Source organism: Phyllobates terribilis, unplaced genomic scaffold, assembly GCF_046119375.1.
Source record: "Phyllobates terribilis strain yellow unplaced genomic scaffold, ASM4611937v1 Scaffold_11__3_contigs__length_659146591, whole genome shotgun sequence".
Classification (NCBI taxonomy): Eukaryota; Metazoa; Chordata; class Amphibia; order Anura; family Dendrobatidae; genus Phyllobates; species Phyllobates terribilis.
The window spans coordinates 526,751,999-526,824,087 of record NW_027362771.1 but is presented as its reverse complement, the minus strand read 5'-3'; the positions used below and the strand labels follow the sequence as shown (position 1 = coordinate 526,824,087).

Below are 72,089 nucleotides of genomic sequence, written 5' to 3'. Positions count from 1 at the left end.
CTGTATATCTTCTGTGATAACATATGTATGCGAAACCTGGAAGATAAAGAAACAAGACAGAAGAAGAATCAACGCCTTCGAAATGTGGTGCTGGAGAAGGATGTTATCAATACCATGGATGGCAAGAAGAACAAACAAATCAAGCCAGACATGTCACTCGAAGCAAGGATCACCAAGCTATGACTTGCCTACTTTGGACACACCATACCGAGAGTGGAATCACTGGAGAAGGACATCATGGTCGGAAGAGTAGAAGGAACAAGGTGAAGAGGAAGAACAGCCACCCGATGGCTTGATATTATCAAGATAACGGCAGAGAAATCCCTGGTGGACCTATCTAGAATTGAACAAGATCAATATTCCTACAGATCAGTTCATCCATCACATCAAGTTGCCATAACTCGAGATCGAGCCAAAGGCTGCTTAAAAAAAAACCTTGTATATTTGGCTTGAAAAAGGCCCTATTTGGCCAAAACGTTGCTTGTATTTTTTTACTTTTGTATGTGTTAACCAATAAAGAGATCCATTGGAGAAGAACGTCTGATGCCTTGGACCTTGTTTTATTTTTAATGATCTGGCAACATTATGGGGAGTTGCACCAAGACTACACGGACAATGGAGTGGTACATGGGAGTAGACTCTTTTCAAAACTATCCAAATATCATGAAGTCAGTTTTCCAACCTTATTGTAAAAGTCAATTAATATAAGAGAGGCACATGGAGGAAAGAACCAAAGACAAAGGTGCACACAGGGTGTAAGAACAATAAAAGGAAGGCAAGTCAGGGAGGTATGGGTGCTCACCTTAAGGAGTTGTGCTAGGGTGGGCACAACTCCACTGAAGGCATGGATGAAAATCCATCATACAGCCGCTGTCCTCATCCCAAAGCTGAGTGGTGCCAGACAGACCAGAGAGGAAAGTAACACAATATGTGGCGCTTGATGTATAGCACCCCTCGAAATTGGGGACAGGTCTTGAGCAAATGATGGTTGAGGTCCATAGTCGAGATCAAGTAGATACTTTTTTATTCTAACATCTCTAATACACAAAGCATTTTGGGGCTTAAAAGGTCCCTTTATCAAGTGACAGAGAGAGATCGAAGGTCATCCATCATTTGTGTTGAGACCTGTCAACAATTTAAGTGAGTGTTGTACTTCAAGTGCCACATCTTGTGTTACTAAAAAAGTGACTGCTCTTGCTAATGCGGAAACCCTGGCCAGTTTCCATGGGCCTCCAAGTTGGGTTGGGAATTTCAGGGGTAGGTGGCCAGCATATTATCCAACATGGCACCCAGACCAGGGAGCAGATCAAATAGCATAAACAGACTTAAATGGAATCAGTCACCAGATTATCGCTAACTAATCTGAGAGCAGCATAATGTAGGTCAGAGACAATGATGCCAGTGATATGTCAATTACTGGGCTGTTTGTTGCAGTTTTGATAAAATCACTGTTTTATCATCAGATGGTTATCACTAGAGGACTAGTAAACCTGCTACCATGTAGTCCTCCATGTTCATGAACTCTGTATAACTCCACCCCCATCACTGATTGTCAGCTTTCTGCCTATGCACAGTGTACACAGAAAGCTGCCAATCAGTGGGGCGGGGTTATAGAGCTCAGCATTCAGAGAACTGCTAGATATGCAGCGGAGAAAACAGTGATTTTATCAAAACTGCAGCCCAGTAAGTGACACATTGCTGGAATCAGAGTCTCTGTCCCAACAATATGCTGCAGTCAGATGAGGCACAAAAAAACCTTGTGGCAGATTCCCTTTAAAACAGACATGTCTCTTGCCGTAAATATGTGTAAGGGCTCACCAGGTGAGGTGGATCTGCTAAACCTCTGGTCCGGGTGGGCACGAAGACCCCAGGCATTGATGAAGCTTCCAGAGGATATGTGAAATCATGAGGACTATGACTAACGGGGACATCAAAGTTCACGACGAGTGAAACGCGTGGGACTGACAACCAACGTCAGAAAATGCAACACATTTTGGAACATGTACAACTCCATGCCATAGTCACTGTAGGTCACAGGTCGCATAGGGAATCACATTCCATGTGCCGCTACAGTCTCAAGGTCACAAGCCGCCGTGTATCGTGATTGCCTGCAGCTCTTTTATTGTGATTGCCTGCAGCTCTTCTATCAGACTGATGTTCTTACTAATCTGGCGCTGCCAGTTTACACCACTTTATATAATGCAAGTAGAAAATGGGCCACGGTCATAAAACAAGCCAGGACGTCTGCACGCTCCTTAACCTGTTCTTCTGCTTTTACCAACATACAAGTAACGTTAATCCATCTTGATCCCTTTTTGCACTCGCCGTGTCGTGTCCCCATTCATCTGCCATTGAGCTCGGCCGTGTCAGGGGGGGTAAATGTAAACTGAATTAGGCTAATGATCGCAATGTTTAACCCACTCCACGTCTAAAGCGACATCACCTCCTGCGCCTAATGGAAGATCATTACCCCGAGAATGAGGCGTTGTGGAAAGCCATGAATGGGAAGCATTTCTCACATTTAATGCGAGATTAATTGCTAAGCGTGCTTCCCAGTGACGGCGAGGTTGTCATGGGGCCATCTCATCACTCACATGGCACAAAGTCCCGCTCTACATGAAAGCTGGAGATTCAGAACCGAGCAGTCTGTCAGCCTCCGCACCGACAATCCCTGCAGACGAGCTCGCTGATTAATTAATAAGGCTAATTAGGCCATTCCTATTCATTTGTTTTGCTCGCACTTAGCAGCTCCTTTGTATGTTGTCTCACTGGTGTTGAAGTTGTCAGTGATCGTGGCAGGTGGTCCCTAGCACGGTACCCACTCTCTGGCAGGGTAGTGTCTCCGCGGACCGATCTGATGCAAATATCTGCCGTCCGTGCTGAGCACATTACCATAGGATTACACTGTCAGTATGTGGCGGATGGGGGAATACAAGAACATATGGGGGGTATAGCCGTGTGGGATTGGAGTGCAGCTAATTCAGATTTTTTGCTTTGGAAACCTGCAGAACATCTTTGGTTGCATAACAGGATCTCCTGACTTGCCTCCTCGCCTCTCCAGAGTCCAGATTTGTCAATTCTTATAATTTTATTCATTGTTGTTATATTTTATATAGCACATCACAGTACAAAATCTAATATAGAAAAACAGGCGCAAGACCCCAAACAACAACACTCAACCCTATCTGCTATACCATGACAGGAGAAGGATCCGTCAACAGATTTATTTTTTTCCATTTTTCATATCCCACGTCACTGTCCCCATTGGGGCTCACAATCTACGTTCCCTATCAGTATGTCTTTGAAGTGTGGGAGGAAACTGAAGAACCTGGAGGAAAGCCACACAAACACGGGGAGAACATACAAACTCATTGCAAAACGCGCGTTGGGGTCACTGGGCCGGTGTGCTACCATCACACAGGAAAATGGGTAATTGATTACTGTACATGTTGATTTTCTCATACTCCTTTTCACTCTGTATATGTCCGTAGTGAGATCATAGCATGCTGTATGACTTAATGGAGTTTTGGAGCATTAGTATACATGGTTACTTTGGTGAGCCGCATATTCTCAAACTGACCTACTAGGATCTGTCACCTGACTTAATGGTTTAATAAGCATTCATGATACTATTTACATGTTCATTTGTCTATCTTCCCTGCTCAATGATTTGGCAGCATGTTTATATTTTATATTTTTGCATGATCTCTTCATTATTATATAACAGGACATCATTTTTTCTGTGTTTGACGCAGACCTACTATGCTGGCCTTTCTTGTGCCCAGCAGGAGTGGTGCTTTTTATTTGAGATTACCTCCTCTTTTGTCCATGCTTAGTGTTTGGTGACACAACGTGGCCCGGTTTACTGGGTTTACTTTTTCACTACTGCCCATATTATGTGTGATATTGTTTTTTAATTATTTGTTCAATAAAATACATTTTTATATTGAAGTAGCATGGACTCCTTGTTCTCCCTTTATGCAAACTTCTTGCAGATGTTGCCCTTGGTGGGACTTGAATCCAGAACTCCAATGCAGACAAGCAACAATGCTAACCATTGAGCCACCAATGTAAACTGCATACATTATTAAATAGATCTCCGGGCTCAGACGGCCATATTAAAAGTCGGGTCAGCCACATTAACAAATCACGGACGTGACTTGCTCTGTATGCAGCTTGGTGTGCTCAACCACATAGCAGACAAGCACAGGAGCTGCCTATTATTGACATGCACTAGTTTGGTCTGTAAATTGGTCCAGACTCCAGACTAGAGTATTCTGCCTTTTTTTTTTTTTTTCTTCACATGGACCTGATGAGACTGGCAAACTTACTTTGAAAAATAAATATTTCAGAATGACTATATAATCCTTGTATAGCTATGAATAAGGGTTGCTAACCCGAAACGCGTAAACTTATAGATCGTTAATCTTTTTATGTTTTTTGCTTTTTCTCACCATGTCTTTAATTGTATAGTAATAGTTATGTTTTAACATTTTCTCACTGGTGTTGGAGCCCAGTCTTCATGGACCCTTCTTCCACTGCTGTAATGGAGCCATAGGTCAAAGTGGGACCGGGGTAACATATGCATGGGGTCTACGCCTCTCTCATGAGTGTTTCCTCCAGATAATTTGGCATCTTCCTAAAATATACTTGTGTTTACTACCTGCCCATTGAATTGACCTTACTATGGATGGAACTGTTGAGTTGGATGCCTTCATCCAGATGTCGCCTTTATGGTTAGGTAAAGAAGCTGTGTAGCTGATGTGACTAATACAGACCACAGTAAATAGGACTTGGGACTATTGTTCTCTATTCTCTATGGAAAGGAAGAAGCTTCTACAAACTGTATTTTTTAGTTTTATTAAGGTCGTTTATTAAGGGAAGGAGCACTGAGGGCAAGAATTGAAATGGGCCTCCCTTCTGGTAGTGGTTACAGCATGAGAACCTTCAGAACACGACCTTGGGATCCTTGGGTTAGTTTCCCGCACCGTTGATGGGTACTGTTGTAGGGTCTATGGAGAGAACATTCATAGATGCAACTTCCCCCACACATTCCCCCCTTATAACAGCCATATGGGTTGCCTCTATATTATTGCCTCTATATTATATACAACCTTTTGTAGCTTGACCGGTTTTCTCAGGTAGAGTGTTGGTAGACTGGTAGACCCCTGATTGAACCGCAGTTTCCAGCCTGTTATATTGACTAATAATGCTGAATTGCTCATTGTTCATCATCTCTTTTGTCAAAATCAGGAGGCTCGAAATTGTGCTGTCTAGAGATAGGTCTGTGGTTTGACTGCTATGAGCATATCATTTTTCCCATGGAGCATTGTCTAGAAAATAAGTCTCCATACTTAGCTGAGTTTCTTCAAAGAGAACCAATATCCCCCTGAGATGCATCTAAGGCATCTGATTCAGCCAACCACTGTCCTCTATAGCGATGATGGACAAGACCCCAAATCAGTGCGTCTACAGATGGGTCTCTGGTTTGGCCGGTGAGAACTTCTTTGCATATTATTTTTCTTTATGGAGCATTGCCTTTAAATTAAGACTCTATACTGACTTGGGTCTCTTCTATGAGAGGTAGGGCCGTCCTGTTATTGCAAAAAAAAAAAAAAATTTGGGGGGTGTTTGTATTTCTCCTTCTAACTATAAATCATGACATGTATATCTGCTATAAATGTTTGCACTTTTTCACATCCCTGGCAATAAGTTATAATCTTATTGATGGAGATGAAAATAAGAGAATTTGTAGATCATTGACTTATTTTTTAAGTATAAGCTTCCAAAAAACTTTTCTTTATTTCTCTAGGTTAGAAAACAGGAAGAGGGATGATCACGGACTGGATAGTGTACAATGGTCAGATCAGGCCTCCAAGTCCTTGTAATGATTGGCAGCAGATGGAGCGCAGTCTGGGAAAATAACTCCCATCAACTTCTGCATTTTATTTTCAAACAAAAAAAATGTAAAAAAACCTCTGACTATTTCTGTCATCTCTGGCTGTAGATTTCCGTAATCACAGTGGGATATTTCTGTAAATGTTCTAGATGCAACTGCAGTAGCCACAAGATCAAGCCGCATTTTATATGCTATCTCTTGAGAGATTGCTGTCATCCTAACGACTCTACTTCTTATTGTTTAGCAAAGGGATCGAGTACAAGCAACCGAACATTCAAAACTGGTACTGAGAAGAACAATGATATGGGGAGTACAAAACGTATTGGCTCGTTTCAAGGAATATATATATATATATATATATATATATATATATATATATAAATCAGTACACCCCCTTTTGAAAAGTAAGATTTTAATCAATATCTAACTCAACACAAGAACAATTTCCAAAATCTTGACAAGACTGAGTTTCACAGAACAATTTTTAGCCTATAATATGAAAGTAAGGTTAATAATATAACTTTCATTACAACATTTTCAGTTTTACTCTCAATTGGATTGAGGTCTGGGCTTTGGCTACGACACTCCAAAACATTTACATGTTTCCCCTTAAACCACTCGAGTGTTGCTTTAGCAGTATGCTTTGGGTCATTGTCTTGTTGGAAGGTGAAGCTTGGGCCCAGTCTCAAATCACTGACAGACTAAAGCAGGTTTTGCTCAAGAATATGCCTGTATTTTGCACCATCCATCGTCCCTTCGACCATTTTCCTGTCCCTGCTGCAGAAAAACATCCCCTCAGCATGATGCTGCAACCACCATGTTTCACTGTGGGGATGGTGTTCTGGTGGTGATGAGCTGTGTTGGTTTGGCGCCAGACATAGCGTTTACCTTGGCAGCAAAAAAGTTCAATTTTGGTCTCATCTGACCAAAGCACCTTCCTCCATGCATTTGGGGAATCTCCCACATGTCTTTTGGCAAACTCAAAACAAGCCTAACAATTTTTGTGTGTAAGTAAAGGCTTTTTTCTTCCAACTCTTCCATAAAGGCCATGTCTATTGAGTGTACGGCTTATTCTGGTCATATGGACAGATGCTCCAGTCTCTGCTTGGGAACTCTGCAGCTCCTTCAGGGTTACCTTTGGTTTCTGTGCTGCCTCTCTGATTAATGCCCTCCTTGTTCGGGCTGAGAGTTTTGGTGGGTGGCCCTCTCTTGGCAGGTTTGTTGTGGTACCATGTTCTTTCCATTTGATGATAATGGATTTGATTATGCTCCAGGGGATCCTCAGAGATTGGGATATCTTTTTAAAACCCAACCCTGACTTTAATTTTTCAACAACTTTGTCCCTGACTTGTTTGGAGATCTCCTTGGTCTTCATGGTGTTTGGTTAGTGGTGCCTCTTGCTTAATAGTGTTGCAGCCTCTGTGGCCTTTCAGAAAAGGTGTGTATATTCTGACAGACCATGTGACCCTTAGATTGCACACAGGTGGACTTCCTTTCACTAAGTATGTGACTTATGAAGGTAATTGCTTCCATCAGAATTTTTAGGGGTTTCATATCAAAAAGGGTGAATACATATGCACATGCCAATTTTTAGTTATTTGATCCTATAAATTTAATTTATGCCTATATTTTTCTCACTTCCCTTCACCAACTTAGACTATTTAGTGCTGATGCATCACACACAGATCGGATTACAAAAATATTTAAACACAGGTTGTCATGTAACAAAATAGGTAAAAAGCCAAGGGGGTGAATACTTTCGCAAGTCACTGTACTTAGCCACTGAATCACTTTCACTTTGTTCTTCTTCAGAATTGCAACAGTGGACTTAAATGTGTGGTTTGTATCATTGTCATGTTGGAAAAGTGCACATCTACCTAAGGCACGGAATGATGGGAGCATCTTCTCTTTCTATATAGAGCAGTTCATCTGTGAATTCATGATACCATCAATGAAACGTAGCTCCCGACACCAGCAGTGCTCATAAAGCCCCACAAAAGAGCACTGTCACCACCATGTTTCACTGTAGGTCTTCAAATGCCCTCATATTGACAAACTATAGCCAATGTAAGGTGGAAAGGTGCTCATACAAATTAGATAAAAGATAGTTGAAACAGCTCATTTTTGGGAGGACCAAACAACTTTCCAATGTGTTTGGGGTAAAGTTGAGCCAAACAATTTTCAGGATTGGTTCAGCGGTCACATCGTTACTTGATGGCAGCCTGACCAGAGTACTGCAAACTTCCTACTACCTGCCAACACCCTGGGCGCCTCTTCCGATTAGTAAGTCACCTGACATCATGAGTACATCGGTAGAAGGAAATTCACAGTTCACTGTGGACCGACAAAGTTGCTGCACAAGGGTCCATCAAATTACTTTACTCGACTCTAGTATGGGGGTGTCCTGAAGCTCACCCAATGGCAGATGTTAGGGGAGTGCACGATTGGGTTAGATTTCAACATGCTGGATCCTTTCTTTCCACAAAAGATAGACTGCTGCCAAAGGTGCTCGTAATTGCTTATTTCCTTCATTCGAAAGACATGCAAACTTGGCCAAGCACACATGTACGGGGGAGTCGAAAGAATAGCTGTCAGCCAACAGCTATTGCCAATGTATGAATTTCTTATGGCCTCATCTGCACAACAAAGTGGTCAGACCCATCTAGTCCAAGTGGCTTTGCTCTCCAGACCCCTAGACATATGTCTACCACCATTTATTGCTTCATATGGTGCCATATTAAGAGGAGTTTTTTGAAGTTGGAGAAATTCCACCAAACACTTGTAAGGTGGCCTACTATAAAGGGGAATGGCCTAATGGTGCATTCCTACTCATGTTCTGGTTCATCTTTCTTTATACTTTCTAGTTCTGTTGGTGCAGACACATAATGGTTTTACTTATTAGTCGCTGTTCTTGTTGTCCCTGGACATTCAGTTTTTGTTGAGACAGAGCAAGAATGACATATGAGGCACCTGAGTTATGCCATTGTGTGAGGTTATTAAGTGAGGCGGGTCATCTCTCTGATGTGGTCATTTGTCACTTAATGAGCTGATTTAAGAGATTTCCCTGGGATTACATACCACTGGATCTGGTAAAATCCTCCAGTCTTTGCCACTCCCTGGAGCTGACAGTATGCACATTATCTGGCTGGGGAATACGGACTTCACCAGCAAATATACTCCAAGCCCCTCCATTATGGACCTAAATATAGAAAAGTACAATGTGACTGGAGATAAGAGGCACTTGACTCAGACAGACTCTTTTCCTTTTACCTCACAGAAGATGTTCGGTCCTTACTTTTTTACTAATTCTAGGTCTTATATTCATGAGCGCTCTATTCCAGTACAATGTTCTTTTAATGAGTTATCTTTACTATTTTAGGAGACCTGGGATGGTTCCTGTGCATATAACTTTTGCTCATTATGGATTTTCCCTACATTTCTTTCTAGAAGTCCTTTTGTAAGTATAAAGGGCACAAAAAGTCCCCAGTACTGGTTCCAGGGACAAGTTAGACTACAGTAATCAGTATCTGCAGGAACTAGTTTTATAGACCATAATTATCCATAATCTGGGAGGTAGCATCAAAAGTCAATGATAGAGTCTTCCAAGATTTAGGGCCTATTTAGAAAGGCCGATAATAGGAAAACGAACGTTCATAAGAATGTTAAGCCTTCGGGAATATGTAGTAAAGGGGGCACATGGTATCACGTCACCCCCCACCCTATCCCCTGATCATAAGAAAGAATCTGGCACTCCTTTGACGCGCCCAGGGGAGATGGGGGACGACTCGGTGCCCGGGCCTTGTTGTTGCCTGATCTTGGGGGATGTCGTGGTGGCCGGCTCCCGGACCCGTACTCTGGGGTCACTCTTAAAAAGGGGGGAAGTTATATGGGATAGGGGAATGTTCGTGACGCCATCTGTGGTGTCTGGTGAGGATCACCAGCACTGCAACAGTCCTCTGAGGCCGGTGTCAGGGCAGCTATAGATGGTTCGGCTCCCCAGAGGTGGAGCAGGCCTCAGGGCAGCGTAGAGAGGGGGTAGAATATAGCGCTGGCGGGTGCAGAGCCGCGGAAGAAAGAACAGACAGAGGCGGTAGTTGAAGTCATCCAGGGCTTTACTCACCTTGGTGCGTAGTGAGCTCAGAGCTTCTCTCTTCTGTCACACGGCGAGCTGCGTCCGCCAGGGTGGGATTCGGCACACTCCAGGTAGCTCAGGAGCGCTTGTCAGGACCCCGCTCTAGTGTGTTCCTCTCTTGTTGAACCGCTCCCGCCTTGTGTCCCCCACTGAGTCCCGTACGGGTACTGCGATGTCCCTTGTGGGTAACGTGTAGTTCCCGAACCGACTGGGTGCCCTTTTTGGTGACTTGTGGTGAGAACGTGGCGTAAGGCTGGGTCCCTCTGGATAAACTCAGATTAGGGCATACAGGTGGCGACTCTGCTCCGTCCGTATCCCCCTGGGATCCACATAAGCCTCCGGACTTTTCCGACAGAGACGTGAAGTGCAAAGTCAGATAATCGGGGACCGGTACCCCCTCTTGCGGCAGGGTCTCTCTGGCTGGGCCAGAGTAAGGTATGCAGGTGGCGACTCCGCTCCGTCCGCACCCCCTGAGATCCTTTCGCCTGTGGAGCCTATCTCCTCTGCTCCCCTCCTGGGCCTTCTTGCTTGGACCCTGACCGGGGACAGAGACGGTTATAACTCTGCCCCGATCCCCCGTCTCGAGGCCTGAGACCGGGAACCGTGGACCCTCAGCCGGCTGCAGCCTTGTGCTGACTTGCCGTCCCAAGGACCCACGACCAAAGACCTTGTTATTAAAATGGCCTCCAGTTTTATAGAATTCTAATTAAGTGCTAAAGTAAATGCTTCCTCCACCCTCACTCACTACATGGTTCCCCCTAACTTTGGTTCCCCCCACCTCCTCCATTCAGGCCTGGGGCAGCACTATGGTGCTTTAGGCCCCCTTCAGAACTGGAGTGGTGTAGTGTTGAGTGTGTGGTTGGGGTCCTGTGTAGTACTCCATCCTTACCTGGGAGAGGAGATACCACACCTCGGTCTGAGGTGCAGTACCCCTGTGGCGACTGAACCTTCAGGGGCGCCACACCTTCACAAAGACGAAAAACGTTCTTTTATTAGGACTGCAATACAGTTTATGAGACGCTATGGCCTAAAACTCAGACCTTCATCAGACAGATTGCTATATAGAATGTAATATAGATGATGAGACGTGATACAGCACAATGAAGAGAAGGGATGGTTGCCCAATGGATGTGTGCTCTTCTCCCCTGACCAATTACTCTTATTTTGGTGTTTTTGTATTTTTGCCTCTGATATACAGGTGCTGAGCTGCCGATAACATGATATTCTATTGGCACTATTAAGTCTACACGGATGATTAAACAACCAGCTATCAACTTGCAGCCGATTGGTGGTCAAATAACGGACAGTGTAAATTGGCATAAAACATCGATCGTGGCATGGACTAGGACTTCGACCTTCAGGACCCGTGCCGATCTGCAAAATAAAAGTGGCCGTGCCGAAATTGTTTACACAAGCACAAGTGCGACTGTGCCTAGTACTGCAGCTCCGCTCCATTCACTTGTATGGGAGAGCGCATGCAGTACCATTCCCAGCCACTAAACAATGTACGGCGCTGTGCCATCTATTGTGCTTTGTGGCCCCTTCACTCAGCGGAAGTCAGACCCCTCCTAATCTGATATTAATGATCAGATGATCTCTGACTGGTGTCAAGGCCAATATGATCCGGAGTTAATAGAAAATCTAAAACACAAAAAAGTATAATCTACAGCAGCTGACAATTATGATAAAATAATATCACAGTTAAAGAGAAAAAATGACTTGCAACAACATAGATGGATCAATCGATCACAAACTGTATATTAAGGGGTTATTCCCCATCCACTAGGACCTGAGTATGGCTCTTGGCTATCTCCAGCAGCCCCATAGAGAATGAATGGAGCGGTGATGAACATGTGCGACACTGGAGTATTTTAGACTTTCGATCTTGGGTAAGTGGTTGAACCACCAGTTATCACCTATCCTCTTCGAACACCTTTTAAGACATTTGGTGAATCTTGGAACAGAAAATAAAGTTTATGCCTGGTGTGGTGAACATTTGTACAAAAAAATGCCTCATATTTTGCCTTTCCATTCACTTTTATTAATTTTGTCAATTAATTTAGAATTTTGTCGCAAACAATGATTTGTGCCAATTTTAGGTACTGCAAATTGAGCGATAACTTTCCCCTACAGCGACTTCATTTTACTGATCCATCATAGTTTCATCACCCTCATTCCCTCCGATACCATCATCCAGTTACTGTATGTTGTATGGATGCGGTTGTATGACGTTTATTAATATTTTACCAGATATGTCGCGTGCATTGCTGAAATTTTGTGAAACTCTTTAGATGGCGCCAGGTCTTACCCGTATGTACAGCCTACCTCGCAGCATCCGACTGAGGGTCTCATCACAGAAGTGAGATATTCTAAGTCTTCTAATTTTAGTATTCGCAAAATGGCTTGTGATTTTCCTTCTGGTATTTCTTCTTTAGATTATCTATGCGGTGTGACTGCTTTGTTAGGTTTGTGAAAATCTGTATATTTTCATTATGTTGGTCCCCAGGACAAAGCAGGTTTTACTGGTTGGACCTCCTGCAATCACCTCTGATTGCCTTATGAACCCAGGCTTGGACTGGCCCACAGGAGAACAGGAGAATCCTCTGGTGGGCCCCTGTGCAAGAGTGGGCCACCACCCTCTTATATGAGCAGTACTTGGCACTATATACTTGAATCACTATGTACAGACAAAGGCAGCATCTCATTCATCTAACAATCTAACCAGTTCATTGTTAAATAAATTTCTGATTGAGGATAATGTTACATTTGTATGTAGCTGAAAAGTGGGGCCCTGGAGTTGGTTAGTGGTGGGCCCTTGGCACCCCAGTCCAACACTGTACTTCATAGCTGCTAATTTTTTTCATAGGAATGACACAGTGACAACACAAAAAGCGATTATTGGTATTGAGCTACAGGTGCTTCTCACAAAATTAGAATATCATCAACAAGTTAATTAATTTCAGTTCTTCAATTCAAAAAGTGAAACTCCTATATTATATAGAGTCATTACAAACAGAGTGATCTATTGCAAGTGTTTATTTCTGTTAATGTTGATGATTATGGCTTACAGCCAATGAAAACACAAAAGTCATTATCTCAGTAAATTAGAATAATTAACAAAAAACACCTGCAAAGGTTTCCGAAGCGTTTAAAAAGGTCCCTTAGTCTGTTTCAGTAGGCTTCACAATCATGGGGAAGACTGCTGACTTGACTGATAACATAGTAACATAGTTTGTAAAGCCGAATAAAGACTTGCGTCCATCAAGTTCGACCTGTTAGTTCTGTAATTGCTAAAGTTGATCCAGAGGAGGGCAAAAACCCCAAATGATTTGGCCAATCTTCACCTGAGGAAAAATTCCCTCCCGACTCTGAAACCAGCAGTCAGAATAAATCCCTGTATCAACCTACTATTTTATTTTATTTTTAAGTATATGCTGAAATCTGCCTGGTATCTAGAAATGCATCCAGTCCCCGCTTGAACTGGTGTAGTGAATCTGACATTACCGTCTCCTCACTCAGTGAATTCCATATTCTCACTGCTCTTACCGTAAAGAACCCCTTCCTATGCTGGTGCTGAAACCTTTTCTCTTCCAGTCTTAGTGAGTGCCCTCTTGTTACCGTAATATCCCTCCTTTTGAACAAATCCCGGGCAAGATCTCTATACTGTCCCCTAACATATTTGTACACATTTATTATGTCCCCCCTCAACCTTCTCTTTTCCAGGCTGAATAGTCCTAGTTTTGCCAACCTCTCTGGGTATTGCAGTCCCTCCATTCCCTTTATTAATTTTGTTGCCCTCCTTTGTACCTTTTCAAGCTCATTTATATCCTTTCTATATATTGGGGCCCATAACTGAGCACAGTATTCCAAGTGTGGTCTGACCAGTGCTTTGTACAGTGGAAGAACAATGTTCTCATCCTTTGCAGCTATACCTCTTCTGATACATCCCATTACCCTGTTTGCCCTTACAGCAGCGGCCTGACTTTGGGCACTCCAATTTAGTTTGCTATCAATCAAGATGCCCAAGTCCTTCTCCATCTCTGAATTCCCCAATGATTTCCCATTCAGTGAGTACTGGTGACTTCCATTTTTCCTTCCCATATGTATGACCTTACATTTCTCCTCGTTAAACCTCATTTGCCATTTAATGCTCCACCTACCCAGCTTATCCAAATCCCTCTGTAGGTCTGCACTGTCCTCTTTTGTATTAATTGTTTTACATAACTTTGTGTCATCTGCAAATATTGATATTTTACTATTTATCCCGTTGACTATGTCGTTAATAAAGATATTAAATAACATTGGGCCTAGTACAGACCCCTGTGGTACCCCACTAGTGACGCTTACCCAATCTGAGTATATTCCATTTATAACCACCCTCTGCCTTCTATCCTTTAGCCAGTTAGCTACCCACTTGCAGACATTTTCCCCCAGCCCCATCATTCTCATTTTGTATACCAACCTATTATGTGGCACGCTATCGAACGCTTTTGAGAAGTCGAGATACACGACATCCACTGGTTCCCCCTGATCTACTCGAGAGCTAACCTCCTCGTAGAAGTCAATCAGGTTTGTTTGGCACGAGCGATTCCTCATGAATCCATGTTGGTTCGGGGTTAATAGATTATTAGCATCAAGATGCTCCGTAATTGCCTCTTTAATGAAGCTTTCAAAAATTTTGCCCACAACGGACGTCAGACTCACCGGCCGATAGTTTCCGGCGTCACTTTTCGCTCCCTTTTTGAATATTGGCACTACATTCGCCTGTCGCCAATCAAGTGGCACAGACCCAGTCTCAACAGAGTCCTTAAATAGAAGATATAACGGTCTGTCTATCACATTACTTAGTTCCCTTAGTACCCGTGATGTCCAGAAGGCAGTCATTGACACACTCCACAAGGAGGGTAAGCCACATAAGGTCATTGCTAAAGAAGCTGGCTGTTCACAGAGTGCTGTATCCAAGCATATTAATGGAAAGTTGAGTGGAAGGAAAAAGTGTGGTAGAAAAAGGTGCACAAGCAACCGGGATAACCGCAGCCTTGAAAGGATTGTTAAGAAAAGGCCATTCAAAAATTTGGGGGAGATTCACAAGGGGTGGACTGCTGCTGGAGTCATTGCTTCAAGAGCCACCACACACAGACGTATCCAGGACATGGGCTACAAGTGTCGCATTCCTTGTGTCAAGCCACTCATCACCAATAGACAACGCCAGAAGCGTCTTACCTGGGCCAAGGAGAAAAAGACCTGGACTGTTACTCAGAGGTCCAAGGTGTTGTTTTCAGATGAAAGTAAATTTTGCATTTCATTTGGAAATCAAGGTCCCAGAGTCTGGAGGAAGAGTGGAGAGGCCACAATCCAAGCTGCTGGAGGTCTAGTGTGAAGTTTCCACAATCAGTGATGGTTTGGGGAGCCATGTCATCTGCTGGTGTAGGTCCACTGTGTTTTATCAAGACCAAAGTCAGCGCAGCCGTCTACCAGGACATTTTAGAGCACTTCATGCTTCCCTCTGCCGACAAGCTTTTTGGAGATGGAAATGTCATTCTCCAGCAGGACTTGGCCCCTGTCCACACTGCCAAAAGTACCAATACCTTGTTTACACACAACAGTATCACTGTGCTTGATTGGCAGCAAACTCGCCTGACCTTAACTTAATTCTCTATGGGGTATTGTCAAGAGGAAGATGAGAGACACCAGACACAACAATGCCGACGAGCTGAAGGCTGCTATCAAAGCAACCTGGGCTTCCATAACACCTCAGCAGTGCCACAGGCTGATCGCCTCCATGCCACGCCGCATTGATGCTGTAATTGATGCAAAGGATCCCCGACCAAGTATTGAGGGCATTTACTGCACATACATTTCAGTAGGCCAACATTTCGGATTTTAAAAAACATTTTTCAAGCTGTTGTTATAAAGTATTCTAATTTACTGAGATAATGACTTTTGTGTTTTCATTTGCTGAAAGCCATAATCATTAACATTAACAGAAATAAAAACTTGAAATAGATCACTGTTTGCAATGACTCTATATAATATATGAGTTTCACTTTTTGTATTGAAGAACGGAAGTAAATTAACTTTTTGATGATATTCTAATTTTATGAGAAGCACCAGTATATAGTAATTGTCACTCCTGGCCCTCAGTAATGTAAAGGCCTATGAAGCTGCAAACAATTAAAATTCTTGGGCTTTTAAAGGTGTCTTCTAGGCTTGGGATCAAGTCTGCAGTCATTCTATGTGACTGCAGACTTGTGAATCCTCACAGCGCGCACAGTAAGCGCCGTCAAGATTCACCGGCGCCATTGCATACTTTCGGTAACATGCCGACTAGACATGTCCAGCCTCGTTTAATTCACTTGGCCGCACACAACTAGTCGGCACATGACCACATGTATGCAAATCACATACTTATGGTCACGCGCCTGCTGCTCCCAACATCGGAGAATCCTGACAGTGTGCAGTGTGCAAGCTGTGAGGAGTCACAGGTGACTGCAGACTTGAGCCCCTAGCCTAGACAACCTGTTTAATGTCCTGATAGTTTAGTGCTGTTTTGTGGTATCACAGGTTTTAGCACTTCTTGTGAAAAATATTTATTTTCACGGCAGCATTTATTTTCTATGTTCGTTTATGTTCCCAATTAATCCGATAAGCCCATCAGCCGGGGATCGGATAGCACATTGTTATTTGTGTTGCCATATTTTCCCATGTCTTTTTACAACCCTATATTAATCTCGGTACGAAGGATGGAAACTCCTTGTTTCCGTTGGAAAGAAAATGACATTTTCGGCTGCTGATTTTTATTGCAGTGATTGAAGCGTATGTATATGTCACGTCAGTGTCTGAATGTGCTGCGTAAAATTAATATGACATTATATATCTACGTTACAAGGCAATTAATCTTGGATAAGCTTTCATATTGACACTCTGCTGGTCAGTGCGGCCAGCACCACGATGACAACATGACATTAATGCCGCCAAATGTCCACGTCCTAAGGAGATGGAATCCGCGCCTGTAACAAACGACCATTAATGCACCCTGGAAGACTAAAGTGAAATACTGCCCTGCTCATTGATGCTTTATGCCTTTTTATAATGCCGCCCATAGAAGTGACAATCCGCATTTTATGTATGGAATCAGGGAGTCGTTATTAATAGTTAAGGGTTAAAGCTACAAAGACATGTCTGCCTTCTTCCAAAAACAGCAGTGTCCTTGTCCCTATCTGAAAACGAGATGCAATACCAGACATAGCCCATGGATAAGAGATCCATTGTTTCTTAAAGACGACTTGTCACTTGCAATAAATATGTAATTTATTTGTATCTGGTGTAAATGTCGCCGTTCTCCTGAATCTGACATTGTTTTATTTTTGTTTCTGCGCCCCTCTGTTCCTGAGATTTGGGATTCTCTTCCCTGCAGGTAAATCTAGGGGGCGTGATCCACAAGAAGAATCCTGCAGAGAAGAGTTGAGGATCCGCCCACTTGGCTAAAAAGACCAGATTTATATGCAAGGAAGAGAGGGGCATATCTCAGGAAACTAGAGGTGCAGGAACAAAAGAAAGACCACGCCGAATTCAGGATAAAAGTGACATTTACACCTTGTACAAAAATAATATACTTATGGCAAGTGATAGATCCTCTTTAAAGCAACCTTTTTTAAATCCCATAAAATTTAAAGAGGTTGTCAGGCTGATCTGAGTGGAATAAGTGTGACACCTCGCCCTCCCTGGGAAATGGGGTTACTCGGAGCCGGGTCAGTGTAGGTGTTGCGGGGGATGCAGTCGTGGCCTAGACCCGTTCCGTGCCCAGGGCTGTCACATGAAAATAATGGGCTTCTTTTAGGATGAGTGGTTTGCTCCACTACGTCACCTGTGGTTTCTGGTGAGGGCCACCAACGCTGCAACAGTCCACTGAGGCCGGTGTTATGGGCAGCTAAGATGGGACGGCTCCCCGCAGGCGGAGCAGGCCTCAGGGCAGTGTGTGAAGGGATGGTGGGTGCAGTGCCGCGCAGGAAATAACAGGCTGAGGCGGTGTATGAAGTCATCCGGTTCTTTACTCACTTTAGATGAACTTTAGCCGCAAAGCTTCTCTCTGCTACACACGGCGTACTGCGGCCACCGGGAAGGGGGTTCAGCACTTCCCAGGTAGATCAGGAGCACCTGTCGAGACCCCTCTGGTTGTGTGTTCCTCTCCTTGGTAAGTTCTCCCACTAAGTCTTCTCCTGACTGTGTGTGGTTCGAACGTGGTGTAAGGCCGGGTCCCACTGGATAAACGCAGTGTGAGAGATTATGGTGGCGACTCTGATCCGTCCGTATCCCCCTGGGATCCACTAAGCCTCCGGGCTTTTCTGACTGAGACGTGAAGTAGCAAAGTCAGATATGGGGGGCCGGTCACCCCTCTTGCAGCAGGAATCCCTCTGACTAAGCCAGAATAAAGAATACAGGTGGCGACTCCGCTCCGTCCGTATCCCCCTGGGATCCTTTTGCCTGTGGAGCCTATCTCCTCTGCTCCCCTCCAAGGCCTTCTTAGGTCAGGACCTTGACCGGGTAGAGACAGTGGTTAACTCTGACCAGCTCCTCGTCTCAAGGCCAGAGTACGAGGACCGCCAACCTTCCGCCAGCTACAGACTCTTGCTGGACCCTGACAGAAGACCCACAATCAAAGATCTTGAACTAAAGATGGCGGTTGGATATATATGAATCTATAAGTGCATCCTAAAAGTGTGTCCTCCACCCTCACCCACTACATGGTTCCCCCTACCTTTGGTTCCCCCCATCTCCTCTATCCAGGGATGGGGCAGCACCCTGGTGCAGTTAGGACAGGAGTGGTGTAGTGTTGAGTGTGAAGTGGGGTCCTTGGTGATGCTCCATCCTTACCTGGAAGAGGAGATACCACACCTCTATCTGAGGTGCAGTACCCCTGTGGCGACTGAACCCTCAGGGGTGTCACATAAGCATTACATATCTCCACTGCTCCAGCCTCCATCATTACACCCGTTCTGACGCTTACAGGGTCACTTCTGGGATCTACTTCCAGGTCGTTTATGTACACACGGGAAATAAAAGAAAATGCCTGATCAGCCAATCAATGTTCTAGGGGAACTAGGAATCAAAGCTGCACGGGGGGCCTGGAAGAGTCAGAAAGGTAAAGGCAGGGAAGCAGTGGAGGTTTCACTTTTTTATTACCAACGCCTTTAAGCGTTTTAAAAAAAAAATGTAAAAGAGAGTTGTTATGGTATCACGTGGAGAATCACTGCCGGATATTTTCTTGTATGGATTCAAATCCTTGTGTCTTTTGACAAATTCAGAAGGCTTTTTGTTCTGAAGCATCTTTTTTTTGCACACTTTCAGTCACTTCCTGAGCACTTTTTGCGACATCTTTGACCTCCGGAGTTTTTTCTTATCTTGTATAAACTAAAGACTGTCTTCTAAGGGAAGCCACCTGAAGAACAGTCAGGTCACTTCTTTTAACCGCTTTACGTCTTTGGAAATCTGAAGCAGTTAAAAAACGCTCAAAAGCCTAAACATATGAACAGCAAGTTGTTTTTATATTGCTTTGCATATGTTAATTATTTTCAGTGTTTACTTTGTGCCTTTTTAGGCAGGTTTCAGAGCATTTCCCCCTGACAGAGACCTATCCAAAGCATGTGACGCGCCCCTGGGCCTGTGTCGCGCTGCGTTGCGCACGCGGGAGCTTACCCGGAGCCGGATCTGTTTAGGGTTGTAGTCTCGTGGCGGTGACCCGGTCCGTGCCCAGGGAGTCAAACTGGACGGCAGTCTGTTAGCGGTAGAAAATGGTTGATGACTACGCCACCCGTTGAATGCAGCCAGGGGGCTGCTGCTGCAGGGCAGACCGCTGAGGCCGGTGGAAGGATGGTGCAGCGTGATAGTATAACCCCCAACGGGAGGGGTATGGCCTCAGGGCAGCCGACGTGGATGATGGGGGTAGCAGGAACCACTCAGAGACGGTATGGTAGCGTTCAGGGTCTTTACTGGTAACAACGATAGACCCTCCCGGAGTACTTGCTAGCGAACGGGGCCTGGTCAGTCCTTGAGCAGATGGGATCTCCCCTGGCCAGGCGTAGTTGTAGGCCTCCCAAGCTGACTGTACTCTTCTGGCTACCTTGCTAGAAGCTGATGTAAGTAGCCCACGTCCCTGAGTGTACCGTGTGGTGCTCACCCGTATGGCCGGTGACTCGGGGCCTTCTAATGGCTTCCGCTCCACGATGGCGGTGCTGGTCCCACGCGTGTGACCGGGCCTTCGGGCTTCTGGGCCAGGGGACCTGAAATCCCCTGCCTGACGGATTCTGCTGCTGGGTAGAAGTTAGTCCCCACAGCCTCGGACTCCGGGTCCGGTAAAGAATCTTCTTAGTCAGGGCGAGCTCTTTAGCTGCCAGCCCCTGACTCCTTGTGACTCTGCTGCTTCCTATGCTGCTCTTGTCTCTACTCTTCCTGGACTCCCTACCCTGCCTCAGCCCCGGGTTTATACAGGGGAAGTTCTTCCCCTCCCAAGGCTGGGCAGGAGGTGTGGCATGCACAGGATCCCTGACCAAAGGACCTCCCACCTGCTCTCAGACGTAATATCTCTATCACTGTGACAACCAGACCCCTGGGGTGTCACACTCCCCCCTAGTGAAATTTAGTACTCCGGGACTAAACACTTTTTAGAAAAATATAACAAGGTATATCAAAGAACAATAAAATACAATAAGGAAACACAATAAGATGGTCACGGATGTCCGCAACCGGGTGCAGTCTTTGAAGAAAAGCAAAGGTGTCCATTTCACCAACACAGGGAGACGTAACCAGGTAGGGGTCTGTCCTACCCCGAGTCCTTAACAGTCTCTAGTCCATCCTGGGTTACGCTCCAACTATATACAAAGGATTCCCGGTAAATCCACCGAAGACTCCTAAAAACAACTAGAAACACAAAATTACACACAAGCAACAATAAACAGGTAAACATTGTAAAACAACTTAAACATTTAGATCCTCCAACGTGCGGGTAACTGGCCTCTAGTGGCCCTAGTGGACCTACGGAGCTGACTGTCTGGCCCTGAACTACAGGGTGTAGGAGCTGTCAAGGGTAAACTGGGCAGCTGTCTACCGGCTCTTTGTCTCACTAGGGGTACGGCAGGCTCACTATAAGCAGAGGGTGGATTCTCCTGTTCCGCTTGGGTGGAGTCTTCTGCCTCCTGGACCGGCTGCTCTTCCAGCTCTACCCGTTGCTCCGTAGGTTCTTGGGATGATGGTTGGAGGAAGGTGAGTACGGGTACCACAACTGCACCATTGACTTGAGTCCAAGACCGAGGGAAGTCCCCGAGCACGGTACTAACCATATCTTCCCTTTCTTCCACGGGTCGATGGTCTTCCTGTTCCTCCTCAGGGTTCCTCAGTTGTTCGGGGCACTTCTTCAGGTGGTCCCGGGATACAATGGCTGTGGTTTCCCCTCCGTCTTTACTGATGGTACAGACCTTCGGGTTCTCGTGGCTTGAGGGCAGTACGGTGTACGGGTCCTTCTCCCACTGGTCGTCCAACTTGTGGAGCCGTCTCTTCCTCTTCAAGACCTGCTCTCCGGGTACCAGGGGAACAGCGGGAGCATACTGGTTGTAAGTCTTCTCTTGTCTTTCCCTAGCCTGACAGAGACTTCGCTCCACGCTCTCCTGTACTTTCCGGTACTGCTGCTGCCTCTCTGTGTCCCAGTCCGTTTCTGGTGAAGTGTCCTCGGGCGTCAGGACTCCCATTTCCAGGTCAACAGGTAACTTACCAGGTCTTGCCCTCATTAGGTAAGCCGGGGTACAGTTGGTGGAACCTACCGGGATGTGGTTGTATAGGTCCACCAGATCGGGCAACTTCTCAGGCCACAGACTGCGTTCTTCCAGGGGCAACGTTTTTAGAAGATCCATTACCACCTGGTTCATTTTCTCACAAAGTCCATTAGTTTGCGGATGGTAGGGTGTCGTCCTTATCTTCCGGCAGCCATACAGATTGCAGAATTCCTGGAAGACCTCCGCTTCAAAGGCAGGTCCCTGGTCCGTCAGCACTTGGTCCGGGTACCCGTGTGGACGGCAAAAGTGCTGCTGGAAGGCTCTAGCTGCTGTTCGAGCCGTTAAGTCCTTGACGGGGACGACAACCAGAAACCGGGAGTAATGATCCACGATGGTTAACGCGTAGACGTAGCCACTTCTGCTGGGGGTCAGTTTTACATGATCCAAGGCTACCAGTTCCAACGGTTGCCGGGTGACGATGGACTGCAGGGGAGTCTTCTGGCTGGCCCGGTCCTTCCTTCTCAGATTGCACGGGCCACAGTCTCTGCACCACTTCTCGATGGTTCCCCTCATGCCTACCCAGTGGAACCGCTCGCGCAGCAGGAACTCCAGCTTTTTCCACCCGAAGTGTCCAGCTCCGTCGTGGTATGCCTCCATCACCATGGCTGCGTCTCTTCGTGGCACCACTACTTGCCAGAGTAGTTCATGCGTCCTGGAGTTAACCATTCTGCGGCACAACTTCCCCTTGTAAAGGAACAGTCGACTCTTCTCTGCCCATAGTTGTTTGGCTTCCTCTGGAGCGTCTGATTCCAGGCTAGCCTCCGGGCGAGTCAGCATCTCCTTCACCAGTCGGACGGCAGGGTCGCTGTCTTGCGTTTCCGCCCAGTTGTAGTGAGGTAAGGGGTTCAACGTAGCAGCCTGCTTACTCCTTACCCGGTGGGAATACTGGATAGTCCCATGACGGTGGAACGCAGGGAGTTCAACTTCTTCCAGTCCCTCCGGATCTTCTCCTCCGTCCGGCAGGTTGGGCATCCTGGACAGGGCGTCCGCGTTGGTATTGGAGCGCCCTGCCCGGTATTTAATTGTGAACTCGTAGTTGGACAGACGGGCCATCCACCTCTGCTCCAGGGCACCGAGTCTTGCCGTGTCCAGGTGTGTCAGCGGGTTGTTATCCGTGTATACGGTGAACCGGGAAGAAGCGAGGTAATGCCTAAAGCGCTCGGTGACTGCCCATACCACGGCCAGGAACTCTAGCTTAAATGAGCTGTAATTTTCGGGGTTCCTTTCGGTGGGTCGCAGTTTTCGGCTGGCATAGGAGATTACTCGTTCTCTCCCCTGCTGAATCTGGGACAGTACGGCTCCTAGCCCGATGTTACTGGCGTCGGTGTAGAGGATGAAGGGCTGGCTATAGTCCGGGTACGCCAAGATTTCATCCCCCGTGAGGGCCATCTTCAGCTGGCGGAAGGACTCTTCTTCTAGCTTTTCCCATTTGAAGGGCGGCTTCTGGTTCTTGGCCTTCCGGGACTGGCCTATCAGGAGGTCCTGCATAGGTGCTGCCTTTTTGGTGAAACCGGGAATAAACCTTCGGTAGTAGCCTACCAACCCTAGGAACTGCCGCACTTCTTTTACGCTGGAGGGGCTTGGCCATCCCTTAATTGCGGTGATCTTATCGGGGTCAGGAGCCACTCCGTCAGCGCTCACCACGTGTCCCAGGTATTGCACCTTTGGTTTCAGGAGGTGACACTTGGAGGGTTTCACCTTTAGGCCGTAACTCGCCAGAGCTTCGAACACCTCCGCCAGGTGTTTCAGGTGGTCCTCATAAGTTTTGGAGTATACGATGACATCGTCCAGGTACAACAGGACCGTCTCGAAGTTTCTGTGGCCCAGACAGCACTCCATTAATCGTTGGAAGGTTCCTGGGGCGTTGCAGAGTCCGAACGGCATGCAGGTGAACTCGCTAAGTCCCATCGGGGTGGTGAATGCGGTCTTCTCCCGGTCCGCCTCTGCTACAGGAACCTGCCAGTACCCGCTAGTGAGATCCAAGGTAGAGAAGAAGTTAGCAGATCTTAAAGCAGCCAATGACTCCTCTATCCTTGGTAAGGGGTACGCATCCTTGTGTGTGATACGGTTGATTTTCCGGTAATCTACACACATCCTCATGGTGTTGTCTTTCTTTTTGACTAAAACTAGTGGGGCTGCCCAGGGGCTACAGCTATCCCGGATTACCCCAGCCTCCTTCATGTCTCTAAGCATCCCCTTGGCGTGTTGGTAATGTGCAGGGGGTACGGGTCGATACCTCTCTTTTATGGGAGGATGATCTCCCGTGGGGATGCGGTGTTCTACCCCCTTGACTCGCCCGAAGTCTAACGGGTGTTTACTAAACACTCTCTCATACTCTTGAACCACCCGATAGACTCCTTGTTTCTGGTGTGAGGGAGTGGAGTCAGTACCCAGATGTAGTTGCTGACACCAGTCCTCCATGTCTTTCTTAGAGCCGTTACCTTCCTCCGGGTGAGATGGAGGCAAGGGTTCCACAGATTGTATAGAATTTTGATTAGTGGTATATAATTTGGCTAGCGTGGCATACCGGGGCAGGTACACTTCCCTCTCCCCGATATTTATTATGCGAACGGGCACCCTCCCATGGCGTACATTGACCACCCCCCGTGCTGTCAAAATGGTGGGCCTACTGTCTGAGTAAACTGGTTCTACCATTGCCTGGTAATCTCTACCTCTCAGACCAATAGCTGCCCGGCACCAAATCATCATTTCACTTTTTGGGGGCATGGCAATAGGAAAAGGGTCACACATTCTTACGCTACCAATCTCACCGCCGGAGAGTTCCACTTGTTGCCGTTGCATCAGTGCCCGGATCTCTTTCTGGAGCACCCGCTGCTCGCCGGAGCTGGCATTCTTGGCAACCTGCTGTAAAAGGAAAATCACCTCTGCAAGACAATTTTCAATTACATTAGTTCCTAGAGTTATTTTTGGGTGACTCTCATGTTTGTCAATATCTACAATGATCAGTCCCTGTGCGGCCAGTTCGACTCTACCAATTTTGATGGTCACCTCTTTAAATCCGATCTGTGGCACGGGCTGACCATTGCTGGCGATGATACTCAAGTCGTCGTCAGGGTAGCGGGTAATATCCGAGTCATTCCAGTACTGCTTGAAGAGCACGTACGGGATGGTGGTGACCTGTGACCCGGTGTCCAGTAGGGCACTCATGGGAATGCCATCCAGTACCACAGGCAAGACTGGACGTCCTCCCACATATCTGTCGCGCCAGTTCGATGGGCCTGGTGATCTTTTTCCTGGGGGTTGGCCCTCTACCCCAGGTTGTGCCCGTTTAAAGAACAGTACCTTTCCATATGTCCGGGTTGATTGCAGCGGCGGCAGATGGGTCGTCCGTCCTCGCTGTATCGGTCACTGGGTCTTCCTCTGGCCGGTGGGGTCCTCCTTGGTCGACGCCACGGGATGTCCTCCGGTCCGGATGCCAGCTGGATCTTCCCTGGAGTGGAAACCTGTAAAGACTGCACAGTTCGGGTTAGCGCAGCAACGCTTTTAGCTAGCTCTTGGACCTGATGGTGTAGGTCTGGAGCCGGGTCATTGTCCAAAGCCTGCGCATCAGCTCCCACAGGCCCTGCTGACAAGGGCGCCGCCTCCTGGTAGTAAGTGGTAGTGGGGCGTCTGTGGGTCACAACGCCACCTGGTGCCGGTTCTCGGAGCACCCGGATGGCTCTGTCCTTGAACTGTGCAAATTCTAGATGAGGGTCCTGTAAGGCCATTGCCCGCAACTGGGTGCGGTGGGCATTGCAATATAAACCCTCTATAAATTGTTCGGTCAACAGCCTGTCCTCGTTTCCCACTCCATTAGGGTCGGTCTGCTTAATGGCCCTCAGGGCCTCTTGTAGGTTGAGTGCATAGTCCCTTATACTCTCATGCGCTCGCTGCTTGCACCCGTAGAATCTAAGTTTAATCTCGGCTGAGGTGCGGGTATCAAAGGTGTCCTTCAGCCGGGTTAGTATCCCTGCGACAGTCTTCCTCCCAGGTGGCCAGGATTTTACTTCCCTTTTGGCTGCCCCAGTTAGTTGGGCCACCAGGATGCTCACTTTTTGCTCTTCTGTGAGGGGGTACACCTGGAAGAGGCTATCCAGCTTTTCTCTAAAGTCATGCAGGGTATGTGACTCCCCTGAGTACTGGGGTAGCCAAGCTGCTCCCGGGATATAGGGCATGGTGAAGGGCATAACTGCAACAGCGGTAGCGCTGGCGGGGGTTGAGGCAGTGGAGCTCTCCTCCGTATCCGACATCTTCCTCCCCCCTAGTGGACCGTGGCCTACCTTGCGATGATCCTGTTCCGTAGGCCGCGGCTCCGCAGTGGATCGTCAGGGTTGAGGACCTTCCGTCGCGCTCCTGTGACGTCGGCGTCTGCTGGGCTCCTTCCAGGACCTTACGCAACGTCCGGACGTGAGGCGGGGCTTCAGTTCTCGCGCGCTTTCGGAGTCCACGCCCCTCTTCTTCCCGCGCGGCGTCCTCAAGATGGCGTCCAATGGCGGGAAAACTCCACGGATGGCGGGAAGAAGGCTGAAGATGGCGCCGGATGGCGGGAAACTTCACCGATGGCGGGAAGAAGGCTGAAGATGGCGCCGGATGGCGGGAATCTTCACCGATGGCGGGAATCTTCACCACTGGTAAGTTTGAACAGTCTTTGCTTTTCAGGCACGCAGTACCCGGTGGTTGCGGGCACGTGATCCTGCCGACTACGCCAAAGTTGACGCGCCCCTGGGCCTGTGTCGCGCTGCGTTGCGCACGCGGGAGCTTACCCGGAGCCGGATCTGTTTAGGGTTGTAGTCTCGTGGCGGTGACCCGGTCCGTGCCCAGGGAGTCAAACTGGACGGCAGTCTGTTAGCGGTAGAAAATGGTTGATGACTACGCCACCCGTTGAATGCAGCCAGGGGGCTGCTGCTGCAGGGCAGACCGCTGAGGCCGGTGGAAGGATGGTGCAGCGTGATAGTATAACCCCCAACGGGAGGGGTATGGCCTCAGGGCAGCCGACGTGGATGATGGGGGTAGCAGGAACCACTCAGAGACGGTATGGTAGCGTTCAGGGTCTTTACTGGTAACAACGATAGACCCTCCCGGAGTACTTGCTAGCGAACGGGGCCTGGTCAGTCCTTGAGCAGATGGGATCTCCCCTGGCCAGGCGTAGTTGTAGGCCTCCCAAGCTGACTGTACTCTTCTGGCTACCTTGCTAGAAGCTGATGTAAGTAGCCCACGTCCCTGAGTGTACCGTGTGGTGCTCACCCGTATGGCCGGTGACTCGGGGCCTTCTAATGGCTTCCGCTCCACGATGGCGGTGCTGGTCCCACGCGTGTGACCGGGCCTTCGGGCTTCTGGGCCAGGGGACCTGAAATCCCCTGCCTGACGGATTCTGCTGCTGGGTAGAAGTTAGTCCCCACAGCCTCGGACTCCGGGTCCGGTAAAGAATCTTCTTAGTCAGGGCGAGCTCTTTAGCTGCCAGCCCCTGACTCCTTGTGACTCTGCTGCTTCCTATGCTGCTCTTGTCTCTACTCTTCCTGGACTCCCTACCCTGCCTCAGCCCCGGGTTTATACAGGGGAAGTTCTTCCCCTCCCAAGGCTGGGCAGGAGGTGTGGCATGCACAGGATCCCTGACCAAAGGACCTCCCACCTGCTCTCAGACGTAATATCTCTATCACTGTGACAACCAGACCCCTGGGGTGTCACACATGCGTGAAGGCCTTTGGATCAATGGCGGTCCAATGACGGGAATCCTCATCGATCCTGAGAATGGAACTCTTAAATATCTGGTACTGCTCCATTCATTCTCTTTGGTACTACTGGACATGGATGAGTACACCTTTTTCCAGCAGTCCCACAGAGAATGGATGTAGCGGTGAGTGCATGTGTGGTCACTGCTATGACTCGATGGGGCATTCAGCAGCCCCATTATCAGTATCGGTGGAGGTCCTGTCCTTCGGACCTCCACTGGTCACCGCTATGACCCAATGGGGCATTCAGCAGCCCTATTCTCAGTGTCGGTGGAGGTCCTATCCTTTGGACCTTCACTGATCTACAAACCTATTCTTTGGATAGGTAATAACTTTTAATGGCGGGAATAACCCTTTAAACTGTAAATGTCACACAACAGTAGAAATCTGAGCCATCGTGTTAGAACACGTTGTATGTAGTCTAAACAATCTGCTCTCCTTGGCATTTTCTAAGCACAGGGAGTAGTGAGCTGATTTGGATGTGCAGTTGAAAGCAGAAATCCTGATGAATCCTTTTATCCGTTTCCTGCACTACACATTTGTAGGGTGTCTGGATTGCCATATTTTTATTATTATTATTATTATTATTATTTTTTACTAATAATGGCCTTCAGCTCAAACTCGTAATAATAATGCAATGATGGCTGATGGAGCATGGGAAAGCTTCTTTTCTAATGGAGGAGGCTGATGGACCGGTCTTCTGGTCACTGGCTGCTCCATCAGCAGTCATTTTATATCTAACAAGAGAGGACTATTTAATAAAGAGCGGGCGCTGTGACTGACAAAAATAACAAGAATATGCTATGTAAGGGACAGCACTGTACATAACAGCAGAGGAAGCTATATAATAAGAGACGGCACCATATATAACTAGAGAGGATGGTACGTAATAAGGGACAGTGTTATACATAAAAGAGGAAACTATGTAACTAAGGACAGCGCTATACATAATAAGTGAGTACACTATATACTAAGGGACTGTGCTATACATAATAAGGCTACATTCCTGTATTCATGTGCAGTGTCGGTGTGCCGCTGGGGGAGAGCCATGATGAGGATGATGGGGGGAGAGCAATGATGAGGGTGATGGGGGGAGAGCAATGATGAAGATGATGGGGGGAGAGCAATGATGAGGGTAGTGGGGGAGAGCAATGATGAGGGTTATAGGGGGAGAGCAGTGATGAGGATGATGGGGGGGAGAGCAATGATGAGGGTGATGGGGGGAGAGCAATGATGAGGATGATGGGGGGAGAGCAATGATGAGGGTAATGGGGGGAGAGCAATGATGAGGGTGATGGGGGTGAGCAATGATGAGGGTAATGGGGGGAGAGCAATGATGAGGGTGATGGGGGAGATCAATGATGAGGGTGATGGGGAGAGCAATGATGAGGATGATGGGGGAGAGCAATGATGAGGGTGATGGGGAGAGCAATGATGAGGGTGATGGGGAGAGCAATGATGAGGGTGATGGGGAGAGCAATGATGTTGGTGATAAGGGGAGAACAATGATGGGGATGATGGGGAAGAGCAATAATTAGGGTGATGGGGAGAGCAATGATGAGGGTGATGGGGGAGAGCAATGATGAGGGTGATGGGGAAAGCAATGATGGGGGTGATAGGGGAGAGCAATGATGGGGTAATGGGGGAGAGCAATGATGAGGGTGATGGGGAGAGCAATGATGAGGGGAGAGCAATGATGAAGATGATGGGGAGAGGACACTGGGGAGTTATGGGTGGAGAGAAATTATTAGGGTGATGGGGAGAGCAATAATGAGGATGATGGGGGAGAGCAATGATGAGGTTGATGGGGGAGAGGAATGATGAGGGTGATGGGGGAGAGCAATGATGAGGATGATGGGGGAGAGCAATGATAAGGGTGATGGGGGAGAGCAATGATGAGGATAATGGGGAGAGGACACTGGGAGTGATGGGGGGAGAGCAATTATGAGGGTGATGGGGGAGAGCAATGATGAGGATGATGGGAGGAGAGCACTGAATATACATGCGTTTCACCCACACTGCGCCCCTGAATACAGATATGTACCCCACCATTAATATACTATTAGCCACGCACCAATCAAAATATAAAGTGATAAGCAGCACTGTGCCCCCCATTAACTATAATCTCCGCCACCCAATAATATAAACTATTCAGTCTCTGTGACTCTCCCCTATGTGCACACAGAAAATATAAAAAGTTTTACAGGACAAGCAAAGTGAATGAGATCCATGAAGTCTCATGCACACGTTGCTTATTTTTTCCTTGCAGATTTGCAGCAGATTAAAATCTGCATAATGTCAATTCATGCAGCGTATTTCACCCGTACTAATGAGTGGAGGAAAATACAAAACAAAAGCATGTCAAAAACATGGCAACAAAAATTATTTCACGCAGTGTTCTTCCTGACAACTCATTAGGACATGCAGCAGAATTTTCTCCTGCAAATCCTGAATGTGTGCACATAGCCCTAGTCCCTGCCCTGTGCCCCCCCCCCATTCATTATAAGTCCTTGATAGCATCATAATGAATTTGGAGGTGGGAGAAGACATTATCAGGTACTGACATCCTCTGCCACCTCCCAATTCATTGCAAATCACTGAGAGCATCTTCTCCCACCTTTCAATTCATTATAAAGTGTCCTATGCACCTTACCCTCATCATTGCTCTCCTCCCATCTTTGTTCTCCCTCACCATCATTGCTCTCCCACTCCACCCCCATCATTGCTCTCCAACACCACCACCATCATTGCTCTCCCACACCACCCCCATCATTGCTGTCCCACACCACCCCATCATTGCTGGCACACACCACCCCCCATCATTGCTGTCACACACCACCCTCATCATTGCTGTCCCACACCACCTCCATCATTGCTCTTCCACACCACCCCCATCATTGCTCTCCCCCCATCACCCTCATCTTTGCTCTCCCTCATCACCCTCATCATTGCTCTCCACCCATCATCCTCATCATTGCTCTCCACCCATCATCCTCATCATTGATCTCCACCCATCATCCTCATCATTGCTCTCCCCCCATCACCCTCATCATTGCTCTCCCCCCATCACCCTCATCATTGCTCTCCTCCCAATATCCTCATCATTGTTCTCCCCACTCACCCTCATCATTGCTCTCCACCCATCACCCTCATCATTTCTCTCCCCCATCATCCTCATCAGTGCGCTCCCCCATCACCCTCATAATTGATCTCCCCCCATAAACCCCCAGTGTCCTCTCTCCATCATCCTCATCATTGCTCTCCCCCTATCACCCCCATCATTGCTCTCCCCCCATCACTGCTCTTCCACCATCACCCTCATCATTGCTCTCCCCCATCACCCTCATCATTGCTCTCCCCCATCACCCTCATCATTGCTCTCCCCATCACTCTCATCATTGCTCTCCTCCCATCATCCTTATTAGTGCTCTCTCCCCATCAGCCTCATCGTTGCTCTCCCCCATCACCTTCATCATTGATCTCCCCCATCATCTTAATCATTGCTCTCCCCCCATCATCCTCATCATTGCTCTCCATCTTTCATCCTCATCATTGCTCTCCCCCATCACCTTCATCATTATTCTCCCCCCATCACCCTCATCATTGCTCTCCCCATCATCATCATCATTGCTCTCCCCATCACCCTCATCATTGCTCTCCCCATCACCCTCATAATTGCTATCCCTCAATCACCCCCACTGTCCTCTCCCCATCATCCTCATCATTTCTCTCCCCCATCACCCTCATCATTGCTCTCCCCCATCACCCTCATCATTGCTCTCCCCTCATCACCCCCATCATTGCCCTCCCCCATCAGCCTCATCATTGCTCTCCCCCATCACCATCATCATTGCTCTCCTCCCATCATCCTCATTACTGCTCTCCCCCATCACCCTCATCATTGCTCTCCCCCATCACCCTTATCATTGCTCTCCTCCCATCACCCTCATCATTGCTCTCCTCCATCATCCTCATTTCTCTCCTCCCATCACCCTCATCATTGCTCTCCTCCCATCACCCTCATCATGTCTCTCCCTCATCATCCTTATCACTGCTTTCCACCCATCATCCTCATCATTGCTCTCCCCCCATAATTGCTCTCCCCATCACCCTCATAATTGCTCTCCCTCAATCACCCCCATTGTCCTCTCCCCATCATCCTCATCATTGCTCTCCCCCATCATCCTCATCATTTCTCTCTCCCATCACCCTCATCATTGCTCTCCCCCATCACCCTCATCATTGCTTTCACCCCATCACCCCCATCATTGCTCTCCCCCATCACCCTCATCATTGCTCTCCCCCATCATTGCTCTCCTCCATCACCCTCATCATTGCTCTCCCCCTATCATCCTCATCATTGCTCTCCCCCATCACCCTCATCATTGCTCTCCCCCTATCACCCCCATCATTGCTCTCCCCCATCACCCTCATCGTTGCTCTCCCCCCATTAACCCCATCATTGCTCTCCCCATCACCCTCATCATTGCTCTCCCCCCACCATCCTCATCATTGTTCTCTCCTCATCACCCTCATCATTGCTCTCCCCTCATTATCGTCATCATTGTTCTCCCTCCATCACCCTCATCATTGCTCTCTCCCCATCACCCTCATCATTGCTCTCCCCCATCGCCCTCATCATTGCTCTCCTCCCATCATCCTAATCATGCTCTCCCCCATCACCCTCATCATTGCTCTCCCCCATCACCTTTATCATTGCTCTCCCCCATCACCCTTATCATTGCTCTCCTCCATCGTCCTCATCATTTCTCTCCTCCCATCACCCTTATCATTGCTCTCCACTCATCATCCTCATCATTGCTCTCCACCCATCATCCTCATAATTGCTCTCCCCATCACCCTCATCATTGCTCTCCTCCATCACCCTCATCATTGCTCTCCCCCATCATCCTCATCATTGCTCTCTCCCCATCACCCTCATCATTGCTCCCCCCCAACATCCTCATCACTGCTCTCCCCCAATCACTCTCATCATTGCTCTGCCCCATCACCCTCATCATTGCTCTCCCCCATCATCCTCATCATTGCTCTCCCCCATCACCCTCATCATTGCTCTCCCCCATTATCCTCATCACTGCTCTCCCCCCACCACTCTCATCATTGCTCTCCCCCATCACCCTCATCATTGCTCTCCCCCATCACCCTCATCATTGCTCTCCCCCATCACCCTCATCATTGCTCTCCTCCCATCATCCTCATCATTGCTCTCCCCCATCACCCTCATCATTGCTCTCCCCCATCACCCTTATTATTGCTCTCCCCCCATCACCCTCATCATTGCTCTCCCCCCATCATTCTCATCATTTCTCTCCTCCCATCACCCTCATCATTGCTCTCCCCCATCACCCTCATCATTGCTCTCCCCCATCACCTTTATCATTGCTCTCCCCCCATCACCCTTATCATTGCTCTCCTCCATCGTCCTCATCATTTCTCTCCTCCCATCACCCTCATCATTTCTCTCCTCCCATCACCCTCATCATTGCTCTCCATCATCATGCTTATCATTGCTCTCCACCCATCATCCTCATCATTGCTCTCCACCCATCATCCTCATAATTGCTCTCCCCATCACCCTCATCATTGCTCTCCTCCATCACTCTCATCATTGCTCTCCCCCATCATCCTCATCATTGCTCTCTCCCCATCACCCTCATCATTGCTCTCCCCCCAACATCCTCATCACTGCTCTCCCCCAATCACTCTCATCATTGCTCTGCCCCATCACCCTCATCATTGCTCTCCCCCATCATCCTCATCATTGCTCTCCCCCCATCACCCTCATCATTGCTCTCCCCCATTATCCTCATCACTGCTCTCCCCCCACCACTCTCATCATTGCTCTCCCCCATCACCCTCATCATTGCTCTCCCCCATCACCCTCATCATTGCTCTCCTCCCATCATCCTCATCATTGCTCTCCCCCATCACCCTCATCATTGCTCTCCCCCATCACCCTTATTATTGCTCTCCCCCCATCACCCTCATCATTGCTCTCCCCCCATCATTCTCATCATTTCTCTCCTCCCATCACCCTCATCATTGCTCTCCTCCCATTACCCTCATCATTGCTCTCCCTCATCATCCTTATCATTGCTCTCCACCCATCATCCTCATCATTGCTCTCCCCATCACCCTCATCATTGCTCTCCTCCATCACCCTCATCATTGCTCTCCCCCATCACCCTCCCTCATCATTGCTCTCCTCCATCATCCTCATCACTGCTCTCCCCCGATCACTCTCATCATTGCTCTGCCCCATCACCCTCATCATTGCTCTCCCCCATCATCCTCATCATTGCTCTCCCCCCATCACCCTCATCATTGCTCTCCCCCATTATCCTCATCACTGCTCTCCCCCCACCACTCTCATCATTGCTCTCCCCCATCACCCTCATCATTGCTCTCCCCCATCACCCTCATCATTGCTCTCCCCCATCACCCTCATCATTGCTCTCCTCCCATCATCCTCATCATTGCTCTCCCCCATCACCCTCATCATTGCTCTCCCCCATCACCCTTATTATTGCTCTCCCCCCATCACCCTCATCATTGCTCTCCCCCATCATTCTCATCATTTCTCTCCTCCCATCACCCTCATCATTGCTCTCCTCCCATTACCCTCATCATTGCTCTCCCTCATCATCCTTATCATTGCTCTCCACCCATCATCCTCATCATTGCTCTCCCCATCACCCTCATCATTGCTCTCCTCCATTACCCTCATCATTGCTCTCCCCATCATCCTCATCATTGCTCTCCCCCATCACCCTCATCATTGCTCTCCCCCATCATCCTCATCACTGCTCTCCCCCATCATCCTCATCACTGCTCTCCCCCAATCACTCTCATCATTGCTCTCCCCCATCACCCTCATCATTGCTCTCCCCCATCATCCTCATCATTGTTCTCCCCCCATCATTGCTCTCCTCCATCATCTTCATCATTTCTCTCCTCCCATCACCCTCATCATTGATCTCCTCCCATCACCCTCATCATTACTCTCCCCCATCATCCTCATCATTGCTCACCCCCATCACCCTCATCATTGCTCTCCCCCATCATCCTCATCATTGCTCTCCCCCATCACCCTCATCATTGCTTTTCCCCCATCATCCTCATCATTGCTCTCCCCCTATCATTGCTCTCCTCCATCACCCTCATCTGTCACGCCAGGTGTTAGTGCAACACAGAGGGAAAAGGGAAAGGGAGCCGAGCCCAGACACTAGGAAAAGGGGGAAGTGGAGACCTCCTAGTCTGGTCTAGCGTTACACTGTCTCCCCTAACATCCCCATATTGCCTCCTCAGTAATTGCCGCACTTGTGCCTCACCCTACTCTCCCTGGCGTATGGCTACAGCTAGGGATGGAAGGAGAGCACTAGTCAACCTTTACACCATATGATGCTTCATTATCCACCTATACAAAGTATGATGTCTCCATAGCCCCCCTATACACAGTATGATGACCCCCACAGCCCTTCTGTATATAGTATAATAGCCATATGTCCACATAGTCACTCGCTGATGTCACCTACACCTCAAAACCATCTTCAAAATCCGCCCTGTTTCTCTCCTTTGGCTCTGCAAAAATTCTTACTGTTGTTCTCATTCTCATAATTGGTCTCCATCTTACTAAACTCTCCCCTCTTTAATATACCCTGAAGGCAGCAGACAAGATCATATTTCTGCCCACACGCTACACTGATGCCTCCATCCTGTGCCAGCTACAGAGTACAATATAAACTTATCACTCTCATCCACAAAGCTCTCCACAGATCTGCACTGCCCTACATCTCCTCCCTCATCTCTGTCTATCACCCTACCCATGCTCTCCATTCTGTTAACAATCTGAGATTGACTTCCTCCATAATCCCATTCCTGTCTCCAAGACTTCTCTCATATTGCACCAGTTCTCTGGAATACACTACCCTATATAATCCAGTTAACTTCCAGTGCTCAGTAGCACTTAAAATTTGTACACATACAGACCAGCTGATGCAGCCTTATTTGATTACCCTTATTTATTATAATATTGACTGGAACATACGTGACAAGCACTTTTTACTTTTTGTGTCAGCCCTATTTCCTTATAGATTGTAAGCCTCACTCCTCACACAGTATGATGCACTATAGCCCGCCCTATACACAGTATAGCCCTTTATACTCAGTAAGATGCCCCGTAGTACTCCTGCATGCAGTATGATGGTCAGTTAGCCTCTTATGCACAGTATGATGCCCCATAGCCTGATATACACAGTATGATGGCTTCATTGCACCCTATACACTGTATGATGTCCCATAAAAAAAGGAAAGCTTACACTCACTGAATCCTGGTTCTCCATCCATCATAGCCTCCATGTCCTCTTCCAACTTGTCTAGCAGTTGGCCAGTGCAAGCAGCGCAATGCAGTGATTTCATTGCACCACTTCACATTCCCTGCACGGCAGCACCCATCAGCAGGTCGTAAGCAGTCTACAGCCCGCTGGAGTAATTGGTGGAGCAGGGAGCTGATGGCCGACGGACTACTGATGGACCAGCCCATATTTCACTTGCCAGGATTGCTTGATGACCAGACTGGCCCTGGTGTCGGCACATACAGAGTATCCTGACATAACACTCAACTGATAATAGCATTTCTACCTTTTTTGCTTAGTTGTTGTTGTTTTTCAATGTTTGTTTGCCATTATGGGAGGGGTTTGGAGTTTCCACTTGTTTTTACTGGATTCATCATTTGGGACTTTTCAAAAAGTAGCAAAATTTGTCACTAATGTACTCGAATCCCCCAATGAAGAGATTTTATGTATGCCAGACATTTTTGAGCAATTTTTGCAACATTTTGTGAAACATGTGGCTTTTTGTGCTGCTAAAAAGTAGCAAACAAAGGTTAAAGGCAAAAATAAACCCCATTTAAACTTTGCTCAAATTCATGAACCGGGTATGACATTTTGAAGAATTTGGTGCTAAAAAAGGCAACAAATACCACGAGACAATAAAAAAAAATATGGAAAAAAAAATTGCAAAGGATGAATAGAGTGTAAGCTGCTGTCATAGAGATGTACAGTTGAAACCAGAAGTTTACATACACTATATATGTGTATGGAGAATCCATGAGAATATTCAGAGATCTGCTCACCACACAGTGGATTGTCCTTTCTAATTCTCTGAACGGAAAATCAACTGCATTACGTCGATAGCGCAACGGCCAATTAGTGAGCTCAGCGGCATTCTGTGTATGTACATGTACTCTTTTAATGTAATGTACAGACATACAGTTGAAACCAGAAGTTTACATACTCTATATAAAAAGACACATATGCATGTTTTTCTCAATATCTGACATGAAATCAGAATAAACCTCTCCCATTTTAGGTCAATTAGGATTACCATAATTTTTAATATTTGCCAAATGCCAGACTAATGAGAGAGAGAATGTTTTAAGGCAGGGTTCCCCAACTCCAGTCCTCAAGGCCCACCAACAGGTCATGTTTTCAGGATTTCCTTAGGAAGAAGGGAGAAGCTTGGAAGCCTAAGAATACCATCCCAACTGTGAAACACGAGGTGGCAGCATCATGTTGTGGGGTTGTTTTCCTGAAGGAGGGACTGGTGCACTTCACAAAATAGATGGCATCATGAGAAAAGAAGATTATGTGGCAATACTTAAGCAACATCTCAAGACATCAGCCAGGAAGTTAAAGCTTGGGTGGAAATGGGTCTTCCAAATGGACAATGACCCGAAGCATACTGCCAAAATGGTAACAAAGTGGCTTAAGGATAACAAAGTCAGTGTTTTGGAGTGGCCATCACAAATCCCTGATCTCAATCCTATTGAAAATTTATGGGCAAAGCTGAAATGGAAGGTGCGAGCAAGACGACCTACAAACCTGGATCAGTTACACCAGTTTTGTCAAGAGGAATGGGCCCAAATTCCGACCAACTATTGTGAGAAGCATGTGGAAAGATATCCCAAATGTTTGACCCAAGTCATTCAGTTTAACGGCAATGTGTCACGGGTGTGTCAGATGTAACAGGCAGTCACTCTGGATCTGGCTGCAGAAGGTCACTGCGTTTGTCATTGCAGACGCCTTCTTAATCCTTCTGACTTTTGGACCCAGCGGCAACCTCCCTCCGGCTCTGATTGACACACCCTGCACTAGGTGTTTATAAACTCTCAGTCTGCTTCAGGGAGTCACCGGTGATATTCTCATTTTCCCTTGTGAAGGCTTGGAGTAATACCAGTCGGCTAGCTTCCTCTCTGGTGCTCTTGGAGAACGTTTGGTGTTATCTCTCCGGTGTCTGCGCAAGCTAAGTTTTCCCTCCTTTGTTATCTTTAGTTGATACTGGGGACTGACCTTTGCTCACCTCACCCCTCCCTATCCAGGGCCTAGTTCTAGGTATATACAGGAATTAGGTTTCCTGTTTGGCGATGGGTGCGGAACCTATATAGGGACGGTAGGACAGGTAGGATGATATTAGATCTGCCTAGGGGTCTCCACTCCCCTTTCCATAGCGTTTGGGCTACCCTCCCCTCTTCCCTTCGTGTTGCACTTAGTCTTTCCCACACTGTGTGTGACACAATGGTACCAAATACTAATGAAATGTATGTAAACTTTTGACTTTGCAGTAAGTAATAAAAATGCCTTAAAACATTCTCTCTCTCATTATTCTGGCATTTGGCAACTATTAAAAATTATGGTAATCCTAATTGACCTAAAACGGGAAAGGTTTATTCTGATTTCATGTCAGATATTGAGAAAAACATGCAGATGTGTCTTTTTATATAGAGTATGTAAACTTCTGGTTTCAACTGTATGTCTGTACATTACATTAAAAGAGTACACGTACATACACAGAATGCCCCTGAGCTCACTAATTGGCTGTTGCGCTATCGACGTGACACAGTGGATTTTCCATTCAGAGAATTAGAAAGGAAAATCCACTGTGTGGTGAGCAGATCTCTGAATATTCTCATGGATTCTCCAAACTGAAACCTGGCCACCACTAATTCACCCTTGTCCCACACACCCTGGTCACACATACCGTAAATGCAGTGGATTTTCTACTGTGGAATCGCTTGCTGGAAATTTGTTGAGTGTTACAGTACCAGCAGTAGTAACGTTTCTCCTTGTAGAGAGCGATAAGCCAAGCCTGGCACGTCAGAGTGAGGAGACTTATAAGCCATGCATGCTCCTCTGGGAAATTAAATATGTAAATTGTCTCTTAAGAGAAGAAGAGGACTAGATCTCTAGCGCCACCTATTGGAAGCGGTCATCCTAAAAGTCAACATCGACTCCTCAATGAGCCTTGACATATTATGACTTAGGATAAAAGCCAAACCAGAATCTCAATTTGCAGACATACTGTTTCGGGATGTTGCCCCTCGTCAGTGCAAAGTATGAGATCGGATTTGGCCAGGTGAGAGAAATCTCATAAAAAAAAATCTTTCTACAGCATGTCAATTTATTCTGCTGACATTAGTGCGGCTTTTATATTTTGAAAGCCACAAGGTGAAAGGTGAGTAAAATCTGTGCTATATGATTTTTATGCTGCAGAAATGATTCAGGGGATACACCAGGTGAGAACGAACCAATTTCTATTGCAGGTACGATGAGTTTTATTTGCAGATTTTTGCCATAGACTTGTATTAGATGTGGAAAATGTACAGGTAAAAAACGCACGTGCATACGTACTGCCCGTCTGCGACCGAAACGCATCAAAAACGCATGCAATCCGCACATTACTTTATCAAAGCCAAATATGTTCAGTCAGTGTGTAATACGGACCGCACACAGCTATGGTGACGGGCAAAGGGCGCTGCACTCGGAGCCAGTGACATGCACGTGAACTTAGCCTGACATCCACCGATAAGGCCTCATTCAGACCTCCATGTTACATGTACGTGTTCTATCCGAGGTTTCATGGATAGAACATACATACCCATCATAGTCTATGGGGTTGTTCACATGTGCAAGTTTTTTTTTGTTGCCTGAGCAGCCTGCAAAAAATAAATAAAACAGAGTTATCCGATGACGGCGTCCTAGTGCTGTCCGTTTTTCCTGTGTGATAGAAATTTTAGATCATTTTTTTGTTGTATGAAAAAAAATTGATGAAAATCGGTCAGTTTTTTTCCTTTTTTACATAGAGAAAAATCACTGATGTCTGAATGAGGTGTAAGGTGAGACACTGCGGATTCAAAAATTGCAACAAGTGTCCATTTACGCTGCAAATATTTTTTTGCATCATATTTTTAAATATCACGTATTACGCAGGCAATGTAAAATGCAAGATCCGGACAGAAAATCTGCTGCATTTCCGCTACATGGGAACGTAACTAACACGCTCATGCTGTGACACCGCCTTACACATGATCAGACTGCAGAGAGTGAAAAATTAAAGCAAGATTTGGTTCCAAAAGGGGAATAATTAGGAGCAAAAAGTGTCAGTGTCCTTGCTGGGAGCTGGGCAGACATATGTGAGGGGCAGCCCCAGGCCTGTGCAGATCAGTGATGTGCTCCCTGACCCTGAGCCAGCTCTGCATCCTGAAGCACAATACAACCATTATACATATATAAAGTCTAGTAAGGCAGATCTCACCCCATCCCCCTCCCTGACGTCAGAAAACAGGGCAGGGATTAAGGAGAAGGATGAGAAGAGCTGAGGAGGAGGAGGCTGAGGCTGAGGCTGTAGTGCATCCAGTGCAGGAGATCAGAACTGGGCAGTGACATGCAGCACAAGAGGAGCTGATCACTGTACTGCTATACCTTCTACCTGGGGACATTGTGGGTGGACCTGCCACTTGTGTGCAGAGACTTTGCCCTGGAATCAGCGCATCTGGGACTTTGTAAATTGTGTCCAGAGGAAAGAGATCCAGCAGCAGCGGGAGAGCAGCCTGCACAGGATATTACTGGGAACTCACAGGGGATCACTAGATCGGAGAGGGATCTCTGGGAGCAGGTGAGCCTGGCAGTGTATGCATGGAGGTGTGGGGCTATGGCATCATCTCTATAGGCTGCTGCTGCTGCACTGTGCATGTATGTATGTGTATGTATAGCACTGTTCACATGCACAGGATTGTATCTGAGTTACACACTACTTATACATTTGTATAGTGATACAACAGCTGTGGGGCTGCCCACTACTTATACAATTGTGTAGTGATACAAGCGTTGCGGGGCTGCCCTCTTGTGCGCTTGCGGGGCTGCCCTCTTGTGCGCTTGCGGGGCTGCCCTCTTGTGCGCTTGCGGGGCTGCCCTCTTGTGCGCTTGCGGGGCTGCCCTCTTGTGCGCTTGCGGGGCTGCCCTCTTGTGCTCTTGGACGGGCTGCCCTCTTGTGGGACTGCCCTCTTCTCTATAGTCCTATGGGTCTGTATTGTGTTGCACACTTGAGCCCTATAAACAACTGTGTCTATGGTGATAACTGCGCCCAAGTAATTGTGCCACATCCACAACGGTGTGCCTGTATTGTGTTGCACACTTGAGCCCTGTGCACACAAGCAATTAGTGTCTACGGTGATTTGTGCCTGAGTCACAATGCTATAAATTGGGTCTTGTGCCGTATCCACAATGGTGTCTGTATTTTGTACACTTAGGCACAATTATGTGGAACACAATATGGACACCGTTGTGTACACGGAACAAGACCCAATTATACAAGTCCAGCAGTACACTTTGCCTATACTACAATCACAGGTATGAGTGCTAGCCATGAAAATCGGATATGTGAATGAGCCCTAATAGTGCTATAATCAGACACAATTTTGTGTGTATTGTGCTTGAGTTTTGTGTTGCACACTAGAGACCTATACACACAGTTGAGATTCTGTGTACTACACAATAGACCATTGTGGTTACTGTACAAGACAGTTTATAGCACAGAGACACAATTTTGTGTATTGTGCTGAAATGTACAACACAATACAGATGCAAAATCATGAATACGACACAAGTATAATTTGAGCAGTGTACCCACACAATTGTGTCTTTGTGCCTTAGTAGTAATGCTATCATCAGACACAATTGTGTATCGCTCGCGTTGTATAATTGTCTTGTGCCGTATCCACGATGGTGTGTATTGTGGCGCACTGTGCACAATGTTGCGCGTCTCTGGTCGCTTCTTGTGGTGGGTGCACAGTGCCGCACACTTGTGTGGAGTTGTGCCTGTGTTGGGGGCTGGGAGGATTTCTTGCTGACTAGCAGAAGTCTGGACAGTATAAAGAGGAGGGGAGAGATTTGTATATAGTGTAATGGGGGAGGGGATTAGTGTATGCAGGGGGGAGGTTTGCACGTGTATGTGTAAAGGGGGGTTGTGTGTATCTGCAAAACCTGACCCAGAACTGAGGCTGGCTTACATATTGTGGCCTGGCAGGGTGGTAATGTGTGAATGTGCCAGTTGTGGGAAGCCTTATTTTGCCTTAGGGACTCTAATAATTCCTCCCGACAAGCTCCGACCTGAGCTGCCGGCTCTTAATCTGCCCCTTTATATCTGTAGGGCTGTGGCGGAGGAGAGGCAGACTGGCATTGTGCAGAACTCCAGTGATTCCGTCTCTGCCAGGCTGGAGTTGGCGGAGAGCAGATGTAGATACAGGGCACTTGCTGCCGCAGGCTTCGGGCCTCCGATTATTACGCCGGCAGCTGGGGGCATTGGCGCTGCTGCTCATCTGATTTCAATGACAGATCATGTAACTAATTTTCCAGATGGGATGACTTCATTGGTGAATTATCATCGAATTACAGTGGCCGGCCATCGCTCTGGCTTGTGTTACCGGTCAATACAACGGGTTTTGTCAGGCAGATTGCTCCGTTCCCATTAGATGACCTCATGCCTGGGTGTAGGGCCGGTCTAGGGCCACCTGGTGCAGAGACTGTACGTTATACCATGATATATGCCGTTGTTTTCTGGGAAATCCATGGAGCGAGTTTACATCCATCAGTTCCTCACCGTATCCTCCTCGCCCGTCTGTAATAATGTTCACAGTATGGATGTAGATGGCGAGTGACTCACTCTTGCCCGCACAGGCCGGGCGCTCATAATAATGCAGAATTGGCCACGTGGGACTGGTATTTTATCTGAATTATTAATCATGAAAAAATCTGTGCCGGCTGCGGATAATCCTCCAATTTCCCGCTTCCCTCATCTTTTTGGGCGCAGCTGCGAAGAAAATTGCTGCCTTTTTGCTGCAGCTCACTTGTCCTTTTGTTCCGATCTTACTTTCCTGAACCCCTTTGAGTGTATCTGAAATTACTCCGGACTTTTTTAAGAGTTTAGTGGTGTCGGACCTTAAGGAGTAAAAAGTTAATTTGTGCAATTTACTCTTTTCTGAGGAATAATAAGATAATTTTAGTGACTACCATTGTGATTGGAGTTGCTTTTCTGTTTGTCCAATTCAGATCATTGGCACCATGCAGACGTTGCTGCAACGTATTTGTTGCGTGTGAAATTCAGCGTGATGTATATGGCTTAAAAAGACCAGCCTTACACATGAAATAAACCTGTTGATCCCACTGAGTCTGTCGGGATCCAACGACCATTTAATGTGTATGGAGGGATTCTGATTGTCCCCTGACGCACAATGTTGGAGGATGGAAGGAGCCGGTTGAATTCCAATGGCCGATCCTTTTATTCAGCGAAGAGAGAACCTTGGAAAGCCACTACCAGACCCCTGTAGTGGATTATATTCATAAACTCTCCAAATCCTCCTCAAAAGCTTAACATTTCTGCTCAAAAAACTCAGTAAAAAGACTGTGCGCATACTCTAAGGATATATGCACAATGAGTTTTTGGGTTTTTGAGCAAGATTTGGAGAGAAAAACTCCCCCAAAAAAACAAACACATCCTTAGAGAACATGAGATCTGGTTCCTATTATGGGAGAGTCTGGAAATATGGCCGTCATCTGAACAATCGATTTAATGTGTATGATCAGGTTGATAGACTGCTGTGGTGGTAGTTTACTCTGTAAGTTTTTCTCCAAAGTTTTGTTTCCAGTGCTGCTACCATAATACATGGTGGATATTTAGTCCTGAAAATTCACTACATGCACACGTCCCGGAAAAGTATCCTCGGGTTATTATGGCCGGCTTCACCCTTGTTCGCTACATGGCCTTGTTCATAGTAGAGCTACAGTCCATTGAAAAGATCTAGAAAGAACAACATCTTCAGGATCCTGAGTCCCAAGTGGTTAGAACCCTAATCACACTTGGTTTAATGGCATTATTGTTATGCTGCTTTCTGGTACGGTTCTTCACGAGATTGCTAAAGTTTGTCTTCCCTCCCTCTGCTGTGTAGTCTGTTCCCTGTTATCAGCTATCTCAGTCTTAAAGGAGTTGACAACCCCCTGAGGAAATTTTTGGCAAGCCAAGCAGCTTTCTGAATCCTATAAGTGTGTAATATGCTCTCTGTTAGGATTCAATTCCCTTGACTGTTCCAGCGGTCGTCACATGACCACAGTGTTCAATAGAACATTGAGAGAAGTGATTGTGACTGACTACCCAAATGTCATACTTACAGATATGTGACAACCGCTGGAATTGGCACGAGGAGCTGAATCTTAACAGTGTGTACATTGCATACTGCTAGTATTCTGTAAGCTGCAGGGCTTGACGAAAATTTCCTCAGGAGGTGGACAACCATTTTAAGGGCTTTTTACATTGGGGGATGGTTGCCTACGTGTTCTATTCTGATTATTGCCGGTGACTTAAAACTTCTGTCGTCAATCGCTTCATGTGGGTGAAAAAAATTATCTCTGGTCGTCTCCTGTACACAGGAGATGTGACATGAAGAGGTATGACCCAATTGTAGGACCCCTCCTCCCGGCCATTGTTACGTGGAAATGAGCCCCTATGGCCTTCCCAGATCGGTGCTCATTGCGGACTATTTATCGGCCTGTGTAACATGAGACTTTTGACTGAATGGAAAAGACTGAAATAGAATGTCTCTTCCTTTCCAGTTCATTCACAGAAGCTCCCAGCAACATCTCGCTCTACATAAGTAACCGGAATAGATCATTCTCCAGATCGATGGATGGAAGACTCCAATATTGATCTAGAGCCATAACTCTGCCGTCCTGCCGGAAGTATGGATCCATACAGTGTATGGAAACTAGTCATCTAAGATTGCATATATAAGTGTACGGCGTGTATATAGTATATACCGCCATACTCGCAAGGGTCCGGGAGTCCGCTTTAAGATATGACATTTCAAGATTTCGGATCCGTAACACAGGACTATAGGAATATACAGAATGGAGGAGGTAATGGATGAGCGTCTTGCAGAATGACACCTACGGTCTGCGTCGGTGCGATTCCTCAGTTATTCCATGAGTTTGGTGCCATATCTATAAAAACGTGTAAAGAGAAAAATTACGAGAAGGCACCACCATAGTATATTCTCATACTGTGTCTTGCTTGTTTCTATAGGTGCCATATCTCTTTATTACTAGGAGTACACTTCACCTCCCTGTGCTGGATTTTTGGTATGGTCCATGGATGTTTGACCATATACATGGATGTGGACCTCCCCTCCATTTCATCAGGTTTCTTGCCTGATCTTTGGTTGATTAAAAGAAGTGTGATAAATTATTTTCCCCAAAATTGGGGGAAACGACAAAAATGAATCGTGTGTGTGTATATATAGACGTGCGCACACATGCACTTATTGCCTTTGTCAAAATTTTAAAGGGGTGTTCCGAAGATGTGTCGTCGTAAGTGCTCCTTCCTGCTCCCCTGGTTTTTGCTGTTTGGGAGTGGTTTACAGCCCTTATGATTGACCGTTTGCACCAGTGGCATGGTCACTCTGCTGGTCCGAACTGGGTGCTCTGCCATGCTGCAAGCTGAAGCGGCTTTGGTTCTGCTGCATGGAAGAAGAACTAGGGGGTCTGCAGCTGGCCTAGATCCAGGCAGCTTCAGAGCGGCCGTTGGGGTGCACAACCTGCGTCCCAAGATGATGCCATTCTGTGTGGCCCCACCAGCCATCTCTTGACTCCTATGTGTATATATGCTATGGTGATAGCTGCACTCATTTCGACTCCTTCTCTGGGTTGATCAATGGGGGAGAAGAAAACCCTCTGTCCACAATGGTGGAAGTTCCAGAAACGGACACCTCACTTATTAAATTATTGCATAGATGGTACTGTCGATTGTACCAATCTGAGGTATAAATTACAAAATTTGGAAATTTGGCACTAACACAAAAAAAAAAAATAAAAATACAGGATAATTGATGGCAACACCTTAGCCGGTGCTTGTATTACTACAATGTGACGCACTAAAGAAAAAAAAAATACACAGGCTGAAACAAATATTCATTCGGGAGCCTGAAATCTACAGTAATGAGTAATTAACACAGGAAACTCCATTTCCTTTTAGCGCTAACGGATCTACAAGGTGGATTTTTCATATAAAGGGATTTTTTCCGCCGCAGGATGCATCATCACTTCCTGATCAGTGGGGGTCTTCCTGCTGGGACCCCCTCCAGTGCTTGATCCCAGCCATCAAGGACTAAAGCACAGTCCTGAAAAGTGACTTTTTTTGCAGGCAAAATCCAGATAGCTACTTCGGGACTGTTGGGGTCCCAAAGCTTAGACCCCAACTATTTAGGTGATGGCTTATCCTAGCAATATGCCATAACATTATTAGATGGGAATAGCCCTTTGACTTCTCATCATTGGGTCACTTTCGAGGCCATGTAGATTGTTTTGGAAGCCAATTTGCCTTTTTGGTAGCCAGATTAGTAGGACTTATTATATGAAAATCTGTACATGGAGGCCTCTGTCTTCCGAGATGTCAGTACAGTGTCAAATGATGTATATTATGACGTTTGGGCTCTGATGCTGGATACGGGGTGGGGTGTGTATGTCCTGTATGTCCGTCACCTGCCGCCTGTATTGTCCCTCTTGCATCTGCAGGGCTGACGTCAGTCCTTGCAGCCCTCGTGTCAGATTCCTTACTGTTATGAGATGTCTCCTTATTGAGGATGTCGGTTTGTCGTGTGTCTGAAGTGGGGGGTCACAGCTGGCGATTGCCTGGCACTTGGGTCTGACCAGCTTCCTCCTCAGCTGGCTTTGCCTTGGGTTCTGGATGGTCTGCAATTTGCAGCTATTGAGATGGGGGAGGGGTGCATTGTTAATGGATAATGGGTGGAGGAGACTACAGCCATTGATAAGGTGGAAATCCTGTAATATTGGACCTGAGTGTCTGCTAAACCTGTTCCTGATGTGTATTGTAGCCTACTTAAGACATCTACATGAGCTTTTTGCTGCTGTCCCCCACTTTATAGTGAAGTGCAGAGTTTCACCCCTTATTATATCACACTTGGACTTTTAACACTTTTTTATTTTTTTTTGGGTAAATTTTCATGACCTAATAAAATACTTTACCATCCATTTTCAAAGAAGCTACCATCAAAATGGCAGCACTTCCTTTTTAAACATGGCGGAGAATATCACATCTCAGTAAATTGATAGTTATTTTAAGAAAACTAATTATTACTTAATACTTACATACGTGTTTTTTGACTGCCAGATTTCCTTTTAAAGAAAGCGATCTCTCTCCTGACTCCCCCATAAACATGTACAATCGGCTCCACCAAATGTTCATGTGTTTTTCAGGAGAAGAGCGGAGTAAGCTGCTGCCAAATACCTCTGGCGATGGCTTCCTCCTGCGAAAACAAAAAGGATTGGGAGTTAAAATTCTTCGTTCCCGATCCTTATTCCATATCTCCTTCATAATCTCTTGGGGAGAGTCGTGTGTGAGATATATTGTACAGATCCACCATGACGCCAGTGTAAACAGACACTAAATGTTCCCTGAACTCGTGGATTTTGGTGGGACTGGCTGACCAGCTAGAGACCCCCATATACACTCTAAGTCAGCCAACCATCTATAATGTATGGGGTTTGTAGGAGAGAAGGAGTCGACCTGTTAAATTTCCACAACTGATCCTTTTGTTAGGTGTCGAGAAAAGGCATTGTTAAGATGAGCGTTCCTGTGTATGGGGAAGTTGGGTAAGATTGCTGTTATCCGAATGACCACTATAAAGTGTATGGGGGTGTCCTAACTATCCCCTTGCAGATGTCGATGGGGAGAGTGGGGGTTTTAAGGGTTGAGGTAGGGAAGAAAGGTTAGGCATATTAGGTTACAACATGCCTGATCATTTGGTTCTCTGGGCAAATAAGTACGTTTAGAGATGTCTTGTCATGGGTAAAGGCCCCCCATTCACAGTAGACAAAAGTTGGCCAAACCTGCCTATAAAGGTGGCATCGACCAATGGTTTAATGTGTATGGGAACCTCCCAAGTCTCCCCACATAGATGATATCGAGGGAGATAAGGATCCGGTCTGTTGCTCACTGGAGATAAGCCACATCGGCTCTTGGACAACGCAGGAGCTTTTGACCAACCGTTCCTATATTATGAGCCAGTTGGGGGAGAGAGCGGTCCTATGTGCTCCCTTCTCCCCCACTGCTTGGCTCAGCGGAGGCGGTCTGTAGCACCATGACTAAGTGCACATTTATTCCGCCATGCTTTGCTCTCCAGCAGAGATACTGTTATGCTTACGCACAAGCTCTGCGATGAAAGCCTTTATTTCACGTCTTCACGATCAGCAGGTATAATGGGGAACCACACCCTAGGAGATTATTGCTGTGGTGGAATAATGGCCGCTATTGTCTGTATGGGGTTTTAGGTGCAATGTTTATTGTAAATGGTGATAATGTGTAATAATAGTCATCCTCGTACACAGATCCTTTCAAACTTCTTGTTTACCCGTATGACACTGTGCAGAGTCCTCTCCCGTCTCTCCTTGAGCCATCGGTCTCGTGTTTTACTCTGCGGGGTGAAATCCTCTATTAATTATATGGGAGAGTCGTCTACAAATAACTCAATCAACGGGTGATAATCGGAGTGCGGAGTGAAAGTGTCGCCCTGGGCGCTACACCCTCTTCCTGGCTGGTTGTGTTGAGGATAGACTTGGTGTATAATATATGGAAATATTCTCAGTTTGCAGTACTGGAAAAGCGAGACCGGTCTAAGCTCTTGACATAGATATAGCAGAGATGAATTTGTCATCGGACTCTTTGGTTACTTATGAGTTGAACCAGGTGTCACACTCGGCTCTGCTGAATCGATATCTTGGGTTTGGCAAAATGTTGGTGTGAGTTTCTTCCAAGCCCCTGTACATATCCGAGACCTGAGTAATTGGGGTCCTCAGAAGTTAATGCTTGTAGAGTCTAAAGGTGGGCTTATATCACCGACTTTCGACACTTAATGACCGCCGATCAGCTACTTGTTTTCTTATCAGTGGTGGCTTAAAAGCCTGTTTAGACAGACGCGACCTTCTTTTAATATGCGCACAGAACAATCGGTAATAGTTCTGTGCGCATAGGCTACCATTGTACTCGGCAGCGCAGGTGCTGTTTACACAGGATGAGCTGCTGAGTGACTCTTTTCAGCAAACCAAAAGATCATTTTACCTGACAAATGAATAGGATGAGCTTTCTAAGCCTTTGAGGAGGATTTGGAAGTGGATCCACACCAAAAACTCTGTAAGAATACCGCCTAAGGGTCATTCAAACGTCCCGAGTTTTATCCATGTTTTTCACGTGTTGTGCCCTTAATTATTCTGGTCGATGGCGCTGTTCACAATTCCTTGTATTCTTGCAGACTCTGTTTTCGGATCACCTTCACCAATGCAAATCTATAGGTCAGTAAAAAAAATGGACTGCGCTCTGATATTGTTCATGGACTGTTTGGAGAAGCTTGGGAAACCTTCATCAGTCTTGGTTTCCCACCAGCCTTCTGAGGAAAATTGATGCTAGATATATATATCAACAAGTATTCCTAGAAGGCTCATTTCCTGATTGTGTGGTGTAAACAGGCTGCCGATGTACATGATAAGTATTCTTGTTCCCAGTAATCAGCCATTTTAGGCTTAAGGTGCATTTACATTACAATATTATCGGGAACGCCTGATGTACAGTCTAAAGAGGCTGACAATTACTTGAACGAGCAAAACGCACGTTCGTCAGGTGAAATTATATTTTTTTGCTTGCCTAAAAGATCATAGTTCTCAGCAACACAACCTCTTGTGTAAACAGGGCATAGGCTGCCACTGTTCTTGGCATCACATGTGCACTGAACAATGTATTAGTTTCCACATCTGAATTGTGCTCTGCCTATTTATCGATTGCCGATCAGAGGTGATTTAGTGCTTTGCATCGTCTGGTGTAAATGCTCCATTAGGAGGCTCCAGGGCCCTTCAGTTGGATTACTGACTGGAATTTTGGTAAAACGTCATCCGCATGATTGTTTAATGTCACACACCCTAGGGTTTTTACTATTGATGGCAGTCATTAGGGTAGGTGCTTGGTGGAGGACCACGGCCTTTTCACTGCAGTAACAAAACATGGCCACAAATCATAGGCTCCGATTCATTAAGGTAGGAGTTTTGTACGCCAGCTTTAAAGGGAAACCGGCACCATGAAAATGCAGTCCAACTACCAGGCACCATGTTCTGGAGCAGGAGGAGAAGAGCAGATTTATATATAGTTTTGGGAGAAAAGATTCCGTATAACCTGAGTTTTACTCAGGCCTAGTCCCAGTTAGATAGTAAGTTAGTGTAGTGTTGGTGTAGGGAGTACAATTAGGGGAGGAAGGTTGAACTTGATGGACCTTAGTCTTCAACCTACTTTACTATAGGGGCATCTCACTAAATTAGAATATCATCAAAAATTGTATTTATTTCAATTCTTCAATACAAAAAGTGAAACTCCTATATTATATAGAGTCATTACAAACAGAGTGATCTATTGCAAGTGTTTATTTCTGTTAATGTTGATGATTATGGCTTACAGCCAATGAAAACACAAAAGTCATCTCAGTAAATTAGAATATTTTATAGCAACAGCTTGAAAAATGATTTTAAAATGCGAAATGTCCTACTGAAATGTCTGTTCAGTAAATGCCCTCAATACTTGGTCGGGGCTCCTTTTGCATCAATTACTGCATCAATGCGGCAATGTGGCATGGAGGCGATCAGCCTGTGGCACTGCTGAGGTGTTATGGAAGCCCAGGTTGCTTTGATAGCAGCCTTCAGCTCGTCTGCATTGTTGGGTCTGGTGTCTCTCATCTTCCTCTTGACAATACCCCATAGATTCTCTATAATAGATTCTCTATGGGGTTAAGGTCAGACGAGTTTGCTGTCAATCAAGCACAGTGATACTGTTGTGTGTAAACCAGGTATTGGTACTTTTGGCAGTGTGGACAGGGGCCAAGTCCTGCTGGAGAATGAAATTTCCATCTCCAAAAAGCTTGTCGGCAGAGGGAAGCATGAAGTGCTCTAAAATTTCCTGGTAGACGGCTGCGCTGACTTTGGTGTTGATAAAACACAGTGGACCTACACCAGCAGATGACATGACTCCCCAAACCATCCCTGATTGTGGAGACTTCACACTAGACCTCCAGCAGCTTGGATTGTGGCCTCTCCACTCTTCCTCCAGACTCTGGGGCCTTGATTTCCAAATGAAAACTGGAACTCTGGGACCTTGTGGAGTGTGTCAATGACTGCCTTCTGGACATCTGTCAAGTCAGCAGTCTTCCCCATGATTGTGGAGCCTACTGAAACAGACTAAGGGACCTTTTTAAACGCTTGGGAAGCCTTTCCATGTGTTTTTTTTTTTTGTTGTTAATTATTCTAATTTACTGAGATAATGACTTCTGTGTTTCATTGGCTGTAAGCCATAATCATTAACAGAAATAAACACTTGAAATAGATCACTCTGTGTAATGCCTCTATATAATGAGTTTCACTTTTTGCATTGAAGAACTAAAATAAATTTACTTTGTGATGATATTCTAATTTAGTGAGATGCACCTGTATATGTTCTTTCTTATTTTGAGTCCAGTGGGTGGTCCTATCAGTGACTGACAGCTTTCTTTCTAGAAGTGTGCTTCCAGAGTTAGCGGTCAGTCGCTGATGGGACCGCCCACTGGACTCAAAATTAGAGCAAGAACAGATGATTAAATGAGTAAAACTTGGGTTATATAGCTTTGAGAGAAAAGATTCAGTATATCAATCTGCTCTTCTCCTCCTGCTCTAAGAGCATGATGCCTGAAGATTTATTTGTTACTCGCTTATATAGCGCCATTACTCCCACAGCGCTTTACAGATATTATCACTGTCCCCATTGGGGCTCACAATCTACATTACTTATAAGTATGTCTGTGGATTGTGGACGAAACTGGAGGAAACCCATGTGAACACGGGGAGAACATACAAACGCCTTGTAAATGTTGTTCTTAGTGGGATTTGAACCCAGGACCCCATCTCTGAAAGGCTACGGTGCTAACCACTGTGCCACTACAATTTCTTGTGGAAAACTCTGATGAATCGAGGCCATAGTGTGTGTGAACGGCAGTGGATCCGGTCACGGCATAACAGTACCGTCCATATGATTAGCTGCTTTTCTAGTAATTTATTATTTTCATCACGTTTTCCAGAACTATAAATACTGCTGTAATAGAACGTTCTCCACTTCCGCACACATTGGAAAAACTGATCTGGAGTGTGGAGCTCCTCTCCCTCTAGGGAGGTTTCTGTTACAGTAAGCTGCCTCCTGGCCTTTACTGTCTGCAATGGAACCCGATGAAGACAAAGCCCTATCCCCCCCCCGACGTACGCTCACACCTTAGATCCAGAAATACCACCAAGAACTGAATGGCCATGTTTTTTGTATTGTATTTTTTTCTTTCTACAAGGATGGGTGGTTGTTTGCTTCCTCTTGGAGCTCATTTGTAGGCTGAGTTCACACATTGGGTTAAAACACCTCAGTGATAAATCCATTGATCACTTATATGAGGTGTGGATTGTTAGATCTGGAGCTTGAATTTTAACTTTTTTTTTTTGTGCAAATCTGTGCTAAGATCAGCAGGTTTTGGTGTCTGTGGGCTTCCAGGTGATCCACGCCGTACCCACTGCACGCCGATTTTAATCAGAATATACAATGTGCTAGATCTGAGGAGCCGGTTGATGTTGGCTCCCTGTATGTAGTAACATTCCTGTTTAACCCAGCTCAGTGTCTATGAATATTTTATACGAGTGGATTATTTGTACGGAAACCATTATGGCAGCAGACATTTAAAGGGATATCGTACTGCCTTTTATGACTAATGTTTATTATTTCCACTGAAACAGGCAGTAAAAAAAATATATTAGCTTTTCTTCTGGTTTAATGCGAATGAGTCCATGGCAGCAAAAACCGACTGAACTGGTCAGAGATGATGTGGATATTCCTGTGCTTTTACACGATGTGGATATTCCTGTGCTTTTACACGGCAGATTCCTGCCATAACGAGCACCAACTGACGTTCTAACAAGTTGTTCAGCACTCGATTTAAAGGCCCTGATAATCCAGTCATCTGGTCCTTGTACAGCCGGCAGCACATCCCCTGTGTACATAGAGAAAGCTGCTGCTGAAAATGATCATTTCTTAGGCCAGCGATCATATGCCACTTGGACATGAGACTGCTGCAGCCGATCACATGTGATGACCTGTCGACACTTGGGGCAGAATACAGTGTGAACCAGTATGGTGTTGGCACAGGATCGTCAAAAGATTATGATGAGTTTCTTTGCTTTTTGCTTTTTTTTTTTTTTTTAATCTGAATTTGCAGTAGAAATTTTCTGCAGCAAATTAGCTTTGTGTGAACATAAAAGGTTATGTGTTGGAACTAAATGGTGCTCTGATCTTCTCCCATGGCTAATATTTGCAGATGAAGATGCCTAGGCTCTGTCGGCCAAGTTAAAACAGCTCCTCTCTTCTTAAGTGGCCATGTCTGGTATTGCAGCGCAGATTATTGGGTCAGTACTGACTCTTTTAAACTTAGCAGAATCCATCCTCTTCCTGATTAATGCAAGCATCCTTTTAACTTTTGAGACTACAAAGCCAAGCATTTCCTATTTTGCCTCAGACAGGCAGAAATCCGCAATTCGGATTCCTTATTTGCAGGAAGCGTTCCTGTTCGCGTCGCCCCCGGACCCCTTCATTGTATATTTGGGCCATAACAGAGGAAGGGCAGGATCGGATGGACCTGTGTTTCTTACAGGAGGAAGTGTCTTTCTGCGGCCTCCTTGCTCCAATCCCAGGAAGTGTATCCTGTCTACACTCCCACCCTCGTCCCTTTCTACCGCTCCATCCTCCTCCACAATTTTGGCACAGCACGATGAATTTTTTATTTTTTTTCAGTTTTTTTCTTTTCTTGATTTTGTACAGTATATCAAGTAGCTCTGTTAACTCTTTCCTGCTACTGCGAAGATTCAGCAACTTCATAGTCATGACCTTCTCAAAACGGGTCAATGTCTCAGATCTGTAATTTAATACAGAAATATCATGGATTAATCCATATTGTGCAGCTGCCGAGCGGCAGAAATGCTTCATTATACAACGTAAGGGCGGGTAATATCCAGTGTATCGTTGTGTACGGTGGGCACGCATGGCATCGTAATCCACTTATCTCGGATGGTAAGCGCCTTTTCTTCTCCTCCCCGCACAATCTATGCTAGTAATGACCTACATGTTAATGTTATGTATACACAAGTGTGTTGGGGGAAAATGTGGACGTGTGCAGATCCTCCAGAGTGGATTAAGCCGCTTTCCAGTGACTAATTCACTTTCGCAACTCATGCCAAGCTTGTGGTCTTATATTCACTCCCACCAAGTTCAGAGCCCGGCCGCTTTGGAGCGTGGAGAGATCTCTCGTTAGACCTCAACATTTCTGTACTGGCATCCATATCATCTTTATATGAACGTGGCCTCCATACCAGCATTAGCGTGTAGAAGTTCTTCATCCAAAATTGTCAAACTTCATACCCCTCCCATGGTTCCCTAATGGAAACCAAGTTTGGGGCTTAGACATGAGATTTTGGTTGAATCACCAATTATCAGAACCAGCACCCTAATAACATTTCTTCACCCCCTATCCATACATACATGTCTGGTACCTGATTAGGGGAGGCAGTAGGTTTGAGCAAGAAAAGTCCACCTGAACTTGCAGATATTGACATTGTCCAGTAGCCACCATTGACTTTTTATAGCGTACTCTAATATTGTATCGGGGGTGACCTGACCCTCCCCCCAAAAAGGGGAAAAGTGGATCGGGTTGACTTCCCTCTCCCCAATCATATATGCTTGGCTGAGTCATCTGTATGATGGGGTCAGAAGGAAGAGCTGTCTGCCCAATAATTGTATATATTCGATCGGTACTTTGTAACATCCTGAGACCATCCCTTAATCTCAAGGCATCCAAATGCTGGAACGCTGGTCATTATTCTGTATATTATTTGCTCTATATTTTGAATGATAATATTCACTGGAACCATAAGTGGCGGTGCTACAATAAGGTATAAGCCCTTGTTGTCTAACCCTGGACAACCATTCTCTAAGTGTTTGGGAATACTGATTTTTGATTATGTAATGTACTTAAAGGGAACCTGTCACGTGAAGGGGAAAAAAAACCCCAAAACGCTATTAGCCTGCAGATAAAGGGTTAATGACGTCCTGAACCTGCCTTGTTGAGAGCCCCACTGCCAGGAGGAAATTAACTTTTATTCTTCCCGGTAGTGTTTGGGTTCAGTCACAGAGGTAACTGACACTGACTGATATCCAGCCCTAATGATGTGCTGCTGTCAGTCAGTGCTGGTGGTGGGATTACAGCCGCACTCTCTATACACTGTGCAGTGACTGAACCCGCGCCGGCACCACGTCCGTTACAGAAACTGCAACACTACCGGGAACAGACGTTGTGCCGCTGTGGGTTCAGTAACTGCACAGTGTATAGAGAGTGCGGCTGTAATCCCACCACCAGCACTGACTGACATCCAGCCCTAATGATGAGCTGTTATCAGTCAGTGTCAGTCACCCCCGTGACTGAACCCAAACACTACGGGGAGGAATAAAGTTTATTTCCTCCTGGCATCGGGGGTCTAAGTGCCGGCACCAGGGAGGTTCAGAACACTATTAACCTGCAAATTAAACCCCAAGAAAATTTCTTTAAATGTATTTTTATAAAATTTAAACTGAGTGCCTCCTTCAATTGCCCCTGCTTCGCTGATTCTGGAACTTGTTTTCTTTTTCTTCTGTGCCCCTCCTTTCCAACGTTATGCCCCACAAAAATATAGATCTAAAATTTTCTCTTCAACCAACTAGGTGTACACCACAGAATGTATGTGGGCGTGGCCGTGTTTTGATTGGCCAGCATCAGAGCAGTAAAGGCAAATATGTGTTGTGGTATACGCCCAGTTGGTTGAAGGGGAAAATTTTTTATATATATTTCTGAGGGGCATAACTTTGGAACAGAGGGGCACAGAAGAAAAATGAAAAATGTTCCAGAATCAGTGGAGGAGGAGCTCAATGAAAGGTCCAGTTTGAAATGAATCATTAAATAATTTAATCATGATGAGTACGGGGAGTTTAGGGAAATATTCTGCATTGCTGTATATGTATCTAGTTAACTCACTGAGAACAAATGAATTGGCAGTCTGAAATTGGAGGGTTGGGAGGCCCCCACACCCATTAGACTGTCAGCTGAGCCCATTGATATTGGCGGGTTCGGCCAATGTTTGCCTTAATGCTTATAAAATATATAAATATATATATATATATATATATATATATATATATATATATATATATATATATATATATATATATATATATATATATATATATATATATATATATATATATAATAATTTTTTTTTAAAAAAACAGCCTTCCAGCATGTAAATGGGGGCATATTAGTGGTGAGGGGCTATTGTCGATTGCTATGAATAATGGAGGACTAGAGGGAAGTTTGGTCAATGCTTAATTGTTATTTGGCCTTCCTGACCTCTTGCTCCTGCTCGTGCCATAGTGGGGTCCCACAGCCAGTTAATATGGGACCCTAAAGTGACGTGTTGCATCCATCAGTAAAGTACATGCACCCAGTGCTAGAATATGAGAAGCTGAAGGGTTTTCTTTCTTGCTATAATGGATTCAGCAGTCTGGAAAATAGATTGAGGTGGATTTTCTAGATTTTAAGGAGGGGCGGTAGGAGGATTTAAACTAATGACAAATATATAGATCGTATGGAGCTGAACTTCCTAATACCTTGGCTGAACTCTATACACGTTGTATGTGAATGTGACCCTCGTGTCCCTCTAACGCACGCTCCCTCTTTTGTAGACTCCCAGACTGTAGGTCGGAGGACCGGACGAGGTGATGATTCCACGGTGGTTATGTATTTTGGCCCTTTTAATAAGCATCGAAGTCAAAGCATGGAATCAGATACCACGCAAAACAGTGCGGTATTCAGGTGAGACCACGTATTACTACTTCACCCTACTCTGCCAAATTTTCCTGAAGAGTGCCGGCAGACAAAGGAAAGCTGGTGACACGGTGCCTCGGTGTGATCCTCCTGGCTCGGGCTGATGTCACCTGTTTTTTTGCAGTTCATGTTCCTCGGGGAGGTGATGTCATGGTGTAATTATACCTCGTCTACCCCCGTGTGACCAATAGACGACATGGCTGAGAGAAGCCTGAATGGAAGATGGCGTGCATCTAGTAGTGTATTTTCTTGTTAACATCCATTATTTACACGTCTTTTAGGATTCTCTGAAAATCGCCAGTCCTGGCGCGGTGGCATCTCCCACTACCTAACTTTGACGCTGGATGAAAGTCGGGGGGCGCTCTATGTAGGTGCACGGGAAATCGTATTTTCCCTGGACATTGACAACATTGGAAAGGAGCTGAGGCCACCCGTAGGTTTATTATATCTACAGATTTTACTATTGAAATCTATATATATATATATATTCATATGTGAAATGTAACTTATATAATGTTCGTCTGTACCCTATTAGATTATATGGGAAGCCCCCGGGGAAAGGAAGCTGGAGTGTGTGAATAAAGGAAAGAGCAATCAGGTAAAATAGAAATAGGAGATGACGTTTTTTTCCCGTCCCTTCTTATGATGAACACCTTCTCTCATAAAGAGGTTGTCCACTAAGTTAACATCGATAGCGTATCCGAAGGATAGGTCCTCAATGTCTGATCGGTGGAGGTGGACACCCGGCACTCCCGCGGATCAGCTGTTCTAGGTGCCCAGTTATGGAGCTGCTCCGTCTACTGTATGGTGGCCGCTGCAGGGTACTGCACACTTGCCCCCTATTCAAATCAATGGGGGGGTGGTACCGGCCGCAACCACTATCAGCAGACAGAGCAGCTCCATAACTGGGCACCTAGACCTGCTGATCCGCAGGAGTGCCGGGTGTCCACCTCCACCGATCAGAAATTGATGACCTAGCCTAAAAATAGGTCATTAATGTTAAAGTAATGGACAACCTCTTAAACTTTTTAACGTTGTCATTATCCCTTGCAGACGGAGTGTTTCAATTACATCCGTATACTTCAGAAGTATAATGAAACCCATCTTCTAACCTGCGGGACCTACGCCTTCCAGCCCAAGTGTGCTTATCTAGTAAGTTTTACGTCTGTAGAGAGAAAGAAATGTCCTAGATTATCAAGGTCTCTAAGAAGTGATGTGGTATTCTCTCCCCGAGACCAGGCATTGCCTAATCTGTGTATGGCGCGCATACACATTATGTATGCTAGCCAAAACCCATTTTTGGGGGAGAAAAAATTCAAGAAATAGTAGCTTATTTTTGCATCCTTGGATTATTTCAAGATGCATAATTGCATAAAGTTTATAATAAAAACGAGGTAATGTAACTTTTGATGCCATTATATGTAATAAAACAAACCTGTGCACTAAGGTTATCGGACAATATCCACATTCGGGTCTCTATTGCTTGATGTCTGTACACAAAGCGAAATAATTGTAATAAGGATGACCATGATATTCATGAATACTCAAGTGGGACATACATCTTAGAGGGGCTGAGATACGGTGTCGTCTTCTCTGCTGCCATCTTAGAATCTGAAAAACCAATTCTTTGGATTCTAACGCTGGCTGAGCAGAGTTTACTGTGTAATGGTATAACTTTCCTGGAAAAACCCCTACTTGAATCCAGTCATGAACCCTGCACGCAGGGCTGGCAGCCAATATCCTTGTGGTATTGATTAATAAGTGTCTGTTAGAGATGCATTCCATCTAGAGAATAAGTGTGCTCAATGCCAGGCTGCCTCCTGACAAGCCATGCTTTCCTCCTGCCCAGGAGCTGTCAACGTTCATGCTGGATAGTGTCAACTTAGAGGATGGAAGGGGAAAATGTCCATATGATCCGTCCACAGGCCACACGGGGCTTGTCGTCGGTGAGTAAATAGTTCCTGAATTTCCTTCCAGACTGTGTTGCGGGGAGGACTAGTAAGGCAGAGTTATATATAGTAAGTGCCCATTATTTCTATTTTAGATGGGATTTTGTACTCTGCTACATTATTCAACTTCTTGGGCACAGAGCCGGTGATTCAACGGAGTATGGGGCAGCATAACAGTATAAAGACAGAATACCTGGCCACATGGCTGAATGGTGAGTAAGATTATGGGGCCATGATATCATTGGATTCACACTTTTTTTTTTTTTTTTTTTTTCTGGTGTAGAAATGGTTCTAGTAGCCTTCCTTCCTTCCTTCCTTCCTTCCTTCCTTCCTTCCTTCCTTCCTTCCTTCCTTCCTTCCTTCCTTCCTTCCTTCCTTCCTTCCTTCCTTCCTTCCTTCCTTCCTTCCTTCCTTCCTTCCTTCCTTCCTTCCTTCCTTCCTTCCTTCCTTCCTTCCTTCCTTCCTTCCTTCCTTCCTTCCTTCCTTCCTTCCCATATGGCGCCATGGACATCTCTGGCATGTCCACATGACTTGGCCCCGCATTGATTAGTCTTTTATGATGTGTACGGCGGATATGCTATAAATGGCGTGGCATGTACATGGACATTAGTTGCCTTTCTATTACTTTTATTCCCTTGCACACAATCTCACAATATGTCGCTTTTCACCTTGTAGAGGCCAAGTTTGTGGGCTCCGCTCACATGCCGGAGAGCATGGATAATAAGATGGGCGACGATGACAAGATCTATTTCTTCTTCACTGAACGAGCCCTGGAATATGACTGCTATAGCGAGCAGGTGGTGTCCCGGGTGGCCCGCATCTGTAAGGTTGGTGACCTTTGCTGGCCATTTCGTTTTGTTTGCTGGTCCCGGTCACATCTTTATTACATTCTGTTTATTACTTTTTTATCCTTCTGTAATATTTATGTCCTCTGTGACTATAACCAGCTCCGTCCATCCCCCCCATTACGTCATTACAAACCTTCTAGAATGAAAATTATATTATCGACTCCTTCCATTCAATTTCCTAATGCAGCGGCTGTGACGTCCCTTCCCCCATAACGGGAGTGAATGGAAATGGAGATCCATTAGCAGTGACCTGAAGTGCCTCTCCTGCTGTGTAATACTGATGCTGATGTACGATAGCTCTGCCATATGGATCATTCATTTTAAAAACTTCTTCCTATTGTGGCCTCCGGTTTATTAAGATGTTTCTTATGCCATATTCTAATTCCCTTTCAGGGAGACTTAGGAGGGGCTCGAACTCTACAAAGGAAGTGGACCAGTTTCTTGAAGGCTCGACTAGTGTGCTCCATTCCAGAGCTTCAGCTTCACTTTAACCTTTTACAGTCTGTGTTTACCCTGCGGACGGATCAGTGGCGATCTACGCAGTTCTACGCCGTCTTTCAGGCACGCTGGTGAGCCTTTTAGTAACATGCGATGGGGGGAAAAAAAAGTGCACCTGGTGTACCATAGAACACAAACGGTGGAGTATGCGGGCACCGCAAAACTTCTGCATTGAGAGATACTGCAGATAGGGATGTAAAGATCATTCATTATTTGTTTTTGTTCTAGGTAATTCCTCACAACCCAAGGAACAATATTAAACTACCCTTTACCTAGTTGTTGTTTTTGGGCAGTGTAGAAAATGTTAATTGATTATTTCCCCACACCCATTGTCAGGTCCACGTGCGATAAATCGAGAGTATTGCAACACAGATCATTACACCTGTATTCTAGTAGTTGGTGACCTACATCTAGATGTCTATTTTTGTCCCTCCATGTCATTAGGGAGAACTTATACCAAAGACCTTGTGGAGATGGAATTAGTGAATGAACCATCTCAATCTTTTTTACATTACGATTGCGGAGTTAGAGCGAACCTGTCGGCACATTTTTATATATGAAAGTAGTTGGTATTGGCTGTATAGTTGCTTGTCCATCAAAAAAGGGGTTGTCCGACCTTAGAGTGACTGCAGACTTGTGAATCCTCCCATCGCGTGCACTGTGAAAATTCTCCAGGCCTGCAGCGGCCTCATGAACGCTAATATGCTATTTTGCATACATGTGGTCACATGCCGACTAGACGTGTGCCTCCTCACTCAATGCAAGTGTATTGACAGAGGCTGGACACATCTAGTCTGCATGTGGTCAGAAGTATGCAGGATGTGAGGATGTTCCCGGTGCCCGAGAATCTTCACAGTGCACAATGTGTGTGATGTGAGGACTGCAGACTTGTAGCCCAAGGCCAAACAACCCCTTTGAGCTCCAAACACGCTCAGCATTCATGTGTTTTAAGTGGATAGAGAGGAGTTGTTGGCTGAAAGACATACCGCAACTTGACTGGCAGCAGGTGAACTGTCTTGGGAACAAAGGATTGAGCATGTTGCAAACCAATATGCCTGATCCTTCTTTTCCTTGACATCTGCTATCAGTGAAGAGACTGGACCTCCCTTTACACATCAGATCTGTCAAAAATCGGTTGGCTTTGGCCATCTGATGGGTGATTTTACTTGTGTAGGAAGACAAGATGCAGGTTCTTCATGTTCCCTGATAGGGCTGTAGTAATAGTCTATAGCTGAAGCTGTTTATTACATACATATAAAGACCTAACACTCTGCCTGTCGTTGTCTTTTGTTTTTTAGGGGCGATGTTTCCGTTTCTGCTGTTTGCCAGTACGCCATCCAGGACATTCAGAAGGTCTTTGATGGCCCTTACAAGGAATACCGCGAGCAAGCCCAGAAATGGGGTCGTTACTCTGACACGGTGCCCAGTCCGCGACCCGGATCTGTAAGTTTAGAGCAGTTAAAGTAATACTAAGTGTGTAATGCAATCCGCTAACCTGACATGAACCGCACGTCGAGGCTGCGCAGGCTCAGGCTGATCCCTGGAGACCAAGCCAGGAAAAGATTGCTTAAGCTCAAAGGACTATTTCTGGAGAAATAAAAAAATTCAGCACAAAACAGTCCGGGAACGCCATGGTATAATCTATTCCTCCCTCTGATTATTAACGGCACTACCTTATGCCTTTAGGCACCTTGTACCTGGGTATTGTAGTTAGTTAGGGAATCCATGATGCCATTTACATAGAGAGTCACTGAGATGGAAATTATTAATATATACCATAGTGATGACCTCAGCAGACAAGGAAGTGTCACTAGTTGTAGGACGTGACATGCAAGTCTTTCCCCACTGCGGAGTTATTGTAAATCCAAGACTTAAACTTTTTTTTTTTGATGTTCCAGTGTATCACAAATTTCCACCGGCATCACGGAATGAACAGCTCGATGGACCTCCCCGACAACACGCTCAACTTTGCCAAGAAGCACCCCCTGATGGACGAGTCCGTTCAGTCTGTCCAAGGCCGCCCTCTGCTGGTCAGGAAGGGAGTGAATTTCACAACTCTTGTAGTGCACAGGACCACAGGGCTGAGCGGGGAGTTGTACGACGTGCTCTTCATCGGGACAGGTCAGCAATTTGTTGAAGTTGTCTCAATCGGTGGAGTGTCTCCGATCGTTCTGGAAGATGCTTATAATCCTTTTTTTTTTCTCAGGAAATGGCTGGCTGAACAAAGCTGTACGTTTGGGATCTAGTGTTCATTTAATTGAGGAAATCCAAATGTTTGACAAGCCATATCCAGTCCACAGCTTGGTACTGTCTACCCAGAAAGTAAGGATTACATTTATTAATGTCCCTGAAGCTTCCAGCAAGCTTTTTGTCCAGAATTTTCAATTACTGGTGATATGGCGTCTCCCTCTAAGTGTACGGCTAATACAGGGGTCTCAAGCTTATTTTCACCGAGGTCCACATCAGAATTATGGTTGCCTTCAAAGGGCCACTTATAATTGTAAGGGCTCATGCAGAAGACGTCCATGCAACACTGTACGAGCATGAACTGCAATGCACAGACTTGGCAGGAGGGGCGCTGTAGGGGAGTGGCCACAGGGCAGGAGGGGCGCCGTAGGGGAGTGGCCCCTGGGCAGGAGGGGTGCCATAGGGGAGCAGCCCCTGGGCTGGAGGGGATCTATAGTAGGTATGTTGTAGATGAGCGATAAAATTCTGAGTAAATTGACCAGTGATGTTGATTTTGAATCCGCACCATGTCGCTTTATGCCTCAAATCTCATCCTTGTATATGGAATATCTGCAACAAAATCCACTGCTCTTTTTGCCACAGAAATGCCTCCCATGTGCACATACCTCGGGGGTAAAACGGCCTGCCTATCTGTGTTGTTTATCTATAGATTGGGCTGACATTTCCTCTTCTCTTGCAGTCTTTTCTCTTTGCTGGCTCTCCATCTGGGCTGGTACGGCTCCCCATGGCGGACTGCAGTAAATATCGCTCCTGTGCTGATTGCATCCTTGCCCGGGATCCCTTCTGTGCCTGGAATCTGAGCTCCAGCCGCTGCGTGGAGTCTGATAAACAAGATGGGTGAGTAGCGGCCATACTCTGGGTCAGACAGTTGGGCTGGTATATCCATAACCTGCACTGAAGATGCAATATTCGGCTAGGGCTACAAGACGACTTGCGTTGCTTGCAGCTGAAATCATTGCATTGCAACTTAACGTTCAACTCTCCTATGGTCTCTTATTGCGTTGGAAACTTATCACGTGTTGGATTTTCTGTCGCTGGTTGCAAGTTGCACACGGCTCGTTTGCCATAGATTTCTGCGCAGGTTGCACTCAACCTTTTTTTTTTTTTTTTGCTTTCCCGCAAAATCACATCTTTAAAACAGTTGTGTGATATCAAGTTGCAGAGTTGTTTTGGTCGTATTACTTGTCACACGTCGCTGTCTAGCCCCGGCCATATTCGTGCCTAACACTCCTGTCTTCCTTGCAGGGATGCTCTGCTCCAGGACATCGAGAGCTTCGATACATCCATGTGTGAAGTTCAGTACATGAAATTATGTACGTATCTTCCATCAGATTTAGGATTCGTTGGGGAAAGAAGAATTATTTTCTCATATTTATTCAATTTTTCTATTTCAGCCAAACCTTCCTCAAGAAATCTCACTGTGGCCATTGGGACAAATGTGGTTCTGCCTTGTGAGCTGACCTCCAACCTGGCCCAACCCATATGGAAGTACAATGGTCAGGATTTGAGGCAGGACGATAATGACTCTGTGCTTTACGACATCACGCTCCAGGCTCTGGTCATCCTTGGAGTTAATGTTCACCACTCTGGGACATACAGTTGCTTTTCGGTTGAACAGGGGGCACAATTTGCTTCGAAACATTACCAGTTAAATGTGGTGGCCTCCCCATCTCTGACTCTGGAGTCTTCTGCTCCTATGGATGGTTTGGGCTTGGTCTGGATGATGGTCATCGCTCTTGGAGCCGTGTGCTTGGCCCTTTTTCTGGCAGTAGTCTATCTGCGGAGAAAGCTACAAGATGAGATGGAGAAAGGTTCCAAAACCCTGGAAAACACACTTGTGTATCCCATCCAGTTACCTTCACAACCCAAAATCGCAAAGTGCCTGCCCAGTGCAGACTCGGATGAGAAACTCTGGGATCCTTCCTCCTATTACTATTCTGATGGATCACTAAAGATCGTCCCAGGCCACGCGCTGTGCCAGAACAGCACGGGTTCCTCCTCTCCATCTGGCAATGGCATCCCTGGTCAACCACTTCCTTCCCCACCTCTTCATTCACCTAACCATATGCTGCTGTCTGGTGTCCGGGGCTCCAGCAGTAATGGGTACATACGGCTTACACTAGGTGGGGGAATAAACGAGGAGCGCCCACCACTTGGGGACCTAAATGAAGAACTAAGGTGGAAACTGAAGCAGAGGCAGACATTGCCGGACTCTAATCCAGAGGAATCGTCTGTCTGACGACCCAAGTTGCCACCTGCACAGTTTGCACTGTTTTTTTTTTTTTACCTACTTTTTATGTTGTACTACCTCAGGGACTGGAGATTTGGGGGAAGGATGTGGCCAAAACTTAATTTCTCTTTCCCCCCCGTTGTCTCCACTGCAGATGTATGGAAGTGAGAAGACCTTCATGGTTCTCTTTTCATCCCGTTGTACTTTTCTCACATTTTCTCCCAGTTCTGTGACTTGTATAACTTCAGTATTTGTGAATCTTGGAAGATTTGATGCATTCTTGGGTGATGTTGGATCCGGACCACCATAGAGGAACCAGTCTCCTCCTATTCCTGAAATTCTTGGCCAGAAGAGCAATATCCGACAGAAGACTCGGCAACCTGTTTACTCTCCCTGTCCATCCCGATGCAGGGATCAATCGTTTAACCACTTAGTTGCCGGTCTTGATTTGCAGCAGGTTTCCCGGTGTATGGCAATAAGATCACTACTTTTTTCTATAGCATTTTCACACTAAAAGTTTACAGTGCTTTCTAATACCACCAGTCCTTTGCGGAAGGAACAGCTAGAACTTAGCCTGCTGTGGTATGACTGCAAGGATATGTATATAAAAAAAACAAAAAAAACACAACCCACTTGGTTATTGTTTGCTGGCTCTTGTAGTCCCACAGGAGCTCCATGGCTTTGTGTATTGGAGATAGGAGTGCGTGCTTATGAAATCTGAAGAAAGTAAGACTCCACATATCCAGTTTTTTAACTTGGAGGCAGCGTTTGGCTTTATTTTAGGTCCCCCTCCCTGAAACCCCTGCTCAAACCTTGCCTATTTAACCCCTTCTTCCCCACACGGGTCACATGTAAAATGACTGCTTGGATCACGTAATTGTGATGCAGCCTCAGCCTGGTTGCTGAGTGTTTGTGTAAATGACGCATGATAATGAATGTGAGGATGTGTTAACAGTTCTACGCTCCTCATTTTATATCGTTCTTCTGGAACAATCAATCCTTCTAGAATTTTTATTTTTGTTGTGTCCGTGCCGTTCCATAACCTCAGCTCCTTCAATCATTCCACAGTGAGACATAGATGAGAACATTTCAGAGATCCATAGACAAGACCAGGGCTTGCATGGATTTATTTTTCCCCACTGCCAAATGCCATTAATTTTATTTTTTTTTTTTTGCTTTGGTATAATATATATATTTTTTTTTAATTTTCACATGGTCTGCGAGTGGCGGAAGGGAGGGATGAGAGAGTTGTGTTGTGTATATACATATTCTATTCACTGTTTTTAAAATCAAACCTCCTTGGGGGTCTGCACGCTAAAAATATCCTTTTATTTTTTTTTCCATTCTCTTCTGTAAATAGGATCCTCCGTTCTCACGCTCTCTCTTTCCCTTGTCCCCCTGCTCATTCTGTAGTTCACTGTGTAATTTATTTGTCTGTTTGAAATATATTTATTTCCTGTAAATAAGTATTTTTATATTGAGAAAATAAAAATGGAATTTAAACAATATTCACTTTTTTCTTTTTTTTTTCCCCCTGATTTGTGCCTTTTTATATGCTAAAATTTTACAGTATGGACATCAAGGTAATTTGATTGGTTTTCCAGTATTATCGAGATTAAAGAATTCTCGGGTGAAAACAAGTTATCGTCTAGTCACAGGATCGATGATAACTTGCTGATCAGTGGCGATCTGATGCTGGGACCCGCGCCGAATAAAATCGGACAGAGATCGGAACGCAGTGCACTGGCTGGCCGGTGGCTCTCCCGACCCGAGAGTCATAGCTGCATAGAAATACATGAAGCTGTCACGCTTGGGTCGGGAGAGCCGCCAGCCAAGCCAGTGTACTGCGCTCCGACTTGTTTCTTCATCTGACTTTGCCGTTAGAATGGAGCAGCCCAGCGCCTTTCCAATTTCCACTCAATTTGTTCCCTATGGCGCTGCCAAGCTTTTTCCGGCAACCCCATACAGAAGGAATGGAGTTGCTGTCGGATGTTCGACCTGCTATGGCATTTTGTGAAGGGGTTAAAAAATCCTCCAATTGGGGCAGGTCCCAGCATTTGGACCCTCATTGATAAGTTATCCCTTATCCTGTGGATTGATGATAACTTGACATCCCCTTTTAAGAGTATTTATTGTATAACCAAACTTTCAGCCAGTTTAAACTTTTCGGCGTTTTCAAGATTTGTCTGATGTCTGTGAATGAAAATATTGATTCCATCCCGATACGTGCTCTGTATATTGTACACACAGGTTTTATGGTTTGTTAGAGAAGAGAGCTCATACGATGCAGTATCGAGGAGCGTAATGGCACTGAAGGTTGGCAGATCAGGAGCTAACTGCACTCCAGAGATCCCGGCCAGCTTCAGAGCAGAACAAGCTCTTTTGGAAAGAGTAATTACTTTTGTAAATTTACAATGTAAATTATGTATTTACAAGCACGATCAAACAATACCCAACAATAAGGATGGGAATAATCCTTTTAAAGCATTGCTTACGATGGAAAAGGTACAGTGTGAAAGTGCTATATAATGGCATCCATAAAGGTGCACAGATTATGGAGTGTGAGCCATAGGGACTCCGCGTGCATGAAGCCTTGTTTGCATGAAATAGGAAAACCTTGGCCATGAGGAATAACATTAGTCACTCAAGTCCTGATTTAGATCATGATTCCTTTGTTCTTTTCAGGCAGTAAATTTAAAAAAAAAAAAAAAAAAAGCGCTGAACCGATGAGCGGCATATAGGTGCAGCACTTTGTCAGGAGGTTTGTTCCTCGCCATGTGATGCCGCAAATGAACGCAACTGAAGTATGAAACCTTCCACATGTTGCAGGTCAGGCTGAGCATTTCTGAGAAGTTCAAAGTGGTAAGTGGAGCCAATCTGACCCCGCTGCCCCCCATCACAAAACTCTGCAGTTGCAGGCCCGTATTCTTAGTAGAGCATTAGAACATGCAGATTTTTACAGCTCTGGTGTCTCCTTACCATCTGTCACCACTTTTAAAGGTAATTTTAGGATGGGCCCCTGTAGGTTGGGACACCTCACCAGGCAGTGACAAAAGGGGGAAGCACATGACCTTGTGTGTTTGGAGGTGGATTCATGTAAATTTTTACTTCTTATACACTAAGTAATTCCCTATAGCTTAAAGGGGTTGCATGCTTTGAACAATCCGCTTTTGTTAGAAAATACCCCCTGATGATTTGATCACATCAGATCAGCTGTACTGTGGAGGGGAATCCAGCAGCAAATGTCCAAAAAAGTATTACACAACATTCAGTAAAACCAACGGGCTCGCCAGGTAATGCAGAGTGTGCCAGGTCCTGCAGTCACTTGTCTTTTGCTAATAGATGATTGACCTGAATGTTCGACTGCCCCTCGATTAGTAAAGGAGGTCCTCTAGCCCAAACAGCCTCCATGTTGGAGAGTGCACCTGAACTGTGGATAAACTAGGGCTCTGTTGCAGAGACCTTTTTGCTTCTCATACTACTACTTTAGGGAAAGCTCCTTCATAGTCATTAGGACTGATTTATAGGCTACATGCCCCAAAACCTGACTTAAAGGGGGTTATCTAATATATACCGTAGATATTATTGATTTTATTTCTTTTTTTCAAGTTCAGTGTTTACTTAAAGATTTCAAGATGTTAATAAGTCAGATGGTAATTAAGAATGAAGACATGACAAATCTGGAACAATAGGGGAAGTATTCCATCAACATCCATATTCTAATAAGGTGTTTGTTCTTCCATGCCTGTGGGACCAGACCAGAGCGGCATATAAATTGGTAAAATATGGTTACGTCTTGGACATCAGATTCTTGGAATTCAATCCAATCTTTCCATATCACACAGTATTTATATCTTATCAGCATCCATAGGTGATAGATCAGATGTTCCATCCTATTTAGGAGCGAAACCTCAGAGAACCATTCCTCTAGGGCGGGTGGAGAGCTGCACTTGCAGTGATGAGGAATAACACTTTTAGCTGATTGTACAAGGTAGCCTATCAGGGATTCTTTATATTTCGAGAAACTTATTGGTAACTTTAAAAGCAATAGAGCCTTAGGTGAATTAGGGGCAGTTAGGCCAGTAATCATCTTGATCAGAAGGACCACTTGTGTTCAATAATATAAGATTTCTGGACACCCCCACCATATATGTGTCATCGTCCCGTCTCCCATTCCACATCTCAACATCTATCTGAAACCGCAGTGTACCATCTATGGAGAAATAACGCTACTCGATACCATCTAGAGATAATCTTGAAGGAGATCTCCTGGGGCTTGGTTCCAATTGAGGTCTTGTGGGCTAAAAAAAAAAAAACATTTAGCCCATTGCGAGTCATCAAAAGATTTTCCCAACTCCATGCAGAACAAAATAGTGGTTTGTCACCAGTTGCGAGGGCAATGTGTAAGTTATAAAGTAGAGGGATGGCGTGGGTAGGAGGTGACGACAACAAACACAACTTTTCGAAGTTTGTAAGATCTCCATGGAATTTTTTTTTCTTTTTAAAGCCATGGATTGATTGATTAAAAATAATAGCAGAGGCATGCTCACCTTCCATTGCCTCTGTGGATACAGCACAGGCCGCTCTGCAGGTCTCTGTCTGGCACGTTCCAAAGTCACCCGACGGTGCGCTCTTCTAGTCACCCGACGGTGCGCTCTTCTAGTCACCCGACGGTGCGCACTTCTAGTCACCCGACGGTGCGCGCTTCTAGTCACCCGACGGTGCGCTCTTTATATGCTTGTAACAAAAAAAAATACTACGTGAATTTCAAGCATTATTGTTGCATGGGTTTTTTAATCTTATTACATATGTGACACCTTTTTTTGGTCTACTGTTCTCCAACTCCTATAAGAAAAAAAAAAAAACCGCCAAAAATAATAAAAACATAAAAATAAATTACTTGCTGTGCATATATTCTGTCTTTTTTAACAGCAGGTTTTGAAATCTGTGAAGCGGCTAAAAGATATATGACCGATGCGTTCTTCATGCGGCTTCTGCTTAGAAGCCACCATGATCTTATATGTTTAGCAAAAAGGAAAATAAAAACAAGCTGGCGACAAAGCGAAGCAAAAAAACATCAAGACACTGCAGTCATAAACATTCATTTTTTTCTCAGACTATGCGGGTATGCTGGAGTCTAAAAGACGTGTGCACAAACCCTAAATGGACCTTACATCTACCCCTCCATGCGACAGACAGATCCTAATGGGACCTGATCGCTTTGTCACGAAATAATTAGACCACAAATGGCCGCCGTACAGAATCTGGCAAAAAAAAACAACCACCACCAGCAGTTCCAGTAAAACCTCATGCTCCTCTACGACACGGAGCTGCCATATTATTGAGACTTTATGTATCCCAATGCAGTTTCAGTAAAGGAGTTTACTATAATGTAAGGATCGTTTCTATGGTAACACGCGCCACAAGATGAGACGTGACGTCACCTGGCTACGTGCCGTCCATTCACGGCTGCATTATGTGATATCTGTCACTATGGCTGTGATACAGTGTCGGGCCTAGGACAGCCGGAAGCCAGCAGATTAATAGTAATATGTTAATATGTCCATCTTTACATCAAAAGGAACTTTTCTATATCTCTTTTTAACATGTATAATTCCCGAATACCCGACCCTCTGGTTGTTCCCAGTTTAGAGAACAGGCTGGTGCGATGCCCATAGAAATATGCCCCCATAATACAATGCTTTGGGATTAGAGATGAGCGTTGTTCTACTCGAACTGTTCGCCAATCTCAAATTCGAGCTGTTTTGGGCGGTGTTCGAGCCGTTCGGCGAACACGAACAATTTGAGAAAAATTCGGCTGTTCGAGGTTATGTTCGATAACTGTTCGTGCACCAAAATCATAACTGGATTTTTTCTCAGTAATGATGAAAATTAATGTTAATACGCAGTTTGAGTGTACAGCGGGGTGGGGGGAGGGGCAGGGGATGGATCTCTGCAGGAACAATGAAGATCTCCATTTTTTTTTCTCTTTCCCGCATTTGCAGTGGGGAGGTGCAATCTGTCAGCCTATCAGCAGCGCACACACGGAGCGAAGTGCTTTTTTTCACACAAGCAAGGGCATGTGTCATTGGCAGTGTATGTCACATGTCCTTGCCCTATAAGACCAAGCCATTTTCCCCGTCGCCACCATTTTCTCACTGCTGCAGCTGCGTGTTAGACGGCACCGCTGTTGCTGTGTGCGCTATACCTTGTTAATTTCAAGCCAATTTTCGCACAAATATACAGATAGCTTGGGAGTAGGGAATAGTTGTGATTGCACTCCTTTTAAGGACTAGGTTACAGCATTTCCTACGACTTTTATCAGGCAGGTCTGTGCTCTTAAATAGATAGATTGTGGGAGTAAAGACTAATTGTAATTGGAGTCCTTTTCAGGACTAGGTTACATGAGTTCCTATCAGTTTTTGCCAGGCAGGTCTGTGCCAGTGCTGTGCAAGTTTTTTTCACAGCATTTGGCTGAATCTAGCAAAGCTAATCCTTTTTGGCCTATTGCAGAGTGTGTTAGTCAGTGGAGTAGCCTATCTGTGTTGCAAGATATACCACCTGTGTATAGAATACCAATTTTTTTACTGCACCTAGTGAAGTAAAATCTTTTGGGCATAGCATCATTCTATTAGTCCATCTATACTGACCTCCATCAGGTTGCAAACTGAATATAATTTTTTTCTGCATCTAGCTCTGAAAAAATATTTGGGCTTCTAGCAGTGTGTGGGACTTGGTCTATTAGTCCATCTATACTGACCTCCATCAGGTTGCAAATTAAAAATAATTTTTTTCTTCATTTAGCTCTGAAAAAATATTTGGGCTTCTAGCAGTGTGTGGGACTTGTTCTATTAGTCCTTCTATACTGACCTCCAGCAGGTTGCAAATTGAATATAATTTTTTTCTGCATCTAGCTCTGAAAAAATATTTGGGCTTCTAGCAGTGTGTGGGACTTGGTCTATTAGTCCATCTATACTGACCTCCATCAGGTTGCAAATTAAAAATAATTTTTTTCTGCATCTAGCTCTGAAAAAATATTTGGGCTTCTAGCAGTGTGTGGGACTTGGTCTATTAGTCCATCTATACTGACCTCCATCAGGTTGCAAATTAAAAATAATTTTTTTCTTCATTTATCTCTGAAAAAATATTTGGGCTTCTAGCAGCGTGTGGGACTTGGTCTATTAGTCCATCTATACTGACCTCCATCAGGTTGCAAATTAAAAATATTTTTTTTCTGCATCTAGCACTGAAAAAATATTTGGGCTTCTAGCAGTGTGTGGGACTTGGTCTATTAGTCCATCTATACTGACCTCCATCAGGTTGCAAATTAAAAATAATTTTTTTCTGCATCTAGCTCTGAAAAA

General features: G+C 45.7%; 1 protein-coding gene across 2 annotated transcripts; it reads left to right on the top strand.

Annotated features, from left to right (window-relative positions):
• The first annotated feature begins 40,217 nt into the window (after positions 1-40,217).
• SEMA4C (semaphorin 4C) lies at positions 40,218-66,233 on the top strand. 2 transcript variants are annotated; one of them, XM_073653697.1, is made up of 15 exons: positions 40,218-40,557; positions 56,812-56,941; positions 57,235-57,386; positions 57,489-57,551; positions 58,007-58,105; positions 58,803-58,899; positions 58,998-59,114; positions 59,578-59,729; positions 60,144-60,319; positions 61,547-61,691; positions 62,147-62,369; positions 62,455-62,570; positions 63,175-63,332; positions 63,741-63,808; positions 63,890-66,233. In XM_073653697.1, exons 2-15 carry the CDS (start codon positions 56,848-56,850, stop codon positions 64,732-64,734), a joined length of 2,505 nt encoding a protein of 834 aa, XP_073509798.1. In that variant the 5' UTR covers positions 40,218-40,557; positions 56,812-56,847; the 3' UTR covers positions 64,735-66,233. The 2 variants fall into 2 exon arrangements, with proteins under 2 accessions (XP_073509798.1, XP_073509799.1); XM_073653698.1 differs by lacking the exon at positions 40,218-40,557 and adding an exon at positions 44,668-44,849.
• Positions 66,234-72,089: the final 5,856 nt, after the last annotated feature.

Bases quoted from the DNA above. Each gene is read 5' to 3' on its own strand.
- SEMA4C (XM_073653697.1), top strand. From the start codon at position 56,848: ATGATTCCACGGTGGTTATGTATTTTGGCCCTTTTAATAAGCATCGAA. The intron at 62,370-62,454 runs GTCAGCAATTTG...TTTTTTTCTCAG, and splicing joins CGTGCTCTTCATCGGGACAG to GAAATGGCTGGCTGAACAAA. The intron at 62,571-63,174 runs GTAAGGATTACA...CTTCTCTTGCAG, and splicing joins TGGTACTGTCTACCCAGAAA to TCTTTTCTCTTTGCTGGCTC.